The 72089-nt window shown below is 36.9% G+C and overlaps 5 protein-coding genes and 1 long non-coding RNA gene across 6 annotated transcripts; 3 read left to right on the top strand and 3 right to left on the bottom strand.

Annotated features, from left to right (window-relative positions):
- Window positions 1-410: 410 nt before the first annotated feature.
- On the top strand, window positions 411-1518 carry LOC130933466 (serine/threonine-protein phosphatase 7 long form homolog). The gene is made up of 3 exons (XM_057863097.1): window positions 411-1117; window positions 1211-1301; window positions 1399-1518. The coding sequence occupies exons 1-3, from the start codon at window positions 411-413 to the stop codon at window positions 1516-1518; spliced, it is 918 nt and encodes a 305-aa protein (XP_057719080.1).
- Window positions 1519-7925: 6407 nt separating this feature from the next.
- LOC130933462 (uncharacterized) lies at window positions 7926-9851 on the top strand. Its single transcript, XM_057863093.1, has 2 exons — window positions 7926-8672; window positions 8826-9851. Exons 1-2 carry the CDS (start codon window positions 7926-7928, stop codon window positions 9849-9851), a joined length of 1773 nt encoding a protein of 590 aa, XP_057719076.1.
- A 7233-nt stretch (window positions 9852-17084) lies between these two features.
- LOC130933456 (protein DETOXIFICATION 55-like) lies at window positions 17085-18691 on the bottom strand. Its single transcript, XM_057863080.1, has 2 exons — window positions 18632-18691; window positions 17085-18554 (listed from the first exon to the last, which is right to left on the bottom strand). Exons 1-2 carry the CDS (start codon window positions 18689-18691, stop codon window positions 17085-17087), a joined length of 1530 nt encoding a protein of 509 aa, XP_057719063.1.
- Window positions 18692-36619: 17928 nt separating this feature from the next.
- LOC130970007 (uncharacterized) lies at window positions 36620-37817 on the top strand. Its single transcript, XR_009081982.1, has 3 exons — window positions 36620-36866; window positions 37290-37433; window positions 37532-37817. It is a non-coding gene; the product is annotated as an uncharacterized LOC130970007 (long non-coding RNA).
- Window positions 37818-39278: 1461 nt separating this feature from the next.
- Window positions 39279-41186, bottom strand: LOC130933448 (inositol transporter 4-like). Its single transcript, XM_057863068.1, has 3 exons — window positions 40647-41186; window positions 39850-40563; window positions 39279-39761 (listed from the first exon to the last, which is right to left on the bottom strand). The coding sequence occupies exons 1-3, from the start codon at window positions 41184-41186 to the stop codon at window positions 39279-39281; spliced, it is 1737 nt and encodes a 578-aa protein (XP_057719051.1).
- A 14314-nt stretch (window positions 41187-55500) lies between these two features.
- On the bottom strand, window positions 55501-57432 carry LOC130933440 (inositol transporter 4-like). The gene is made up of 3 exons (XM_057863059.1): window positions 56893-57432; window positions 56096-56809; window positions 55501-55983 (listed from the first exon to the last, which is right to left on the bottom strand). The coding sequence occupies exons 1-3, from the start codon at window positions 57430-57432 to the stop codon at window positions 55501-55503; spliced, it is 1737 nt and encodes a 578-aa protein (XP_057719042.1).
- Between the last annotated feature and the right edge of the window lie 14657 nt (window positions 57433-72089).

Genomic DNA, 72089 nt, shown 5'->3' with positions numbered 1-72089 from the left:
ATTAATTTTCGAAATCCATAAATCAATTTAATCTGCCTAACTGAGATTTACAAGGTGACCATAGCTTGCTTCATACCAACAATCTCTGTGGGATCGACCCTTACTCACGTAAGGTTTATTACTTGGATGACCCAGTACACTTGCTGGTTAGTTGAACGGAGTTGTGAATTCAACCGGTGCCATAATAATGATTTCATACAAGTACAAAAGAATATGGATCACAATTTCGTCCACCAGTAATGCATATGATTGAAGAATTTTTGTATAACAGATTTAATGTGTATGTTTGAATTGCAATTATGCTGGGAATTAGTTTTAATGGACATGTTAAGCATAATTGTGTTTTTGAATAATATAGTTATATTATACTTGTTCTTATACTGGAAAATGTGGTATTGTAGGCTTCAAGGATGTTGATGTGCGATCATTTACACCCGCCGGATCCATATAACCAAATTGTTGAGGCACAGTTACGCGAGACTGGATTTTATTATGTATCCCAAATTGGAGTTATTAAAGGCCAGTCAGCAATGATTAATGCTCTGATTGAGAGATGGCGGCCCGAGACTCATACTTTTCATTTTCCGGTTGGTGAGTGTGCCGTGACCTTGGAGGATGTGGCGGTAATTCTCGGTCTGCCAACAAATGGTCTTCCGGTTACAGGTCCGACCATGAGTAGCTTTGAGGCATTGAAAGCCGAGTGCTTGCACCAATTTGGAATTGCACCCAGCAAAAATGGCTGTAGAGGAAGCTTTATAAAATTAACGTGGTTTAGGGGTGTGAGAGATCGTATAGTGTTGAATGATGATGTGCACATGCAGATGTATGTAAAGTGTCACATAATGTTGTTATTTGGGAAAATTCTGTTTGCAGATAAGTCGGGTGCAGGGGTGCACTGGAAATTTTTACCTTTGCTCCGCAACTTCGGTGGGATCATACAGTTTAGTTGGGGTTCGGCATGCCTGGCACACTTGTATAGATCATTGTGTAGGGCAACTCGTGTCGACTGCAAGGAGATGGACGGTCCACTGACACTGTTGGTCAGTTGGGCTTGGATCCGGCTACCATTTTTAGCGCCGATTCCTGGCAATCCCCGAGTGTTTCCAATTGCAAACAGGTAATTTTGATTAAAGTATGCATTGAAAGAATTGATAGAAATTGTATTCTGTTTATGGTAAGATAAGTTAACAAATGGATTGTCCGTCTGCAGGTGGCATAACTGGGACCGTCAAAACTATGCCTACCGATATAAAACGCTTGCCCACTACAGGAGGTTGTTGGATGATCTAGAAGAAGGACAGGTATTGTGTAAAATACAAGTACCTTATGTAACTTCTTAAGTGAAGTAATTGTTGTGTAATCATCTGACTGGTTCGATGTGTCAAGTTTGTTTGGCAGGCTTATGGCATTGGATACATCGACCCAGACGTAATTCCTTTAGCCATCCGTCATAATTCGGTGGTGTGGAGTGCCACAGTGCCACTTATATCTTTGAATGCATCGAGTGGCATGCAATGATAGAGTCAGGAGGCAATTTGGATTGACACAGGGTGTTCCTAGTGAAGAGCGGGATCTAGGTGCATCACATGGCGAAGTTCTAACTGGGCCTAAGAATCAAGATTGGGCCAATACCCACTCGCGTTGGGTGATGCAGTGGACCAATCGATATAGTCACACTCTATCTGAAGACTTGGAGCATTTACATTATCCGTTAGAAATTTACATGCAGTGGTACCGAGAAGCATATGGTGACCACTTGCAATTGTCGAACGTTGTTTTTGAAGAGAATCCAGAATGTCCTCCACCACCACCACCACCGGCACCAGAACCGGAACCGGAACCGGTGGCCGTACCTCCACCACCACCGCCACCGGAACCGCCACATCAGGGGGTTGAGTATTTTGCACCATATGTTCCTGACACGCATCCGTCTGATTATTACTCAGCGTCAGTCCCGTCACACCAACAGTTTTGGGGTGGTCCACATTTTGAGTATGGAGAGCAACCTTCATTCAGTCAGCTGCTTGGTTTCATGGCATCGGGGTCGCACCAGTCACATTCAGGTAATTATATTGACATTCCCACCGACCATCAAGCACATTTGGGTGGTATTACTCCAGCTAGGAGGTCATTGGATTTGAGATCTCGGGGTCGCACTTCATCTGATAATTCTGGTGGCAGAATGTCTGTTGACTCGAGCAGAAGTAATGAAGTGGCGGGAGGGATCATACAAAGTGGAAACCCTAGACGTATTCCGATGACTCTGATTCATGAGAGTAATAGAGCAGTTCATGAGGATGAGGATGAGGATGAGTCTGAGGATGAGGGTGATGATGCGGATGAGTCTGAGGATGAGGGTGATGACGAGGATGACGATCCTGCTGACGAGGATACAGCGCCTAGTGCAGGTAAAACATAATGTTAGTAATGATTTAGGGCTAGAATTTCTATTAATAGCTTCATGGTGAACTTGTATTTATATTTGTATTTGTATTCCACAATGAACTTGTATTTGTATTTGTTGTGTTTTCATAGGTACGGCCACAAGTGAAAAAGGTAAAAGTTACAACCTTAGAGCTGATCCTCCACGTCGGAGTGCAAATCGGTATACACCATCCGCCTTTAACAGGATTGCAAAGAAGTGCAGAAAGTTATACAAAGATATGAAGTGGGCACCGAGGAAGTGAAGTTGTAACTAGTTAATTATTGAGAATGTTAATTAGGTTCTTACTACTATTTAAGAAATAATGTGTACTATTTACTTATTGAGTATGTTAACTAGGTTGTTATTGTTGACTACGTTAATTTGGTTATTAGTATTTACTTATTGAGTATGTTAACTAGGTTGTTATTGTTGACTATGTTAATTTGGTTATTAGTATTTACTTATTGAGTATGTTACGTAGATTGTTATTACTTTTTGCCTATCGAATATGTTACTTACGTTGTTATGCCCACTCTCTATCGTGTATGTTAATCAGGTTTGAAATGAATATAAGCACTGGTTGGTCAATTCAAATGTCAATGTCGTACATAAATGTAAATACAAACGAAATGTAAAAAAAGGTAACTATTACTCTTCGGCTGGACCTGCACTCGGTCCACCACTTTGACGACATCTACTACGACTATGGCCCTCGGCATCGCATTGCTTGTATCGCCTCGGGCGACGCAACATACGAGTGTCCATTTCATTCAAGAAGCAGGTCATCTTCGGCCGGCCCTTGGGTACCCGTCTGAGGAACGGGTTTCCAACGAATCTAGGTCCATGATATAGCAGGCCACGTTGCCGGATTTCCCAGTGGTCGAAACCTAGCCCTGTATACTCTTCGAATTTGGTCCATCTTGTAAACGTCATTAACGTACACTTTCCAATCCAACCTCTGATTTGCACAACACGCAAAAATGTGCCTACACGGAATTCGGTCAACCTGGAATTCACCACAATCACACCGATAGTGGCGTAGGTCAACTGCATACTCAACCCCACTAGGCATCTCGCGTACTTCGAAGACTTCATTTTCTCTATCAAAATAGCTAACCTGTATGTTACCTGATGCTCGTTGATTTGCATTCAGCTTGGTTGTCACCATCTCAGAAAATACAAGTCCAGCACTGATTCGGGCTTCAGCCTCAGCTCTTTTCCTAGTGAACAACTCATTCAGTCTGTAAAATGTCGCCTTAACAAGTGCAGTGACTGGGAGATTGCGTGCACCCTTTAAGACGGAGTTGATACATTCCACAATATTGGTGGTCATATGACCCCATCGGTAACCACCATCAAATGCCAAAGCATATTGCTCACGAGGGATCCGATCAAGCCAATTGGTGTAAGCCTCACGCCGTTCCTTTAATCGTTCATAGCGCATCTGGTACTCCCTGGTCGTCCTCGAGTATCCTATGAAAAACATTCAGTCAACTATGAACACCATTCTATTTGATCGTACTTACAATAAATTCAAAGTTCATTCTATACAAACTTACCAATGTTGACGATAAGCTTCTGCAGGTAAGGTGCTTTGAACTTCCTCAAGAAGTTGGACTCAATATGCCGGATACAAAACATATGGAAAGCTCTTGGAGGAGACCACGCCCCATTACTTCGTTCAATAGCTGACCTAATCGAATCGTGTCGATCAGAGATTAGTCCAACACCATCACGGGTCACCACATGTTGACGCAGGTTGCTCAGAAAAAAGTGTCATGCATCAGAAGTCTCTCCCTCCACTATGGCAAATGCAATAGGCACGATGTTGTTATTACCATCTTGTGAGACTGCAACCAATAAACAACCCTTGTATTTTCCATACAAATGAGTCCCGTCCACCTGCACCACTGGCTTGCAGTGTCTGAAGGCCCTTATACAGGGGTAATAACTCCAGAAGACTCTATGTAGAACACGTATATCAGGAACCAAATCATCCCCCTGGTAAGCTGGCATTGTTTCAAAGTGAACCACTGCTGATGGCTCTTTGTGGCACATGGCCTCAAACCATATCGGCAAAGTTTCATACGATGCTTTCCAACTTCCGAAAATTGATTCGACCGCCTGCTGCTTTGCTAACCAAGCCTTGCGATAACTGATGGTGTAGTTAAACTTTGACTGGATATCAGCAATTACTGATTTCACCTTTATAGACGGGTCAACCTCTACCAACGGCTTTATTGCTTCTGCAACTGTCTTGGAATCCAGCTTCGAATGGTCTTGAGAAATAGTAGACCTGGTACTAGTATGACTTCCATTGTACCTCCTTATCTCCCAACAGTACTTCTTCTGTATTTTGGTTACCCTGATCAACCAGTCACAACCATTCCCATATTCTGTACATTTGACATAGAATGTCGTCGGTTCCGACTCATATACCCGATAGTCCACACCTCTCCGGATGGTATAATCTTTCATTGCCTTGATTACTGCCTCCCTTGAACTGAATTCCATCCCCACTGTGAACTCACAATCCGCCACAACAGGAGGGGCTGCATACATCAAAAGTAATAAATGCTTCATTATGTACTCAGTAAGAAGTCTTTCATTACAACTCAATTAATAAACATACTTTACTAGGTAAGATCATTATAGTCTTATTTTTCGCTATTCTATCTACGTAAACAACAACTAAATATCATTCACAACAAAGAACTATTAATTAATAAAAAAATCAAATGCTATGGTCACAAATGCCTGGTCACATATCACATACATTACTCATCTGACTTATCGATCTGCTACTTCAGAGATTCACATAGCTACCTAGGTTTACGCACCTGGATTCATATATTGCGGAAACTCCGGTGCGTGCATAGCCTCCAAATCCAACGCTCGCATGAAAGAAGGCTCTTGAAACGGATGCGGGTTTGCTAGTGCATTTGCAACTTCCGCCACATCTGCGTTCATGGCGCCGCCAGCTGCTTCTTCGTCCTCACCTGGACCGACGATCTCATAGTTACTTTCAAATTCATCTTCGCTTTCACTATTATAATCTTCCAATTCAATGTTACGGTCCGCTTCAGATTGCTCAAACTCAATATATAACTCGATGCACGACATTCGGTGGCGATTTTCCATGTACATTGAAAACATTTCCTGCATACTCGCTTCGTCCATCACATACTTTGTCTGAAATTGAACAAACCCACCAAACACAGGTAAAGGATACCTGTACAAAATACACGATATCCTCCTACATCTTTCAGTGCCTATCTTCTCACAAATCACACCTTTCAACTCCTCAAATGACAATGTGAACGGAATAACAACATCTAATGGATTTTCATACACAAATTGAACTCCCTCATATGTTTGTAATAAGATCTGTCCGTAATAATAAATCTTCAATACAACTCTATCATCCATAACACTAACTATTCTCAACCTCACAGGAATTTCTTTTACAAAAATGAAAGAGAAGAATCAGAGAAGAGAAGAGAGGAGAAGAGGATGAACATTAGCTGACGAGGAAGAAATGGGTCTTCTGTGATACCACCATCCGCTTTTTGTGTTGACTAAGGGCAAATCGGAGGGACCGACTGCTGCACACCCAAATCGGTAGGTCCGATTGGTGCACCCCGGATTAAAATAAATTTCTCTGCCTCCAGTAATCGGTGGGACCGATTACTGCACTCTTAGCAAACGTCTTCCAGCACCCACAAATCGGTGGCACCGATTTAATACCCATTAGCCTCTCCCTACCTCAAATCGGTGGCACCGATTTCACCTCTCACTCACACAAATCGGTGGTACCGATTTCCCCCTGCTTCAAATCGGTGCCTCCGATTTCTTCCCCCAAAATTCCAAAAAAGCAACGCCGTCATAACAGTGTAAATCACCCATAATCATCATATTCCAGCATAACTCACACCCCCATATCATATCTAAAAAAATCAGCCACATGTCAAGCCTACAAATCTAGCTAATAAAAATTATATAAAAATAAACATAACCAAACAATATTATTGTATTAGATAAATTCTAATAATATATTAGAATTAAAATTAAATAAATTTAATTTAATTTTAAAAATTAATTCATAAGATAAAAGATATTTTATACTTGTAAAACATTTAAAAATTTAATAAAAACATTCATTTGTTTTCAAAATACGCAAGAAATTCTCATTAATCACGATACTAAAGATTAAAATATTTTACACAAAGCATTAAGAAATTTAGTAATAATGATATCGTTAAATATAGTATGAAAACACACCGGCTCCTTCCCTCTTTCTCTATATGAAAACATAATTTTGAAAAAGATTCTTGAAAACTTTTAATGTAAAAAAAATTAATCATTTAAAGAATAAAAAAAATCTAAAAATGCAATTTCAAAACTTAATTCACACACTTCTCATTCAGGGTTAGTTATTTGAGAAAAACCGTTACATGTCGCTTTCTTATCGATACTTTTTGTGCCAAACTTGTTCGCATATGACTAAATATCTAATCTGATCTATTCAAATGGAAGTGAAAGGGAAGTGGGAAGGGACGTGCCACTAGATTATTGGAACATATATGAGTCACCTTCAGTAGTGCCTGAAAGAGATTACTTGTTCAAAGTATATATAAAAAGAAAATCTCAAAGATATATATATATTGAGGTGATCATTATTGATTATAACTTGCATATAATTGTCATGAAAGACACTTCTTATGTTTAGATTTTTCATATCATAAATGAAAGTACCATAATGACATTCCTTTTAGCATGTGTTTCGGCACATGCATGCTTTCCAAACACATGCTTCCACATGTTTCTGTGAATGTCAATTCTATCATACTTATAAGTTCATATTTAATTTTTGTTTAATTTACTTTTATAATAAATTTTAAATAATTAAAAATGATTTATTTTTATTATTTTAAAATTAAATTAATTTTTTATTTTTTTAACAAGTTAGATACTAACTTTTAAATATTATAACGATCATCTAATACGAATAAGATCGATAATAATAATAAAAAGAAACTCAAAAAGTATTGTTACGGTCCGGCCCAAAATGAACACGGGCCGACCCGACCCAAGCAATACCCGACCCGGACACGCCCCCCCAACCGACCCGGACACGCGTCCTGTACAGCTCACACACGGCGGCAGGACAGCGTCCTTGGGAATATGGGCCTGTCCCATGAGGGGCCCACTACTGGCATGTATATAAGGGGAAGATTGGCTCTTCCCCCGAGGTACGTCACATTCTCTCACCCCATTATTCTGCCCGCCTGCACATTACTGACTTGAGCGTCGGAGTGTCTTTGCAGGAGGCACCCCCCTTCGTCCGTTCACCAGCCCAAGTGCTCGTTAGCTCGGCAGACCCACAATCAGTGCGACCAGGACTAAGACATCCTCACCTATCCACCCTTGCATCTTCTGTTCTCCCGACCTGCTCGGAAGCCGACGAACGAACATTGGCGCCGTCTGTGGGGACGTCTAAATGGAGGTTGTACTGGGTCCCGGCGACCAAGGCCGGGCTGCCGGAGCGGAGGGGGCAGCCTCCGTCGCCTCGCAAGGAGGGCGGCGAAGGTCCCCCCGTCAACACACGAGGACACGACCCTTCGGAGGAACGGGCGGCGATAGCGCCGTAATAATGCAAGAGCTACGCCACAGAGTCCAGAACCTGGAGCGACAGCTTGCCAACCGGGAGCGGGACGGACGATCTACCGATCCGAGCTACACCCCGTCTCCCGGGAGCGAGGAGGAAGACTCTCGCCGAAGCCGCCCGCGGACGGAAGCGGAGAGCTCGCGGGAGGAATCACCCATAGTGAGGAGACGAAATGACACGATTATCTACTCCCGCGGCAGACCAACCCATCGAGCGACAAGAGGTCGCGAAGACGGAAGGACACGACAACCTGTGATAATGGGCGCCACCCCGTTCCACCGATCTATCCTCGAGGTCCGGCTGCCGAAACACTTCGACAAGCCAACGGACATGAGGTACGACGGAACTCAAGACCCTCTAGAACACCTCACGGCCTTTGAGGCCAGGATGAATCTAGAGGGAGTAGGCGACGAAGTAAGATGCCGCGCCTTCCCGGTGACCCTAGCAGGACCAGCGAGCAGATGGTTTAACGGCCTCCCTCAAGGTTCCATCTACAATTTCTCAGACATCAGCCGCGCATTCCTGGCTCAATTTACAACGCGAATAGCAAAGGCCAAGCATCCTATCAACCTTCTCGGGGTAACCCAGAGACAGGGAGAGCCGACCAGGAGGTACTTAGATCGGTTCAACGACGAATGCTTGGAAATCGACGGCTTAACCGACTCGGTGGCCAGTCTCTGCCTGACGAACGGCCTCCTCAACGAGAACTTCCGAAAACACCTTACCACGAAGCCGGTTTGGACAATGCATGAAATCCAAACGGTGGCCAAAGAGTACATAAACGACGAGGAGGTCAGCCGAGTAGTGGCTGCCAATAAGCGGCAGTCCGGTTACGGCCAGGCTCGTCAGTCCGGTGGCGACAAGGAGAGAGCAAAAGAGAAGGCTAGGGAGGAGGCATCAAACAAAGCACCTAGGCCGTTTCCTCGAGTCGGGAAGTTTACTAACTACACTCCGCTCACCCTCCCCATCGTGGAAGTCTATCAGCAAATAGCTGAAAAGGGAATTCTTCCGAAGCCCCGACCACTCAAGGACCGCACGGGTGGAAACAAGAACCTTTATTGCGATTACCATAAGGGATATGGCCACCAAACACAGGACTGCTTCGACCTGAAGGATGCATTAGAACAAGCGATAAGGGAAGGAAAGCTAGCAGCGTTTTCCCATCTCATCAGGGAGCCGAGAAGGCGTTATCGTGAGCAAGACGAGGAAGGCAAGACACGCTCGGCCAAACGGCGACCGGAGCCCGAAGACAGAGACCACGGCCTCACGGTGATAAACGTGGTAACGGCAAAAAACGCTGCACCAAAATCCCGGTCGGCACACAAGAAAGACGCCAAGGTTCTGGCGATCTCATCTCCACCTGTGCAGAGTACCAAAAAACCTCCGTCCATTTCTTTCGGCCCAGAAGATCAATGGTTCAGCGACGCCCCGGAAAACCCTCCCATGGTCATAACGGCCAGAGTGGGAACCGGCCTCGTCAAACGGATCCTTGTCGACACTGGGGCTGATTCAAACATCATGTTCCGCAATGTGTTCGACGCACTGGGGCTGAAGGATGCCGACCTGACGACCCACCAGCACGGGGTTATCGGGTTAGGCGACCACTTCATCAAACCAGACGGAGTCATTTCCCTACCGATCTCGGTAGGACAGATGCAAGGCCGGAGATCGGCGATGGCCGAATTCGTGATCCTCCGAACTCCACAGCCTACAACATCATCTTGGGAAGAAAAACAATCAATGATTTTGAAGCCATAATCAACACCAAGCTACTAGTATGAAGTTTGTCACCGATGATGGATCCATAGGGACCATAAGAGGAGACCTCGAGACGGCGGTCGCTTGTGACAACGCCAGCCTTTCCCTCAGAAAGAAGTCCAAGGAAGCATCTGGCGTATTCCTAGCCGACCTCGACGCCAGAGTAGAGGACAACCCGAGGCCGGAACCAGAAGGGGACCTGGAGAAATTTAACATCGGTGACGAAGGGGAAAAGTTCACATTCGTTAACAAGAACCTCCCACATGAGTTGAAGGAGCCTTTGATTGAAATGATAAGGGCCAACAAAGACCTGTTCGCATGGACGGCAGCCGACATGCCGGGCATTGATCCACAAATCATCTCACCACCTAGCCGTCAAGCCGGAAGCACGCCCAGTGGCTCAACGAAGGGAAAGATGTCGGCGGAAAGAGCAGGGAGGTAGCCAAGCAAACGGCCGGCCTCCTAGAAGCAGGCTTCATACGAGAAGTGGACTACTCGACGTGGCTCTCAAATGTGGTATTGGTGAAAAAACACAATGGCAGATGGAGAATGTGCGTGGACTACTCTGACCTTAACAAAGCATGCCCCAAAGACTGCTTCCCCCTCCCCAACATAGATGCACTCGTCGACGCCGCGGCGGGGTACCGATATCTGAGTTTCATGGACGCCTACTCCGGTTACAATCAGATACCGATGCACCGACCAGACGAAGACAAAACGGCGTTCATAACGCCAGGAGGAACTTTCTGCTACAAGGTAATGCCGTTTGGCTTGAAAAATGCAGGGGCGACATATCAAAGGCTGATGAACAGGATGTTCCACGACCTCATAGGGAAAACGGTCGAAGTTTACGTGGACGACATCCTGGCAAAAACAACACGACCTGACGACCTCCTAGACGACCTGGCAAGTGTGTTTGCGTCCCTCCGTCAACATGGTATGAGGCTGAACCCCCTCAAGTGCGCCTTCGCCATGGAAGCCGGTAAGTTCCTGGGATTTATGATAACTCAGAGAGGGGTAGAAGCCAACCCGGAGAAATGCCAGGCAATACTTCAGATGAAGAGCCCGGGCTGTGTCAAGGACGTCCAGAGGTTGGCAGGGCGATTGACATCACTTTCCCGGTTTCTCGGGGCCTCGGCGACAAAGGCCCTGCCATTCTTCAACCTCATGAAGAAAGGGATGGCGTTTGAGTGGACACCCGCGTGCGAAGAAGCCTTTCAACACTTCAAGGAAATCCTAGCGGCACCTCCCGTTCTCGGGAAGCCAAGGGACGGGGAACCACTGTACCTGTACCTCGCTATAACAAGCGAAGCCCTGGCCGCAGTACTAGTGCGGGAGGACGGGAGGACCCAACAACCAGTCTACTTCATAAGCAGGGCCCTACAAGGAGCAGAGTTAAGATATAGCAAGTTGGAAAAGCTAGCCTTAGCACTCCTAACTTCCTCGAGAAGGTTAAAACAGTATTTCCAGAGTCACCAAGTGGTCGTCAGAACGGACCAAGGGATCCGGCAAGTTCTCCAAAAACCCGACCTGGCGGGAAGAATGATGACTTGGTCCATCGAACTCTCTCAATATGACATACGGTACGAGCCCGGCAAGCCATCAAGGCGCAGGCCATGGCTGATTTTTTGGTTGAAGTAACAGGAGACCCAGGCGAAGACATGGGTACACGGTGGAAGCTCCACGTGGACGGAGCCTCCAACCAGACCTTCGGAGGAGCCGGAATCATCCTAGAAAATCCAAACGGGGTCGTATACGAACAGTCGGTCAGACTCGAGTTTCCCATCTCGAACAACCAAGCAGAATACGAAGCCCTCATAGGAGGCTTGACCCTAGCAACAGAGGTCGGCGCAAAAAGGCTGGAAGTATGCAGCGATTCCCAAGTCGTCACTTCCCAAGTAAACGGCAGCTATCAAGCCAAGGACCCCTTGTTGCAGAAGTACTTGGAAAAGGTCAAAAGCTTGAGCCAAAAGTTCGACGAGGTCACGGTCCAGCATGTACCCAGAGAAAGGAACACACGAGCAGACCTCCTATCAAAATTAGCCAGCACGAAGCCAGGGGAGGGAAACCGATCTCTCATCCAAGGCATGACAAGGGAACCTGCAATTGCACTACACATAACAACCCTAAGTTCTTCATGGCTAGACCCCATCACCAACTACCTAGAACACGGCCAAGTCCCTGGTGACGAAAAGGAGGCGATGAAATTAAGGAGGGAAGCGGCCAAATACGCCGTCATCCAAGGGCAGCTGTTCAGAAAAGGGCTCAGCCAACCCCTACTGAAGTGCCTACACCCCGACCAAACGGGCTACGTCCTCAGGGAAGTCCACGAGGGCTGCTGTGGGCACCACATCGGAGGAAAAGCCCTAGCAAGGAAGTTGATCCGAGCTGGGTACTACTGGCCATCGATGGTTGCAGATTCCAAAGAGTTTGTCAAAAAGTGCATAAAGTGCCAACAGAACGCCAACTTTGCCAAGGCACCGGCAAACGAGTTGAGCTTGCTGACGACTTCCCGGCCGTTCGCTCAGTGGGGAATCGACCTCTTGGGGCCCTTCCCTGTCGGCCCTGGGCAGGTCAAATATCTCATAGTGGCAATTGATTACTATACCAAATGGATAGAAGCCGAACCATTGGCTAGCATATCCTCAGCCAATTGCAGAAAATTCATGTGGAGGCAAGTGATAACACGGTTCGGGATACCAGAAGTCGTCATCTCGGACAACGGCACACAATTTGCTGACAAAAAGTTCACAGAATTCCTCAGCAGCCTAGGTATAAGGCAAAGGTTCTCTTCGGTAGAACACCCTCGGACGAACGGACAAGTGGAGTCCGCCAACAAGGTTATCCTTTCAGGGCTAAAGAAGAGGTTGGACAACAAAAAGGGTGCTTGGGCCGACGAGCTGGCATCGGTCCTCTGGTCTTATCGAACAACCGAGCAATCCTCCACCAAGGAAACCCCTTTCCGACTAACGTACGGGGTGGATGCAGTAATACCCGTGGAGATCGGTGAACCGAGCCCGCGATTGCTTTTGAAAGGAGTAGAGGAAACTGTAGAAAAGGACCTGATAGATGAAGCCCGGGAAATGGCCCATTTGACGGAAACAGCGCTAAAACAAAGAATAGCTCTGCGCTACAACACCAAAGTGCTCAAGAGGGACTTTGAGCCTGACGACCTCGTCCTGAGAAGGAATGATATCGGCCTGCCGACCCCCGGAGAGGGCAAGCTAGCGGCAAACTGGGAAGGCCCATATAGAATCAAAAAAGTGATGGGAAAAGGAGCCTTTAAGTTAGAAAAGCTTGATGGCAAGGAAGTCCCGAGGACATGGAACGCGGACAACCTTAGAAGATTCTACTCCTAGAGGACGGAGCGACATGCCGGCTAACCTAGCTAAGTAGTCAACTTGTCGTTTATAGTAACTTTCAAGTCCTTTATGTGGTTACCGAATAAGATATACTTGTGCAAATTCTCCACTCCATTTTATGTCCGTTTTTCAGATAAATCATCTTGTCATGACTAGCGACGACACCTAACCCGGGACTGATCACCCCGGGAGGTCATCAACCACCGTTGTAACGAACAACTACACGAGAGCCCACGGGCCGACGGTTATAAACAACTATAAACCAAAACGGTTTACTAAAAACGATAACAATCGGACAAGTAAGAAAAACTTCATCGCGACAACACGAGCAAGCGACCAAAGAGTCTTGTTCACAAGCCAAAATTAAACGGCTAAGATTAAACTGTTCGTAAGCCAAAACGGCTAAAAAACAACTGTCTACAAGCCAAAACGAAACGGCTAAACAAAACGACGAAACAAAGAATTCATTTCTTCGGAACATCGACAACCTGGCCATCCTTAATAATCTTAAAAACGCCAATTGCCGACGTGTCGAACTCAGGGGCAACAATTTTAATTTGAGCCTTCAGGGCTTCCTCGGTGCCCAAAATCGCGCCTTTACCCTGTTTAACGACGTCTTTGTACTTGGCCTTCCATGTTGCCAGTTCGGCCTCCACGGCCCGCTTCTCCTTCTCGACTTCGGCCGTACGCTTCTGCGCCTCGCCGACCTGTTTCTCTAGAGCCATCTCACGCTCGACCAGACGTTCAATCGTCGCGTCCGACTCTTTCTGTTTCTTCTCGGCAGCTGTTAACTTTTTTTCGGCGGAGGTAGCTTTCTGCTCAGCGGTGGTGGTCTTCTTCTCGGCGGCATCCAACTTCTCCGAAGTTTGAGTCAACTGCTCCCGGAGAGTTTCCACTTCACTTTTCAATTCATTGTTGGCCTTCCCTGCGGAGTCCAACTTCCGACGGAGAGACTCCATCCCGGACAATTCGAACTCGGCCTTCCGAGCTATGACCGCACCGCGCAGAAGAGTGCGGTACATCCACCTCGCCTGCCCAGCAAGGGATGACTCATGGAAATGCTCCTCGGTACCAGGGATCAGCTGGGTGTCTATAAATTTTGAGGCGTCAAAATTCCTTTCCATAACGGTAAGGACACCCTCAGGACTAGACGACGCCGTGGATGCCTTCTTTCTCTTTCTCTTCAGGCCGGAGACTTCTACCACCTCCTCCTCATCATCCGGAGTGGGCACCGAACCCCCAATCCCGGTCACCTCACGGATAGGGGAAACGTGGACCGCGTTGCCACCTTCCACCGTGGCGCCCTGAGCCGAGGTTCCGATCCCGTCGGTTGCGGCCCTCTGCTCGGGAGCATCCTGGCCCTCCGGAGGAGCATCAGGTCCCCCGGGGGTAGGCTGCTCGTCACCCTCCTCGTCATCATCACCGGCAAGAAAGGTTTGAAACAAGTCGGCAAGGCCCGTCACCGACGCAGACATATCCACTGCAGGAAAACAAAGAAGGTCGGTTAGTCGCCACACAATATCAATAAAAGGAAAAAAGACAAAGGGCAAAGAGAAAAGCTCCTCACAAATATAATTACGGCCGGACTCCCTGTCACCCATGAGGAGATGGGGATTTACCGGGTTCTTCCCAAAAACTGCGTTTAGCACCTCGGCAATCTGCTTATCTACTGCCGACATGCTTTTATAATTTACCTTAATAAAACTATTGGACCCTGCCCCGAAGCTCCAATAAGTCGGGATGAGCCGTACCCCCTCCAAAGACAACCAAAAGGGGTGACGACCTTTGGCAGGGCGGACCTTAAAATACTTGTCCTTAAACCCATGATAGGAATCTTCAAACAAACCGAAGATCTTCCGACCCTGGGCAGCACGGAAGGACATGAACCATTTTCTATGTTTTCCCTCCTTGGTAGGGTTTGTAAGGGTGAAGAAAAAGAGAAAAACGTCCACGGACACCGGCAGTTCGAGATATTCACAGACCATCTCGAAACAGCGGATAGAAGCCCAACTGTTCGGATGCAACTGCGACGGTGACACGGAGATTCGGTTTAACAGTGCCATCTGAAAGGCGGAGAACGGAATGCGGACCCCGACCTGAGTGAACATGGCTTTATAGAACCAAATCCAGTCGGCAACCTGGCGGGGTTGGAAATTGATTTCGTACAAACGCTCGTGAGGAGCCGGGACGAAGACGTCGTAGTTGGCCTCCTCGTCAGTCCCGCCACACAAATACCCGGCTTGACGGAACTCCGTGAGCTCCTCTTCGCCCATTTGGTTGGGTGAATCCCTTATATCAGAGACGACCCAAGCATATTGGTCGTACGCCGCGGGGTTAACGGATGCCCGGGAGACCGTGCGAGCCATACCTACATGGGGGTACCATCCAGTTAGTCTAAGAGATCGGTTGCTCAAGCCGAACACACACACCACCCTCACGACTTCCCGACTAAGGCCAAACAAGACTAAAATGGCTAAAAGAGCGAGAAAAAACCTACCCTGGAATGAGGTTAAAAACAAAATAATATAACGGAATTATCCGCTGTTGGGATATCATTATTTTTAATATTATTCCATCTAAAATATTAGAAATATATATATATAGAGTCCCAAAAGGATCAAACTCTTGATATTTCAAATTTAAAACTCTAATACCATGTCATAATACCACTCATCCCACAGGTTTACGCTAATAAGAAAAAGTAACATTAATGGTTATATCTCTAATACTCCCTAAACCTCCATTGTACGCATTATACAAATATTCCATTAGCTTTCCATATTTTCTCATATATATATATATATATATATATATATATATATATATATATATATATATATATATATATATATATATATATTGGGTAGTAATTTTATATTTTAACACGAAATATTTTCATCAAATTAAAAGTATTATTCATCACCAACGCAACAGTGATCATTAACTTAATCTTCTTCTTTTGATGATGAGATTACCCATAATGTGGCCTACTCATTATTTTACACTAAAGCTTTATCATAAAAGACTGATATTTGAACTCAAACCTCGACATTATTTACGGTATAGATATCACAATCTTATTCATTGATTTTATATAAGGATTAAATTTATTTATATACCCATAATACAAATTAAAATTGAATTTGACTGAGATTGCAGTGTCTGTATGTACTTTAAGCTCTCCATTTTGGATTCTAAGTTTAGTTGTTGTGTATTGTTTACTCACAAATAATTGTGTTTAATTAATTCGTAACCCGCACGTATTTAATTCAACAGGTTTTCATTGTCATTGCATTTATAAAGCCCCAGCTGAGAGAGCTTCATTGGATGTATATAATTAAACCAAATGATGTGCAAAAAAAAAAAAAAAAAATCGATCATCAATTTCTTAGGGTTAACCAATACGATTGAGGAGATAAAAAACCCTACTATTACAAGTATATGTAAAATCATGTGGTGAACGAACCATCTAAATATCTAGCTAACTAGAGAGTTACCAAACCTTGCATGGATCCGGAAAAGCATCAAGGTGAAAAAGAAAGCGACTTATCATAAAAAAAATTAAAAAATCATCAAGATTTATTATTTTTAATTATCAACATAATTTTTTAATTTAATAATCCAACCATGTATTTTAATTTATATTTTTAAATATTAATGATTAATTAATAATAAAAAATAATAAATGTTCGTACTCTTCTAACCTTCTTGTCATGAAAAAAATATATGCACAAACTATCATAACGAACAAAAAAACAATAATATGAAGTCATCACTTACCCTCTGAAGCTTTTAATAATTATAAGAAAGCACAGCATGCATGCTTTTCGATGGGTACACGTATGAATGTATATATTGTTGCAATTGCAGGCTATTGGGGGTTGAGAAAGACAACACCTTCTTCACATTTGAGTGTTTGATCCTCTTCTTCTTCTTCTGCATGTGATGATAACATGCTGTGACTCTTTCCGACCAAGATTTTGGCTTTCAAAGACTCACTCTCCCAATCTGTTTTGTAAACCACAACAAGAATCGAAACCACACACGCCATTTGCGCTGCTAGAAGCCCATAACACAAACCCACCATTCCCATTCCCAATACGAAAGCCAATACTATCGCCACCGGTGCTCCCACCATGTAAAACGAGCAGAAGTTTATGGCTGCTCCCACACCCGGTCTTGCGCTCCCTCTCAATATTCCGCAACTCGTCGTTTGCGGACAGTTTGCCAGCTCACACACTCCGATTATCGGCAACACAACCATTGTTAGCTCCACAACCTCCCTATCATCTGTGAACGCTCTGCTCCATCTCTCTCTCCCTATTGTGGTCCAGAGCAACCCTAAGATCGAGCTTGCCAGTGATAGCCCTATGGCTACCACCGTCGACAAGCTCGCCCTTTCGGGTTGCCCTGCTCCGAGTTTGTTGCCAACCCTCGTGGACGCAGACGCGCTGAGCGCCGTGGGTAGAGTGTACAAAAGAGATGTCGTTTGTATCACTATGCCGGCGGTGGCGAGCGATGCGCGAGGGTTGTAAAGGTAGCCTGCCATGATTGTCATGAATTCGTACCACCACCATTCCAAGCACACAGCGAGACAACTCTGTATGGAGAACTTGAGTAGCATGGCCCATTCCTTGATGAAGTTAAGCGTGGCGTCTCCAACATGGTGTGCTCCCTTAATCAATGGCAGGGCCAGGGATAATTCTTGGGAGACAGAGGTGTAGTACATGTAGAGAAGGAGGAAGAAGAGAGTGTTGAAGTTGGCAAGGAAGGATGATATGGCGATTCCGGCGACGCCAAGGTGAAGCTTGAAGGTCAAAAGAATGATGATGGGAAGGTGGAGGAGAATAGCAAGTAAGGTGCACCACATTAATGGCCATGTTGTCCCTTTGCTACGGAGGTAAATGCGAAGAGGGTGGAGGAGGCTGTTGGCAAGGAGGTCAGGGATGGCGAAGCGGCAATATATGCTTGCGACACGTGTTATGTTGGGGTTCTGGTGAAGGCAGAGCATGAAGGGTTCGAGGTTGAGCCACAAGAGAGAGATGGGGAGAGAGAAGAGCAAGAGCATAAGGATTGTTCTTTGTAAAGTGATAGACAGTAATGAGAAGTTTCTAGAACCAAAGGCTTGGGTGCAGAGCGGTTCCATGCCCATGGCTAGACCGGAGAGAACCGAGTAACCGGTTATGTTGGTGAACCCAATTGCCAAAGCTCCAGCGGCTAACTCCAGGCTTCCCAATTTTCCCATGCAAACCACTAAGCTCATGTTCTTCAGGTAACCAACCAGGCTCATGGCTAATATTGGCAACCCTATGTCGGTTATTCTCTTTATTTCCTCCAATACCTAATAATAAATAAATAAATTTGTTAATAAAAATATTATTATTATGTGTACGCTGAAATTGTTGGATAATAATGTACCTCGGAAATTGTCGGGTATGATGATGTGTTCTGAAGAGGGTTCTGCTCTCGATTAACCATGTTAATGAAGGGAAGGGTAAAATGGGGATTTGAATTGGTTTCTGGACGAATTGCACACGAAGTGTGGAGCGGGGACCAGGATGGAATAATGATGAGAGAAGAGAGTGGGGGTGTGTGTGTGAGAAGTGAGCGAAGGGACCTTTTTATAAGATTTTGAGGTGCTTCGTTACGTATGTATGTACCATTCTTAGCATCATATATTAAATAAAGTCTATTGTCCATATCATCTCCGTTATTTTCTTATCTTTTACCTTCATTTGTTACATCTTAATATTTTCTAGATCCTCACTTTTATGTACATGTGTAACAAACAAAAATAATAGATAACATATAATGTCATCTCAAAAGACTGAATATACATATAAGAAATTATTGGAGTCTACACACATACATCTATATATATATATAGGACTGTTGTGGTCACTTTTAGAGGACATGCTTGGACTTATGAATGATGTATACCGAAAGTTTATTCAGAATCATTATAACAAAAAGAAAAGTCACATTTATTATAATAACAAGGCACAAGAATAATTTGTAGCTAGATATTTATTGCCACTACTACACACACATATATATGAAGGACTAATGTGAATTGAGACTAAAATTCATCAAGACATTTTTCTATATATCAGTGATTATTGTATTAGTAAGATGATCGATGCTATATTAATTTAAATCTTTTTTTCCCATAAAAAGAAAAAAAAAAAGAAAAAAGGATCTAGATACTACATAGTGAATAATTAAGATAGTACAGAGTGTGATATGGGAGATACTAGTACGTAGTACTGTAATAATAATAAGCACAAAGATTTTATTTAAACTGTGTGAGATATATATACACATTGATCAAATTGATGCCCCACATCTCACTTCTTTTTTATCGGACTTTGTCATTTTTCCAATTATGTAGAAGCATAGGCACTATCTCTACCCGATTGATAAAAATAAAAAAGCTGCATATATATATGTTGCATGCATTATACCATAAATTTAATTTTATCATCAAAGAGATCGAAAGCTACTAATTCTATACTTAGTGAACATGTGTGTAAAATGAGACTTAACTTTGGCTATTGTATAGCGTTACTCAAATCATGTTTGGTGTATTTTGAGTTCTCATGCATTACAATCACAAATAACAACACGTATTCTCATTACTTTGCCTAAATGATTCTATTTTTAATACCAATAGCAACATACATATACTTCGTTACGTTTTACCACTCATCGCTCTTATAATTTAGGTTTAATTCTTATAATTTTACTAAATGTTTAATTAGACTTTTATATTTTTTTAATTAATTTTTTTATATTATTTTTAATTTTATAATTAAGTCATTTTTATATAAAAATTATTAAAATTAACGGAATATTTTTTCTAAAATATATGCGTACAAAAATTTAGTTAAATTTTTAATTATGAATACTTTCAATTTACTAAAAAATCCAGTTAACTATAACATTTTTCACATTAGAAAATATCTAATTATAAAATTAAAAATAGTATAGAGATCTAATTAAAAAAAAAATAGAAACTTAATTGAAAATTTGATAAAATTATAAGGACTAATAGAATAATTAAATTCATAATTTATCACTATATATTTTATTTCATTTTGAATTTTGAGATATAAAATCTTTTGATTTAAAGGTTCTTGGTATTTTATTTTAGAGGATGACTGTTTACAATATGAAAGAATGTAAAGAAGAACTTTGGGGTGAAATGAAGTAGTTTGGGATCGAGAATATTGCTATTAATTGCCTTTTGATAATTAGCTACTAGTATAAGGTCAATTCAACAAGTTATCATTGGTAGGGCCTTTGAAACTAACAGAATTAGGGTTTTGGGGCCTTGTGTCTACATCGCAAAACAGAGTCGAAAATTAGATTGTATTGTAAGCAAAAATTGCTTTTAATCACATGTTAGCACCAATTGTTATTTTTTTTTTCTTGATAGATCCAAAATCCAAAAACTGTTCCAACCTCACAAACCTTTCTAATTGGAGCACACGAGGCTTGTTTACAAAAGCTTCTATACCTAACTTGCAATTCCTACATGCAAATGTGTGCCCCCCCTCACTCTTGGTTTTGTCACAAAGCCACAAACCACAACCTTTAACGTGGCAGTGTACCAAATTTCTAAATTTAAGCGACAACTATGGTCGTTAAACTTGTATTTTTCTTATAATTTTTACATTTTGGCTTAACCACAATTTAATAAAAAACATGTAAATTGTAAATTAATCAATTAAAGATGTTAGGTTTTGTGTGTGTGTTTCATTCCCTAAACACACACCTACTAGCTATAGAGATATATGTTATATCGTATTATGAATACGATAATTAAAGAAACTAGTTAGTTAAAGTGGTTTACACAAGAAACTAGTGAAGTCACTTATTATTATTATTATTATTATTATTATTATTATTATTATTATTATTATTATTATTATTATTATTATTATTGTGAAAACGTAGTGCGTGGTTATAAGTGGTGAAATAGAAATAGATTAAAGCATGCATGTCAATGCATGACTACACACTAATTTATACATCTTTTGAATTTGTTGACTATGTTCATTATCATCATCATTCAACTTGCTTTAAATTAGGCTTGCATACATATGTACTTTCAAATTTTACAATAATCACAAAAAATCCATATAGTATTAATTATTGATTATCCTTTATATTAATCAACACTACTTTAGTAATTGATTCAAAATATAGCACCTTAAATCATTGTTATAGTCTAATAATGTTTTCAACTGAATTTTTCTCATAATTGAGCTATAAAATATATCATGGTTTTTTAAAAGATTTATTATTAATACTTATTAGATAGAGTACTCATCTTCAGATATATTATATTTTTTCTAATATTATTTATATTTTTTAGACTTTAAATAATTAACAAATCTTATAAATACTACTTTCAACTCTCAACCAACTCATAGAGATTGTGATTGATTGACTAAAAATATCTATTTTCAATCATCACCATAGTAAAACAGATTCAACTATAAATATATGATATATCTATGATCAAATAAACATTACACCAATTGACGAAGTACGCAACGCTTTATTAGCTTTTACCGACAATAAACATAAAATTCTTTTATCCCCATAGTACATAATCTTCATAGGTAGGGAAACAAGATAATATTACCTTTTTTTTACCAAAATTATTAGAAAGAAAAGGTAGTAATCCAAGACAACGTATTATGCAATATATATAAGAAGTTATTAGAGCTAAAAGTTATTAATTATTCTATAATTGTGTTAAGGAAAGGAGAACACAAACCTAACAGGTATGACATGTTAATTTTACATATTAACCGTTATGTGTAAGTTGTTGTCGCGGTTATGCGGAACCGTGCATGTGCAGTGTGGTTACACTACACCAAATGGCTGGGAAGATATCCTCATCATCAACACACTGCAACTGAAATTTTCATTGAATAGACAAATATATTATCTCTTAATATATTGTATCTAAATTCGAATTTTGATAATAATCAAGTAATAAATAAAAATTTTTAAATATGTATGTGTATAAGTGTGTAGTGTATGTGAATATGTAATATAATGTCTAAAATTAAGAACTATTTAATTTATCTGAAATAAAAAAATTGTGATCCTCCACTCTAAATAAATAAATAATAGTGTTATATATTTAATGTGAATCCTATTTTTGAGAGAATGAAATCCAAGATCTATATATATATTTGGCACCAGAGCTCGGTCCAAATAATAATGATGTGAATTAGCATTATTATATCATGCTCAATGCCAAGGAATAAATGGATAGATCTAGTGTTATATGGCATGTCCAGGTGCCACCCCCTTCCCCAAATGGAATTTGAATAATAAATATAATAATAATAATAGAGTTCCCAATCCTTGAATCTAATCATATCTCTTAACTATTGGAAACAAATTCAATACAATTGATGAAAGAAGAAAATGTTATAATTTAGAACAACCGACAAGAGCAATGAATATCACTTAACACTTGAATCCAATCGCTCATCACTTATTAAAGATAGATATATATATCTCAACTGTAATCAGTTGCAATATTACAGATGCACCTATCAGATTATTTTTTTTCATCTAAAGAGAAATTAATTGACTAACGACTCTCTAGGTGTTAGAGATCCATATATTATTAAACGGGATTTAAAGATTGTGATAGCTTTCCTCCTTTTCATATATATGGGTGGCGTCTTGCTTAGCTTCGTGATGAGTGCCTTTTTTTTTTTATTTGAGAAATTTTTTTTTATGATGAGAATTTAGATACAGTCGACTTCACGTGAAGTTGATAATTGAGAGTTGTTAGATGATTTGATTGATTTGACTAAAATTTTATCTAACGATCTCAATTATCAACTTCACGTAAAATCAACTACACTTGAGTTTTTACTTTTTTTTTATTCATTCTTTTTATGCGTATGTATCTGTTATTTGATTAGCATAATATGAACTGTGATAAGTATATATATTTATTAATTATGTTAGTTGTATATAAAAATTTATTATTAAAATTAATTATTAATATAAAATATATCTTAAAATATAAAATAGTTAAACATACAACACATATAAATATATGTATAAATATAGGAGAACTGATTTTAGTGGTTAATTTATTGTAAAAATAATATTCGTATATTTATATATATTGTTGTTGTTACGCTAATTAGATTTACGAGCTATAACTTGTCTTTCAATTAAACAAAATTTATTCTTCTTCCACGAATGAAGTATATAGAAGAGTACATGATTGTGGTAATTACAAAAAGACATTTCGACGTATAAATTAGTTAAATAGAATATATATTAATAAAGTATAATATCAAGAAAAATGTTTCATTATCTTTTATTATTCAAAATCTGAGAGTTTTTATAGGTTTTTTACTGGCTAAATTACCAATTTGTTTAGTTATTGAGTTAGAGATAAACAATCATAATGATGAGATATCTTTACTGAATTATATAACATATAAATGTTTATTTAAAAATATTCATTAATTATACGTGAATTATAATGACCTGATCAATTATTATAAAAATGTTGCACGATTTTCCCTTATTTATTTTGACAAAGATTAGTTGGTACTAAGAATAACATGAACTTGGCGTCCAACCAGATTGGAGCAAGAGATGATAAGTAAATCCCTCTAACCAACCGAAAAAGGTGCCACGTTTGTACAAGTGTGTTTGAGTGATTTTAATGGAGTGTGTGAAATAAATGAGCTATATATATATATGGAGCTAGGGACACCCTTTCTTAAAGAGGAATGGCATAAAACTAGTGTTTTAGATGATGATGATTGTTATTATTAATGTTTTTTTTTTTAAAAAAAGCAATAATGATCTAAATACTGTCATATTTATGACATTAATTATAAATATAACTTCTTATTTTCTTGGTTGAAACATACCTGATGGCTTCACTATAGACAATATAGTCATCCCAAACGTAGATAATTCAGAAGGCATTCAAAATAAACTATAAAGATTTTTGTGGAACTTGTGTGTGGCAATAAAATCATTAGTGTGCGTGTCTTTTTTATCCATTTAATTTTTCTTAAAAAGTAATTTTATAATATATTATTATATAAAAAAATGTTTTTAACAAGAAAATTTATCCATACATAAATAATTATTATTAAAATAAATTAGCACATTAAAAATTACTATATCTAGCATAGATTATTTCTTAAAATAAGATTGATATGTTTTTATGTCAAAATATTTTTTAATGTATAACTCATTTACAAGGATGTGGTTTGTCCATCGTTTGAAATTTTGTTCATAGAACATATACGTAAAATGAAGTGATGTCTTTGAGCTATATATAATATAATTAGAGAATTTTTTGTCAGAGATTCTTTAATTATTGTGGTCGGAGTTAAATTGAGAACAGGTAAAAATATACTTATAAAATTAAAGACATTCTACCGTTTAAGTTAGTAATTATTGATTAAGAAAAATACATGTAATAATTTTATAAATATAGAGTACTAGAAATAAGAATATCAAAATATAAAATGTGAAATGTAATTGGTAGAATTGATAGATCTTTTTTGTTGAAAAATAAAAAATATTATATATATATAAATATTAAATTGATGAATAACATTGATGATATAAGTGTTTGGTTATTAAGTTACAATAATAAACATACAATTAAATTATAACTCATGATGAACAATCAAATCGAGTTAATTATTAAAACTCATTATGGATCAAGATGCATGTTTCATGTGATAATCACACGCACATTATCTCTGATATATGCCCAATAATCTTAAAGTCTAAACGATATTGTTTGTGCCTTTATTTATTATTCCCTTCAAGGCAGCAACTAAACCAATTGTTCTAGCTACGACTTTTTCTTCATGTAGTGATGACCCCATCCACACCTCTTTTAAGAATTCATTGTAAGAGAATGAGAAGAACTCATAAATACATATATAATAGTGGACTATTTTTCAACATGGCAAATGAGTATAACGGTTGCAGTGTAATTACCTTATGAAGAAACTAAGAGAAAGCATAATAATTTGGATTGAAAAGACAAGGGTGCACGCACGTATGTTACATTCTCCTCCTTCCTTTTTGGCTTTTCATGATACGAAACAATCTTGCAACTTTTACTTTAGTGGTTGAACTTGCAATTTCGTTAATACTAAATATGATGAACAAAAAGGTCAAGAGCTGAGGGATAATTAAAGCCTATTATAACAATGTATTTAGTATTTACAAAAGCAAACACAGTCACAAAAAATTTCATGTCTAAAAATGGAAGTTGGAATCAAATAGAAAAAGGAGATGATATCATTTATAGAAAGTAGGCAGCTAATGAAACGACGGATTGCCTCCTAATCCTACTGAGGAGGGTGCAATAGCATGTGAACGACTTGACATAAACCTGAAGTTTCCACCATGCATATCATCATTAAATTATGAACTATACAATATTTGAAAATCGACAACAAATTATGACATAGCAATTAAAGAAGATGAGGATTTTGTATCAGCGCTGAGTTGTGAGCATTTTGCATATCCAAATCTATTTGTTAATTTAAAGGTAGAGAGTAAAGAATAATACCTGCAATTATTTTTATGTGAAGTTGATATAAAATAATTAAAGACGAAATTTAAATCTATAATATTTAATTAATCAATCTAATAAACTAACTATTAAATTAATTCAAGATGATTTAAACTACAGTATATATAACTATTTGTTTTAGTCTTTAGGGTGTGTATATATATATATATTATAATTGTTGTTAAATTATATTAAATGTATACTAAAATTAATTATTAGTATAAAATATATATTAAAATTTAAAATATAAATTAAAAATAAATTAAATAATATATATATTTATACATAAATATTGAATAAATAATTTTAATAATTAATTTTGATAATATACCTAGCATTTTTATTTTTTGGTTTTATTACTTTTGGTCTTGGTATCTATGGCACTTTTGTTCCTAGGATTCAACAAGCCCAATATGTGGAATCTGGGTTGCTATTTCAAGCCTCAGGGTCCAAGGATTCAACAGCGATGTCGATGAATGAAATAGAGAATGATATGGGCCACGTCATTTTCTCAGATAATGGGTTTATGGAGCCCAAAAGTACACTCCAAGCATGACCTATAATATCTCATTGAATTGCCTTAATGGCGGTTAGTGGTGAAGGAGACTTCTACATGCCTTACGGTGTGTATGTTTGAAAGGAGTGTCATATGGGTCATATGCGATCCTCGAGAAAAGGGATGAGGAAGATGATTATAGAAGTGGATTCAAAAGGGGCAATTGGTTTGATTGGATCAGAACCATGATGACGAGGGATCAAAAGTGAATTCATTTTTGTGGAAATGACTCTATATAAATTAAAAAGAAATAAGAAAAAGAGTAAAGAGTTAAATTGGTTTTTGAAAAATTATGTGATCTCTAATTTAATTTTTGAAAGATTTTTTAATTAAATTTGTCTTCTAAAAATTTTAGTTTAGTCACGTTAATTCTTCTGTTAAATTTATTGTGGATGACGTTAACAAAAGTTGTACTGGTATGTTAAATTCTAAGTCAACGTTAAAACGACGACGTTTTTGCAGAGTGAGTCTATGAGAGGCAGTGAATAAAACGATACTGTTGTAGTCCTTGCTTCTCTCATAACACTCTCCTTCTCACTTCCGTTTCAACGTCGCAGAGGAGAAGAAGAAAAAACCTTCATCATCGTTGCAAAGCCAATAATCAACTTTGAGGTACCAAAAATGTGTAGTCGACAAGAACGAAACCCTAATTCTAAAAATAGTTTTCAGTTCCAGCAAAAATTGTTAAAGAGAAACCGATTTTATCAATAATAGCACAATCTTAACAAGAATTTTAGTAACAGGAAAACAAATCTTGACTTCAAAAGAACCGAATTCCATGAAGAAAATACAAAAACTATAACCAAACATCAGAACAAAAATTAAACATAAACAATGAACAAAAATATTGATAGAAAGTAGACTCCTTTAATAATAATAATAAAAAATAGAGTCCTTAATGAACTTTTATGTACTGAGTTATAATAAATCAACAAAAAACAAAATTTTGAGCCAAAAAAAATTTCTTTGCTACTGTTGGTGAAAGCTCTCATGGGACTTGCAAATGCTCAACTACTCCAACTTCTAACCCTTCCATAATTGGAGGAAACCCAATAAGAAGAAGTGTTTGCAGAAAAGAAGAATGAACCGCCATCATGCACTTTTTCCTAGTGGCAGTAGGCTTGGTGATTATCAACCACGAACTGGACGAAGTGTTTGCAGAGGCTTTTGGAGTGTCACCGTTGTTGTTGACATCAAGCTTTTTGGAAGAAGATGAAGAAGAAGAGAGGTAGAGGAAGGACCGGAAGCCGTTTCTCTTTCTGGGAGTGAAGTCTTGAATGAGTATGTCATCGTTATTGAAGAAATTGGAGAAGGAATTAGGGATTAGGTTTGTGGGTTTTGGGGACTAATTTAACATAGTTATCTTATATATGTTAAGATAATGTGACAGCTCAGCAAACATTAACGCTGTTAATGGTAGAATAGACGGAAGGACTAACGTGATTAATTTTAAATATTTTAAGGACAATTTTGATTAAAAAAAAAATTTGGGGGTCAAATTAGAGATCGAGTAATATTTCAGGGACCAATTTGACCATTTACTCATAACAAAAATGACAAAGAAAATACAGAAATTTGATTCTTTCAATATCAGAGTTGAGATATCACCATGAAAGATGGACTTTTTAGTTGGTTGAAGAATGGTCAATTGTGAAAGGAACGGTGAATGCTATGACAAACGAACACCTCATTCAAACATAGACTCCATATTGGATGATAGCATTTAGTTGATGGCTTCATGCAACTACCTTTTTTCTTTTTCACCAAAATACCCCGTTCTTCTTCTCTATTATAGTAACATCTCTTCTTCTTTTTCTTTTTCTTTATCATCAGTAGCGCAATAAGAAGAAATCAGAAGCGCAATAACAATGAATTCAAAAAATAGAATGAGAATCAAAAGCACAACAACAATGAAAATAAAATCAAAATCACAAGTAGGAGAAACAGAAGCCATCAACCCAACCTCCAGTAGTTGTCACCCTTATTGCGTTGGCTCTACCCTCCTTCTTCCACCCTTCTTTTATTCTTCCTCTTCCTCCCAACCGCCACCTACCGTCGCCGTCTATCGAAAGTCAGCAGCCACCACAAGCGCCGCTCTCTCTTCCAAAACTTGTCAAAGTGCTGTCACATCTCTCTCTACATCACCCGTTGCCAAGGTCACCTCCATCTCCGTGAACCCAAAACCTCCGAACCCTAGCACCGCCGTCGAAACCCAAGCTGTCATGACGTCTCTCTCCTTGGTCCCTCCTCAACCTAACCGTTCACCCGTACTTGCCATCATTTTTCTCACTGAATAAAGACCACGAAAACCGGCCTCTTTTCTCCACAAGTTTGCTGCCATCGCTGATCCGCCACCGCCGGCCCCATTGTCCCAACCACAAGCGAGCTATCCATTCTTCTTCTCCTTCCCCTCTCTCCTCTCCTCCACCGTGACAAATGTCGCGACCACCACAACCACTGCCTTGTCCCTACCGTTGCTTCCCTCATCAGCATTTTTTCTTTTCCGTGGTTCTGCTTCTCTCTCTCAACTCACTCTCTCACTTTCTCTCTCTCTCTCTCTCTCTCTCTCTCTTTATTTTATAATTTTTTTGTTAAGGGTAATTTGGTAATAAATTTAAAATTTAAGTAAAAAAGACGATTTTAAAACTAATTTAAACTTTAGGATGATTCTGTATGTAAAAAAAGGTTGAAGATGATAAAATTTTTTCGACTATACCTTAGAGACCAAAATCGTACTTCACCAGTTTACCCTATATTTTAAGAAATAAAAAAATATTTCTTTCTTCCAATAACAATTTTGTAAAAAAAAAAAGTTAAAGAGTTTAATTATGGATTTTAAGTCAATATTAATAACATTTTGAAATTGCTAGTTTACATTAATTATTAAACTATAAAATTTAAATTATAAACCATAAACTTTAACCATAAATTTTCTAAAAAAAATAAGAGTTAAACAAACCAATTAAACATGATTAATTGAAATTTGATTATTTATACTTATTCACTTAAAACTAGGGCAAATGCAACATAATACTTAGGATAGCTAATGCGAAAATAATTAATTTATATCTTCTTAAATAAATGTAAAAAATTTAAATTTCATCTTATACATATAATAATTTATTAATTAATAATATATTCTTAAATAAAATTTAAATTTATAATAAATTTGTTAATCTGTTCCATCGAAAAACAATGTGTAACAAAAAATTACTTTATTATAAAATAAATATTAAAATAATATTAGAATTTATTATTTTTATTTATTAATTACTTATTAATATTTAAAAATATAAACTAAAATATATTATTCAATTATTATACTAAAAAATAAATTAATGACTAAAAATAATAAATTTTAATAATGCAGTTTTTTTATGGAAACTACATTGGTGTATTGGCTCAATATTGGAAAGGAAGGTGTTTTGTCGCTTTGTGGGTGTCAGTTTCAACACGCCGGGAGAATGGTGACAGGGCATCAGAGGCGTGGCAGGCGCTAAAAATACGCATGGGGGCGTAGTGAGGTGGCTTGTAGTGATGGGTGGCACAGCCCTGGCAACACGCAGGAAGCGTGTTGCCTCTGAATCCTGACAGTGTAACAGGGTCTTCGCTCGTTTTTGAAGAGACTGAAGCAACACGGAGGGAGGGGTGTTGCAGGTGGTCTGCATGCAGGGGACAGCCCCCCTCCCACCCCGGTAAACAGTGACTCTCAAAGAAGCTCTATAAATTAAACTTCTGGGGACCATTTTCATGCATAAGTGTTGTTGATGAATGTTTCACAATTTTACCGTGAAAGAATTAGTTGAGATGATGAAGAAGAGAGTTAGGAGTTAGGGTTGTTTGAAGAAAAAAATTATATAAAAATACACCCTAATGCATGGATTGAAACGCGGTGAAGTATTATGACACCGTCCGCCTCCTCAATCCCGTTGTACAGGAGTCGTATTTTTATTTGGACAATTGAGCCAGACATCTTTTAAGTCATGACCGAGAGGCACCATGGCAAAGTTTGGTAAGAATCCTCCCAACCATTGAAAACTTTGGCTATGGACTTCTGCTTTGCCAACCAAGCTTTCGATAACTGATGGTGTAATTGAACCTTGACTGGACTTCTGCAATTATAGATTTGATCTTAATGGACGGGTCACTCTCAACCAATAGCCTTATAGGCTCAACAACTGTGTCCGGGCCTAACTTGGAATGATCCTGTGAAATCATTCCCATGGTTCACGTGTGCGTACCATTGTATCTCCATATCTCCCAACAACCTTTTTTCTGTATCAAGCTGACTCGGATAAGCCAGTCGCACCCACGCCCATACGTCTTGCATTTTACGTAAAACGTCAGTGGTTCGGACTCATAAACATTGTAGTCGACTCTTCTAGAGATAGTGTAACTTCTGATTGCTGCGACGACAGACTTTCTAGAATTATACTCCATTCCGATCCTGAACTCTCCGTCCTTAGGATCAGCAACACCTACAGAAAGAAAAAAATCATCATTCATTGATCCATCCGAAATATAATTTTACAAAAACATATTATTCACTCATCACATACTAAGTATAAATCATGATCATCTTTTATAAATAATATCTATTTTAATAGTTTGCTTACTTTGTAAACTATAATATTACTCTTAAAGCTAAATTGAAGAGAGAGAATGTTAATTATTTAAAAGGTTTAGTTGATACACTTGAAGATTTAAAATTTTATATTGATGATAGTTATATTATCGTATTGTCTCTAAAATCTATACAAAACTAAGGTTTATATATTCAATAATTACTATATTAAAAAATTTTATAGATGCTACAAATTTTAAAAAGTTATTTTTCAAAAGGCTCTCTAACTTTTAAAAGTCGCAAGTATAAACATATGAGCTTTTGATTTATTAAACGCAAAATAGGGTGCTTATGCTTTTGAAAAACAGAAATATTTCTTCGAAAAGTTTTACCAAACTAAGCCTAAGTCTGTTCATAATTATATCTTCAAAAAATTCACAAATACAAAATCAAATTTTTAAAATAAGTATTATGTTACATTATCATTTGTTTAAATTCTTCCTGTGATAACAAATGGATGTAGACAAGATATGTTAATTCATCAATTGATTTTTTTTATTTATGGCACGAATATAAGTTATTAACTCAGAATATGAGATTAAGGTCTTCAATAGAAAATGAAAGTACGAAAAAAAATTATATAATGGATTCTTGATTTGGAAGAAAGAAAACTTGCACATTCAAAAGATGAATACAAAATGTAGTTTCTATACCACCTAAACTCTTAATCACAAATTTTGATGACTCAGTTCATACAATTATTGAATTAAGCATGTTTAATTAATATATAATTTAGAATTATTAGGTATATTATTGTAATCATATTTCTAAACTCAATAAATATATATAACAAACATATCATTATCTAACTTTTATGTGTTTTTTTCATATTTTTGTTATTAATTCTACAAACTCAATCATTCACCCGCGCGTATGCGGGGGCCTCTTGCTAGTATAATTCTAAAAATAGGATAGATAATGAGTGATGAAACAATGATAATTTATAAAATAAAAAATAAATTTTAAAATTAAATCATATATGAAAAATTAATTAATAATAAAAATTAAATAAAATTATTTAATAATTATTAAAAAAATTACAAATATATTTTAGAGTAAATCATTTAATAGTGTAGATATTTTGCTATTCCTAAAATCGGAGTCGATGCCTGGTAGAAGGGGTATTAGATAGTGTGACTGTGTAAGTAAGTGGGAGGTTCACTTATAGGGGAAGGAGAATTGAGGTGGCTAATCCCTAATCTGAAAAAAATGAAAAAATTATTGGGTCTTCCCACTGCTGTAATTTATTTCGTAATTCTGGCTTAATTACTGTGGTCCGTTAATTCCGCACCTAAGTCACACGGGGACAGGCCCTGCAATTACAACGAAGCTGCCTACAGAGAGCGACTAAGCCGCTATGGTAGGGTACTTATACTAAGGGCATGGTTCTACAATTTCTAAAATTCATTCTTCGGTTAAGGGGACATCCCGTTATTTCTTCACCCTATTCTTAACAATGCTAATGGCACGCTGAAATTATTCTGCAACATCTGAACCTTCCACATATTTTATACAATATTTCAACAGTCCAAAATCGATAGATACCAATATACCAGTCAACTATACTGGTATATGTGAAAACCTTCCTATACTTATTAATTTACATCTTATGTACATGGCCAGTTATAGCGTACAGATGTCTTCATACAGATATTCCCATTCAATGATGGCTATGCGAACATCTGGCAGCGTACTGTTTGGTAGACAGCAGCTTGGCAAAGCCTGTTGCAACATGTATTATCCAGCCGAGCTGCATCCGAACTTATGTGAGCAGCTACAACCCTGCAAGGATTCACTGTTGGCTTCGTTTCATATAGTCCAATGGCTATATTTTAAAGACACTAAAAAGGAGCTTCTTTTTTTATTTTATGGGACACGCAAAAATAAAAAAGACTAATGTAATCCTAAACTAATTACTTTAAAAAAATTATATTTGTGCAAACAACCACATTGTTTTTTACATATTAAAAAAATTATTTAGACATCAATTCTTATTCTCTCTTATTTTGATCAAATTAAATTATGGATCTCATTAATTTTTTTCATATCACATTTGTCACCTCTAAAATTCTATTTAAAAGGTATAAAAAAATTATTTTATGCAGATTCTTTTTGTAGTTTTAATTTAGATCACATTATATGATATTTGCCTCCCAAAATATTTCAAGATTTTCACTAGAAATTAATAGCTACATGGAATATAGCTAGGTTTAAAATTAGCAAATAAGAACAAGTCTTAAAGCAGAATATATTTAACATAAATTTTAGAAACATTGATAAATAATGATTGTCAATTTTTAGTATATTTTTTATAATTAAATTTTATCAACGATAATATATAGTTATAGATAAATTTAGATTAATCTTGTGGTTAATTTATTACTAATATATCTACTTTCACTTATTAATGGTAGAAGATTGTTTCTAATAAAATTAGAGTTCTTTAGGTTAAAACATTTAATGTTAATTGAATGTGCAAGAGTATTAGAATTTGTTTAAAATATTAGGAATTATAATTTACTTAAGAGTTAAATTTTTTTTTTTTTTTGCTTTAGACGAACTAAAACTAATAATTTGAATTCTTTTGAGAATTCTAATTTTCATTTTTTCTTCTTTTATAAATTAGACTAAAAAGAATTTGATTTCTAAATACACTCTTTCACTCTTCAAACTTAGTTCTATTCTATTAATATATCATAGTAATTTTAAATTATTGAATTGAGTTTTAAATAAAAATATTTTTTTTAAAGAAAATAAATTTTTTTTTCTCATGTTAAATAGTTTTTAAATAAACTCTTAGAATTTGACTAATAGTTAAAATACTAATCAACTATCTATAAATAATGTAATATGTCTTTGAGTGGAGGAATTGTTGGCTTTCGTAGAGAACTACACAAAGATTTGGGAATCTATGAAGGTTCCGACATCCAAATTTCTCTCCATCACAGTGAGAGCTCCTTCAAGACTGGAGGACAGCTTCCTCTTCTTGGAGTTGGGAACCTCTTCCACGTCTTCGTCGATTGGTGGATTGGAGACAGAACCCCCAGTACCAACCACCTCGCGAGAAGGTGAGTCATGCGCCCCTTCGGGATCATGGACCAGCGTCCCGTCTTCCTGGGTCCCGGCCCCCTGCGCAGACGAAGCCTTGCCCTTATCCCCAGATGGAACCGCCGACCTCTCGTCAATCGTTTCCTCATCACTCTCGGCCAAAAAGATCCAGAACAAATCCTGAAGACCCGTCACTTCGGCAGACATTCCCACTGCTGTGGAAAAAGAAACCGTTTAGTCATGGAGATGTAAAACAAAGCAAAGCAACAAGTAAAGGAGAAACGCAAGTTAAAACTACTCACAAATATAATTCCTAGCGACCTCCCGATCATCCATAAGAAGGTGAGGGTTCACGTGCAAGTTGTGATTCTAGCAATTATCTATCTATTTATTTATTTAATATATCAATTTTTTATGAGTTCTTTTTTCTTTTTAAATAAAAATATTCTTTTTCATATAATAATAACATTTATTATTATTTATCAAATTTTTATTTTTTACATTTTTTAAATTTTTTTTTAATATTTTAGATATTAATTATTGTTATTTAATTAATTTATTTTAGTTATTTAATTATTAAAATTTTAGGTATTAATTATACCCCGATTACAATATTAAGATTTTAAACATGATCTCAATTTCAATTTTGAACAATATCCAGAACAAATATATATGATATTTTAGGTATGAATTATTGTTGTTACTTGTGATTGTTGGTTCGACCATGAGAAATAGTCCAACGGAAGTGTTTTGATGATTTTGAGGTTGTTGTAAATGAGAATTACTTATAGGAATTGATGAGGTTTGATGGCCAAGAGATTAATTGAAAAAAAAAACTGTGAACATTGATAACCATAAAATTCGAAAACAAATTAAAAATTATATATATTTTTGGACAAATTACAAAAAAAGATTTTTGAATTTTAAGAGCTGTGTTTGTTACCAACATAACATTATTATTTTGGTAATAAATTTGTATTCTGGATCATTTTTGTAAATATTAATATATATGTGAGTTAACTAATAATTTTTTAAAAATATTGGGTCAAAAATAAAATACTTAAAAGCTTGTGGTTTCATCCGCGTGAGGTAGGTTTTTAGATTCCTATTGGATTCAACTTGGAGAGCAAACTAAATGTTTCTTTCACTACTTAGATTATCACCATCAAGATAATAACCAACTCAAACAATAAATTAAAATGATTTTTGTGTGATCAATTTTCTTTACCTTTTATATCTCTTAATATAAGAACGAAACAATCTAATTATTTGTTAAAAGTATTATAAAATTAAATTAAATTATTTTGTATTTACCATTTATATGTGTAACTAAAAATTATATCTTATGAATTTTTAATATTATAAAAATTTACTATATTATAATTGATCTCAATAAAAAAAATTATATTTTTATGTAATAATATGATTTATTTTTATTTATTTTAAAAAAAGTTACACTTGTTTTTGTAAAATATTATATATTAAAAAATATTTATTTACTTGTATACTAATATGTTTTATATTTATTGAGGTCGATTAATATTTTTTTTATAGCATTTTTTTTACTTAACGAATTCAATGGTTTATTAAAAATGGTGCATCTACTCTCACAAGTTATTCGAATTTATTTTAGAGAATAAATTGTATCACACTCTAGTAAGTTATTTTTGTTTAGGATTTTTGGATTTAGCGTCTATGGTACATGATTTAGGATTTAATATTTCGTATTTAGTATTTAAGGTTTAGAATTTTGAGTTTATTAAATTAAAGGTTTAAAGTTTATAGTTTAAAGTTTAGAATCTAGAATTTAGATTTATTTAAGGTCAATTTTAATGTTGTGTTCGTAATTTAGAATTTGTTTGAGTTTAGAGTTTCGTTTATTTAAAATTTGATTATGATATTGTTTTTGTAATTCGAAATTTGTTTGGGTTGTTACTCTAAATGTTGAATTTAGTTTTAGACAAACAAAATTTTTAAAATTTTTAAATATAAATATTGAAAAGATAATGCATGAAACATTAAATTATGTATGTTTTGTTGTAATTATTTTTTAATTTACTTAAAAATAAGTTGAAAAAAGATTACATTTGAAAAATATCTAGTTGAAATGAAAAAAATAATTTATTAATGTGTATAATTACTTTTATTATGAGAGCTAAAGGATACCTAGTTAAAATGAAAAAAAAAACTTTTTTATTATGTACATGTTACCATTATTAACACATATGAATAATGTTCTTTTTTTTTTCCTTCGAAATGGAAATATGAAGCATGACCAATGTTCTAATAGCAGCTATTTTAGACAAGTTTTTCCTTCAGTCTCAACACAATTGACCCTTGCCATAGAATCTTATAAGCAAGTTCAAAGAGCCCAACAAGTAGCTGGATAGAGACGACCCAAAGAAATTTCGTTACATGGAAAGAAAAGCCGCCTAAGCTGAGCCTCTACCAAGCCTTGCACAACACCACACATCCACATTCCACAACACGTGTCGGTGAACCATACATATCTGTATATCTACAATCTTTACACTAAAATGACCCTATGTACATACATTTGCATCGATTTTATGTACTTTAATTGCACTCATCACTTTTCAACAACCAAAGTACAAGTCGTTTACACGCAAGACTCTCTTTTGACGATGCTCACCCGCATATCTCAGATCTCACAGGAAGCTTTGGACCTCTGCTCGTCGGGTTCTCCTTCCAGTTCTTTGCCGGGCCTCCTCTGCTCCGCTGCCCTCACCTCTCTCACTCTCACACCTTCTCTTCTTCTGCCTTTGCTCTTCGTTCTACAGCTTATGTTTATTTCGATGTGAGTTTCTCCATTCTACTTCACTTGGTCTCGGGGTTATTTAAATCGTTATGCCAGCTTGTTTATTCCCTTCTTTCGCAGATGCTCAGTTGCTTCACCTTTTATTTGATCAAGAATCGCATTGATTTTTGTTATGCTTATGCTATTTGTTAATTCTTACTGCCATTACTAGTTAGCTAGGTTGATCAATTATTTCCCCTTCTATTTTCGCACTAAATAGTCACACCAATTTTGCTCTTAGACTTTGATACAGTTAATTTATGAGGTGTTGTTGTGATGTTGCCCATTACTTATAGTTATAATTGGTGGCTGCATAATAATTAAAAGTAATGAAAATTGATATATTTTTGGAAGCCTTTCTATGTGAATTGGAGTGAGTTTGAGTGTTTATTTCACCATATTCGTTGAATTTCCATGTTGTAGTTCAATTTTCTGCATTGGAAGAGGCATTGCTTTTCTACTCAACCTGCACTAGAACTTCCCGCCGGTAAGATCGTGGATGTGCCGTTGGCACAAACTGGTGAAGGTATTGCAGAATGTGAACTTCTCAAATGGCATGTCCAAGAGGTGATTGTATTCCTACATTGCTCTATTTGTCAGCGACTGTTGGTGATTCAGAAACTACAAAGTCACTTGATTCTGATCAAATATTTCAAATAATGCAGAGCTACTAGATTCTGATCTTGAAAAAGGGAAACGTGCTGCAGTGTTATGAACACCTGCTGTAAGGAGTCTTGCAAAGCACCATGGTATAGACATAAATGAAGTATGTGGAACTGGAAAAGATGGAAGGGTATTGAAAGAAGATGTGCTCAATTTTGCTGCTAAGAAGGGAATAATTAGAAATGTATCTGCTGCTTTGCATGCTGATAATGTAGAGAAGCCTCAAGGAGCAGAAGGATAGAGTGTGACACCTGGTATAAATCACATTGAGAGGATAGGATACTTCCCCTAAGGTAAAAGCATCCATATGAATCTGAACCCATTTTCTTCGTGTCTTTCTTACGAGACAATGATACATGTCAACCTGGAAAGAAAACCGTGACGACCTTGAATGTTGCAATAGCTTGGAAGTTATTTATTTTCTTCTCTATTCTCTTTTAGGGGATACCAAAGAGCAATGTAAAATCAATGTCTCTGGCTGCCAAGGTCCCACATTTCCATTATGTAGATGAGATAAACTGCAATGCTCTAGTGGAGCTTAAAACAGCGTTTCAGAGAATCAATCCTTATCCAGATGTCAAGCACACTTTTCTGCCAATATTAGTCAAATCATTGTCAATGACCCTCACCAAGTACCCCTCTTTGAATAGTTGCTTCAAAGAGGATTCAATGGAGGTCATATTCAAAGGTCTGTCTCTTAAACATTACAGGCTGAACTCTCGATATGTCTTGCTAGCCTTCTTTGAAGGTTGAATGTGTTTGAATTTTAGTAGATTCAATGTTTTTCTAGTTATAGTTGGTTCATATGTGGTGTCTGTTAATTCAATAGTTTATTTGAGGCATTAGCCGTCAATTTGGATCTGACAAGATGGGTTTACTTGCTATAGGTTCAGACAACATTGAAGTTGCCATGGCCACTCCAAATGGTCTAGTTGTACCAAACATAAAGAATGTCCAGTCTCTTTCAATCTTGCAGGTTAGTTTTCAATCTTATGATTGCTTTATGCACACATTGTTATTTCCATGAAACTGCATGTCATCAGTTAGAGAGGTCTGGAAGATAAATATGATTCATAATTTGAACTGCTTGAACAACATATATTTTAGTTCTTGACTTACCATTTTTCTCTTTTGCTGGACTGGTGGTATTGGACTCTACTCTGGAATGGAGACTTGCGAGAAAGAAAATAATTTATGAAAAATATTAACCTAATTCTCTAAAATATATTAATTATGTGCTTAATTTGAAACTTTTTATTAAAAATAAATTTTTTGAACTTTCTAATGTATATATGAGAAAATTTTATTTTTTCTAAAAAAATTGTATTCTCTTCTTGTATGATCACTTTTTAATCTAAATAGTAAAAATAAATAGAATAAATAAGAGGTGAAATTCTTTATGTATTCGTAATTTTTGTGTGAAATACAAAAATATTTGACTATTTTAATATTTTGTACTGTTATGGTGGCAGTATAATTCGTCACTGACGTATAAAAAAAAAGTAAATTATGTAAAGGCAATGTTTTGTGATTTTTTTTAATTATGAAAAAGCAGAACATACAATGATGTTAATACACAATTTAGATTATTTTTGGGGAATCCATTCCTAAAAGGAGCTAAAATGTGTAGAGAAAATAAAAAAAAAATTCATACAACGTGCCCCTTCTTATTTAATGTGTTGGATACAAATTGACATACATGGAGAAAGAGAACTAATAGCTTCATGATATCATATCATTTCTTTTTCTTTAATTACTAGTACTTGCTTTTTCTTCGTCTGTCTTTGGATTAGTGCAACCGCAAGGGTTGAAACCTTTCTGAAGCAACTTCTCAACCTCTTCAAACTGAAGCCCTTTGGTCTCTGGTACCAATAGATAGATGGCAACGAGCCCAATTGTGGAAAATCCAGCAAAGAGGAGGAATGTTCCTGCAGCCCCAAGTGCATGGATGAGTGACAAGAATGTCAAACTCACTATGAGATTAGCACACCAATTTGAAACTGCTGCTATGCCTCCACCAATTCCCCTGAATCTCAATGGGTAAATCTCTGAGTTCAAAACCCAAGGCACTGATCCCATTCCAGGAGAGTACGCTAGGATATATAGTCCCAACACTATAACTGCAAGCACTCCAATTTTGCTTGGGCATCCATCAGAAAACCACACGCGCTTTTGCTCACCGCACACTGCTCTAACTTCCTTTGTTTCCGCCAGGCATGCTCCCGGAAGATGCTGCATCATGTTCATTGATTATGTTAGATTAGATTGGACTAATACATAGATATATATAAGTTGAAAGAGATGGAAGTGATGAACTTACATTGCCCCCAGTGCTGGCACAGAAGGCACATTCAGCTTTCAAACATTTCATGCAATTCCATGAAGAGACATTAGGGGCATCAAGATAAGCCTGACATGTAGCGTTAGCACCGAAGCTGAGGGTGTCAACGTTGTCAATTGGAGGAGCGGTGGTAGCTGCCTGATAGAAAACTCCAGTGAGAGTGAGGAGGCAAATGATTATTGCAATAAGGGATAGGAGCATGAGCTTTCTCCTTCCATATTTATCGATGCAAAGCATGCTGAGGATAGATCCAACGGCGTTGAGACCAGATGTGACGAGGGAGAGTGCAAGTGCGGTAGATTTTGATGCAATGCCGGCAAACTGAACAATGGTTGGGCTGTAATACATGACGGTGTTGATGCCAACGAATTGTTGAGCGACTTGAGCAGCCACGCCTGCATACAATCCTCTTCGAACAGCAACGTTGCTGAAAGCAGCCTTCATTTTCTCTCCAAGAGTTTGACCGATCAACCCTTCCTCTTGCTTCTCTTGTTCTACGGCTTCTCTCATTGCTTTTATCTCCCCTTCAATCTCGTCTGCTCTGTAAATCTTTTCCAGGATTTTCCTTGACTCATTTTCTTTCCCCTGGTTGTACAACCACCTCGGTGATTCAGGAAGGGTCAGCATTAAAACGAATTGAACCACCGCCGGAAGTCCGGCCACCCCAAGCATCCAACGCCACGTTCCAGGAGTCTGTATATTATGTTAAATAGTTTAGTCAAATATGTTAAATTATCTAATTTTTTTAGTTATTATCCGAGTAGATATATATATACCTTGGTGAATGCGAGGTTGATAAGGTAGGAGAGGAACTGGTCAAAGGTGATGAGGAGACCATTGATACAAACGAGAGCTCCTCTAATGGCAGCTGGAGAGGCTTCTGAGATATAGAGAGGGGAAGTCATGGAAGCTATGCCAACTCCAAAACCAACCAAAATTCTTCCAACGACGAGGACCCAAGGAGCAGGGGCAATAGCCATGACTATTGCGCCAAGAAAGAAAACAATATCAGCCCCCAAGATAGAGGTCTTACGGCCGAGCATGTCGTTCATCCATCCACCAAGTGCAGCACCAATGATGGCTCCCGCTACAGCCATACTTACAATGACTTCCTGCAACCATAATTTCTTATCAACTTCTACAAAGTCCTCGCGAATGTAAAGCAAGGCTCCTGAGATAACACCGGTATCGTAGCCAAAGAGGAGACCTCCAATTCCGGCCGATAGAGCAAGGCGCATGATGTAAGGCGAACTGGTTGCTCTTTTCCAGAATTCCGTAAACTCTTGCTTACTAGCTGCCTCCGGCCCTCCTTCCATTCTTACTGATCACCTTATTAACTTGATGTCAACCCTATTGATGATTTCTAGCTTACCTCTACCACTTGCACTCCACGCTGAAAATATTATTATTCCATCAATCATTGTTTATTTATGCATGCAATTAATCTCATGCATTTCATAACATCATGCAGACTTTCAATTATAAAATAAAATTTGATCTTAAGGATAATTAATCAATAATATCTATTCTTTTCTATTCCGATCTTAACACCTTATCAGAAAGGTAATTATTATTGTTCCTAATTAACCATGTAGATTTGTGATCAGCAACACCAAAACAATTAGAAATATATCCTATCATATCAATATTATTTATTTATATATAAAGGAAAGTACAATCAAAAAAAGAATTGAGAAAAATTAAAGAGATAAAATATGTTACGTACTTGTACTATAGAAAAAGCTGAGAAAATAAACTTTTATGTGGAAATCACAGCACACTAATGTTAAACTTTTACAAAAAGTTTCTCAGATCAATTGTGTGGTATTATGCTTCCTTTTGTCTCGGAAGTCCAAAGTTATTGTCTTGTATTATTGGTTCAAACTCTATATTTTTTCTCCTTTATATATAAATCTTTCACATTAATGACAGCTAATATATTCATATATTTAACAAACAACAAGACCAAAATTTTCCTTGATTATATTCAATCCTGTCTTAAACCGTATATTAGTTTTCTTAATCCTATCCAATTTTTGTTTTGTTTTGTTTTGTTTTGTTTTTTGTTAAAATTGATCTGTTTTTTCATGTATCTTATCTATTTATAATCTAAGTAAAGCTAAGTTCTCTAACAAAATAATAAAATAAAATAAAAAATAAGAATAAAATAGTTGCTTTTTTTTATTTTTTTTATTTTTACCAATATATAAAAGTCAAACCCTTCAAGTTATGTAATTTTATTATTAATGATATATAGGATATATTTTTAAGTATTTCTGAGTATGTGATCGCAACTTTACATGGTTAATTAGGAACAATAATAATTACCTTTCTGGTAAGGTATTAAGATCTGAATAAGAAAGAGTAGATATTATTGATTTAATTATCGTTGAGATCAAATTTCACTTTATAATTGGAAGTTTCATGATGTTATGAAATGCATGAGATTAATTGCATGCATAAATAAACAATAACAATTGATTTATGATTGATGGAACAATAATATTTTTAGCTTGGAGTGCAAGTGATATAGGTAAGCTAGAAATCATCAATAGAGTTGACATTAAATTAAGGTGATCAATAAGAATGTGTTAATTATTTACTTTTGGACTGCATTAAGTTTTTTTTTATTATTGTTTCAGTTTGTTGTTTTAGTCAATTAGTGGTTCCTGCACTTTAGGAGAAAAGTAGTTTTTGTTATTCCACTTCTTATCTAGCGGGTATGTGGCAGTTTCTGTTCATCCCACTTCCTAGTTTAGTGGTGATGTGGTAGTGTCATGGATTAAAATCCTATAAATGTACTGCTTCAGTAAAGTAAAAATTAGTGATTCCCATTCCTTTCACCTACGTATTTTTCTTATATCTCTGTCCTAAATATTTTTGTTTATACCATAAACCAACAAACTGGTATCACAACATTCTTCTTACGGGGCCTGTGAAAATGGAAGGTGAAGCAAGTCTCTCACAAATTGCTCCGCCCACCTTTGATGGAGAAAACTATGGCCTTTGGGCAGTTAAAATGGAGTCTTATTTGGAGGCATTGGACCTTTGGAAAGCCGTGGAAGAGGATTACGAAATTCCTCCGCTGCCAAACAATCCTACCATGGCTCAAATAAAATTGCACAAGGAGAAAAAAACAAGGAAGGCAAAGGCAAGATCATGTCTCTTTACTGGTGTTTCATCAATAATCTTCACCAGAATCATGACTCTCAAAACACCAAAAGCAATTTGGGACTATTTAAAGGAAGAATACGCAGGGGATGAGAGGATTCGAGGCATGCAAGTGCTCAACTTGATGAGGGAATTCGAGATGCAGAGAATGAAAGATTCTGAGACAATCAAAGAATACTCTGACAGGTTGCTTTCTATTGCAAACAAAGTTAGATTACTCGGCACCGAATTCACTGATTCTAGAATTGTGGAAAAAATTCTAGTTACAGTGCCAGAGAGATATGAAGCATCAATAACTACTTTGGAGAATACGAAGGATCTGTCCAAAATCACCTTAGCAGGAGTGTTACATGCCTTGCAGGCCCAAGAGCAGCGAAGGCTTATGAGACAAGATCACGTGGTTGAAGGTGCTTTACCAGCCAAGCATCATGAAGTTGGAAGTAGTCAAAGCAGCCAAAGCAAAGACAAAGGTAAAAAGAAAAATTACCCACCTTGTGAGCATTGTGGCAAAATGGGTCACCCACCCTTCAGATGTTGGAGAAGACCAGACGCAAAGTGCAACAAGTGCAATAAGCTTGGACATGAAGCTGTAATTTGCAAAGGCAAATTTCAACAACATGAAGCTAATGCCAATGTTGTAGAGCAAAATGAAGAAGATCAAATCTTTGTGGCAACATGCTTCTCAGCAAGGAGTAGTTCTGAATGCTGGCTGATTGATAGTGGTTGTACAAACCACATGACATATGATAAAACTCTTTTCAAGGATTTGAAGCCTGCTAAATTCTCAAAAGTCAGAATTGGGAATGGTGACTATATTTCTGCAAAAGGAAAAGGAACAATTGTAATTTCAACTAGCTCAGGTATGAAAACCATTTCAGATGTTCTGTATGTGCCTGACATTGACCAAAATTTGCTTAGTGTGGGTCAATTGTTAGAAAAGGGATTTAAAGTTTTTTTCGAAAATCTACATTGTCTTATCTTTGACACTACCGGTCGGGAGATTTTAAGGGTTAAAATGAGAGGAAAAAGCTTCTCATTTGATCCAATTGTGGAGGAGCAGACAGCTTACATCACCCAAGTCAGTCCCACTGAACTCTGGCATAAGCGACTTGGTCACTGTCATATTCAAAGGATGCTGAACATGAAGAGGAAAGATATGATTGAAGGTCTACCAATACTCTCTGATCATTTGCCAAATTATAATGCCTGTCAATTTGGTAAACAAAACAGAGTGTCATTTCCCAAAACAGTTTGGAGAGCCTCTCAAAAGCTGCAACTCATCCACATTGATGTGGCAGGACCTCAAAGAACTCCATCGTTACAAGGTAGTCTATACTTTATTCTTTTCATAGATGATTTTACAAGAATGTGCTGGATTTTTTTCTTGAAATTCAAGCATGAAGTGGCTGGAGTCTTTGTAAAGTTCAAGAATATGGTGGAAACTCAAAGTGGGTGCAAGATACAATTTCTAAGATCAGATAATGGGAAGGAGTACACCTCAACACAATTTGATCAATTTTGTGAAGAAGCTGGTATTGTACATCAACTCACAACCCCATACACTCCAGAGCAAAATGGAGTTAGTGAAAGGAGAAATAGATCAGTAATGGAGATGGCCAGATGCATGCTGCATGAGAAGGAACTGCCTAAAGAATTTTGGGCTGAAGCGGCCAACACAGCCGTTTTTCTTCAAAATCGACTTCCATCCAAGGCTTTGAAAGACAAAACTCCTTTTGAGGCTTGGTATGGATATAAGCCTTCACTAACCTTTCTTAAAGTGTTTGGTTGTGTTTGTTTTGCACATGTTCCACAGGTTAAGCGCGACAAGCTTGACAAGAAAGCAATTCCGGGTATTTTTGTGGGTTATAGTTCTGTTTCAAAAGCCTACAAAGTGTATCATCCTCAATCTGGAAAGTTGACTGTGTCTAGGGATGTGCATTTCAATGAAGATCAACAATGGGATTGGAAGAACCCACGAAAAACAATTGGACCTTGTAACAATATTGAAGATGATTATGGCGGAAACCAAACAACAGAGTTGTGTCAAAATGAATTAGAAGATGATCATCCCATCAGAGGCACAAGACTGCTGTCAGACATTTATCAAAGATGCAATGTAGCAGTATGCGAACCTAGTTGCTGTGAAGAAGCACTCAAGGATCCAAAATGGAAAAAGGCAATGGAGGATGAGATTTCAATGATTCAAAAAAACAACACATGGGAAAAGGTTGACAAGCCTCAAGACAGAAAAGTTATTGGAGTTAAATGGGTGTTCAGAACAAAGCTTAATGCGGATTGCTCTATCAATAAATACAAGGCCAGACTTGTAGTAAAAGGGTATGCACAAATTTTTGGTGTTGATTATTCTGACACGTTTGCACCAGTGTCCAGATTAGATACAATTAGATTGGTGTTAGCAGTTGCTGCTCAACAAGGCTGGAAAGTATTCCATTTAGATGTCAAATCAGCTTTTTTAAATGGAGTTTTACAAGAAGAGATATATGTGGAGCAGCCAGAGGGATTTGTTATGCATGGAGAAGAAGATAAAGTCTATCTACTAAAAAAAGCCCTTTATGGATTAAAACAAGCACCAAGAGCTTGGTACAGTAGGATAAATGAACACCTATTGAGCATAGGCTTTGTAAAAAGCTTGTCTGAGGCCACTCTTTATGTAAAACATAAGGGAAAAAATTTTCTCATAGTTTCCCTCTATGTTGATGATCTTTTAGTAACTGGAGATGATACAAGTTTGGTTGAAGAATTCAAGCAAGAAATGATGCAAGTTTTTGAAATGACTGATCTTGGTCTTATGTCTTATTTTCTTGGAATTGAGATCAAACAAAATGAGGATGATGTGTTCATATGTCAAAAAAAATATGCTAAGGAAATCTTAAAAAAATTCCAGATGGAGGAGTGCAAAGCGGTTAGCACACCAATGAACCAAAAGGAGAAGCTGAGCAAAGAAGATGGTGCTGATAAAGTTGATGAAGGCTATTACAGGAGCTTGATTGGATGTTTAATGTATCTCACTGCAACAAGGCCGGACATTTTGTTTGCTGTAAGTCTTCTCTCTCGATTTATGCATTGTGCTAGTGAAATGCATTTAAAGGCAGCAAGAAGGGTATTGAGATATATTAAAGGTACTGTTGATTATGGTGTGAAGTTTGAGAGCTGTCAAAATTTCAAGTTGTGTGGATTCTCTGATAGTGACTGGGCTGGATCCATTGATGACATGAAGAGCACTTCCGGATATTGTTTCAGTTTAGGCTCAGGAGTTTTTTCATGGTGCACAAAGAAGCAGGAGACAGTAGCACAATCCACTGCAGAATCTGAATTCATAGCAGCAACAGCAGCTGTAAATCAAGTTTTGTGGCTGAAAAAGATCTTATGTGATTTACATCTCCAACAGAATCACAAGACAGAAGTGTTTATCGACAACCAGGCAGCAATTGCGATTTCAAAGGATCCAGTGTGTCATGGCAAGACTAAACATTTTAACATCAAGCTCTACTTCTTAAGAGAGATGCAGCAAAATGGAGAAATAACTTTGGTTTATTGCAGGTCAGAAGATCAATTGGCAGATTTGTTTACAAAGCCACTTCCTGTCAGCAAGTTTGAGCTATTGAGGCAGAAAATTGGAGTTTGCAGATCCTAAAGCAAGGAGGAGTGTTAATTATTTGCTTTTGGACTGCATTAAGTTTTTTTTATTATTGTTTCAGTTTGTTGTTTTAGTCAATTAGTGGTTCCTGCACTTTAGGAGAAAAGTAGTTTTTGTTATTCCACTTCTTATCTAGTGGGTATGTGGCAGTTTCTGTTCATCCCACTTCCTAGTTTAGTGGTGATGTGGTAGTGTCATGGATTAAAATCCTATAAATGTACTGCTTCAGTAAAGTAAAAATTAGTGATTCCCATTCCTTTCACCTACGTATTTTTCTTATATCTCTGTCCTAAATATTTTTGTTTATACCATAAACCAACAGAATGGAAGGAGGGTCGGAGGCAGCAAGTAAGTAAGAGTTCACAGAATTCTGGAAAAGAGAAACCATTTCGCCCTACATTATGCGCCTTACTCTATCTGTCGAAATTGGAGGTCTCCTCTTCGGCTATGACACCAGTGTTATCTCAAGAGCCTTGCTTTATATTCGTGAGAATTTTGTAGAAGTTGATAAGAAATTATGGTTACAGAAAGTCATTGTAAGTATGGCTGTAACGGGAGCCATCATTAGTGGTGCAGTTGGTGAATGGATGAATGACAGGCTTGGCCGTAAGGCCGCTATCTTGGGGGCTGATATTGTTTTCTTTCTTGGCACAATAATCATGGCTATTGCCCAAGTTCCTTGAGTCCTCATTGTTGGAAGAATTTTGATTGGTTTTGGAGTTGGCATAGCTTCCATAACTTTCCCTCTCTACATCTCCGAAGCCTTTCCAACTGCCGTTAGAAGAGCTCTCGTTTGTATTAATGATCTCCTAATCACCTTCGGCCAATTCCTTTCCTACCTTATTAACCTCGCATTCACCAAGGTATATCTGCTTAGATAATAACTAATAAGAACTGTTAGATAATTTAATGTATTTGACTAAACTATTTGAAGATGCTTGGGGTGGCTGGACTTCTGGCAGTGGTTCAGTTCGTTTTAATGTTGACCTTACATGAGTCACCGAGGTGATTGTACAACTAGGAGAATGAAAAGGAGTCGAGAAAAATTTTGGAAAAGATTTACAATGCGGACAAGATTGAAGGGGAGATTATTCAAAATTATATGTATACCAAAAGTTTATTTCAGAATCATTATGACAAAAAAAAATTCACATTTATTATAATAACAAGGCGCAAGAATAATTTAATTTGTTGCTAGATATTTATTTCAATTGAATAATTGCTGAATTCAAATCTTTTTTAAAATATGAGGTGGTAATAACTAATAAGTTGTAAATCAAGACTTATAAACTATACGTGTATATTGGGATAGGAAACATAGAACGCCCTTAATCATTGCTAGTTCTAATATGAATTGAGACTAAAATCAAAGACATTTTTCTATATAAGTGATTTTATTAGTAAGATGATCGATGTTATATTTATTTTAATTTTTTTTCTCATAAAAAGAGAAAAGGGGTCAAGATACTTCTTGATAAATAATTGTACTTTTTATTTTTAATACTAGAGAAGAATGTATATTTTATTGAATCATGGAAATGAGTCGTGTATCACAAACTTGTGGAAGAGAAGAAGAAAAAATCTGAGGGTCAGATTTGAAAATATGAGGATCAGGTTTGTGTTGATGGTTTCTTATTTTTTTAAACTCAAATCCTTTAAATTTGTGTTTATAATTTTTTTATTTTAAAATTACAAATTTTGGGTCATATTTGTGTACTGATCAAATTTTATTATGAAATCCGACTCAAATTTTTTATCTCCATATTAAAAAAAACACTCAATCTATCCATGCCAACGAATAGCACATTCTCTTTCTCCATTTCAAAAAAGAAATTAGTCGAATAATTAAGGTAGTCCAGAGTGTGATATGGGGGATATTAGTACTGTAATAATAATAAGCACAAAGACTTTGTTTAAAGCGTGTGAGATATATACACACATTGATCAAAATAATGGCCCACACCTCACTTCTTTTGGATCTGACTTCGTTATTTTTCCAAATATGTAGAAGCATATAGGCACTATCTCTACCCAATTGATAAAAATAAGAAAGATGCATATATGCTGCATTATACCAGAAATTTGGTTTTATCATCAAAGGGATGGAAAACTACTAGCTCTATACAGAGATGGAAAGCTACTAGCTCTATACTTAGTGAGCATGTGTGTGAAATGAGACTTTTGCTATTGTACAGCGTTAGCCAAATCATATTTGGTGTATTTTGGGTTCTCATGCATTGCAATCACAAATAACAACACGTATTCTCGCTACTTTACCTAAATGCTTCTACTTAAGCAACATACATATGTTTCTAGCTAAGGTGGTTTACATAAAAAGCTAGTGAAGCCACTCCTTATTATTATTATCATTATAGTGAGAACTTTGTGGTGGGTGGTGAGGTAGAGATATAATTCACAAATAACAAAATTAAAGCATGCATGCCAATGAATGGCTACCCACCAATCTATGCATCTTTTGAATTTGTTGACCATGTTTATCATCATTTAACTTGCTTCAAATTAGGCTTGCATGCATATGTATTTTCAATTTCATAATAACCACAGAAAATCTATATAGTATTAATTAGTGATTCCTTTATGTTAATTAACACTTCGTTAGTAATTGATTCAAAATGTAGCACCTTGAATCACTGTTGAAACGTTTTTAGTACAATAATCTTTGCTAGGTAATCAACCGGAATCTACTCAAAATTAGCTGGTTAGGAGTTGTTTACTTATACTTTTTTCTTAATAAAAATGTTATTTAGTTGTAAAAATTTGTGGGTGCTTGTCCATTGATACTAATAGTTATTATTTTTAATTTGAAAAAGTCCTCGTATATAAAAACTCATTGTAAGATTAGAGTTAGAATATTCTCAATTTGAGAATAAAGTTAGGATTAGCTCTAAATCATATTCTACCCTACTCATTATCATCCCTATCCCATGTATCTAATGCTTAAATAACAATTAACAATTGGACTAAATATTTTGCGGTTCGATAAAGAAACCAAGAAAGTCTAAAATAGTGTCAATGTGTCTAAGAAAATGGAATGGCGTGTGGAAGGAATGTGGATGGCATGTGGGAGTGGAACCCTCACTCATTCAACGCACTTGATATTTTGTTTCTTTATAGGACCCACCGTGCCACTTGTTCGCGCTGCTGTGCTGTTTGTCCTGTTCTCTCTTAGCTGCTTCTACATCAAAAACCAAATGAAAAATCCATAAGCAACAATATATCACGTTATTTTTGGAATTGTGATTTGTGAACAAGTCACTCATGCTACAAATTAAATCGAGCAATAAAGTTATAAATTTCAAAATCTGCACAACAAACCATGTCATCAAACGACATAGGTCTCCTCTATATATATTATATAATATATACTACGGAATTCTAGTTATCCAAGTATCATTCCAAATAACCAAAAGAGTAGAATGAGAATTAAGCATAAAGATTTTGACATCAGATTAATTAGTCTCTGAAAAAAAAAAGTATTAATTTAGTCTTCTATGATAGAAAATAGTGGATAAATTTTGTTTTTCTATCAATTCATTACATAAAACTTAATAATTATACTTATATATATTATTAACTAATATGACGTATCTATTTATAAAAGATTATTACGTAGATAATAACTTTTCGAATAAAACTTCATCTATTTTTATAAGAATTATGATAAATAAAGAGCAGTTGTTAAAGGCTATAGACAAACTCAAAAGGTAATGAATCCTTTCCTGTCTAAAACTATATTTTTTTCATGTTCATGTGGCAACAACAAAATACACACCAGTGTAGATAACAAAATACATGAGCAACTTCTTTCGATTCGTATTATTTACTGACAGAAGGATATGCATGTCTATCATTTACTATCATGAATGATTTAGTTAATTTGTAATTTTTTTTCTTCACAGATTAATTAATCCAAAATCAAAATCATGAAAAACCTAATTGCCACTTTACTCTAAGTAAAATGATTCGATACTGTTGATTTTCCAATCTAGGGGCAAAAATTAGTACAACTTCCAAGCGTAATATAAGTTTAGATGAAATCTTTTTTCCTTGTTTAGAACCCAAAAGAATAATGGCCTAGGCTTTTATTTATTTATAGTGGCTGCAAATAATGATGTTTAGTTTAATATAATGTTAAGTTAATATGAGTTAATTAAACTGATGAACAATATAGTGAGGTGTTAAATTTTTTGAGAGAGAAAAAAAATTTAGGTGACTAACATACACTTTTTGTGTTTCCTTTAAGTGTTTTCACTTAGTACCACAAATTTACTAAATAATGTATATATTACTTAAAAATTCAATCATTTACTTTTTACACCTAAGTTACTGTTTGATTTCTTAATCCCTGAATTATTATTTAATACTTTTGAACTCAAAACACCTATTTTACTTGTCTGACTAAGTGAATCACTCAATTATTATCGTTTGGTCCATCAATTCTCATAGGATCGTTCTTCGCTCACCTGAGATATTACTTGGTACGACCCGATACACTTGTTGATTAGTTTGTAGTTTTAAAAATTCGCACCAGTCGTCACCATTCTCTAGTGCCTGTTGTATATATAGTTCCCTTGTGCTTTTGTAGTCACTGGTGAGTTTAATTTCTTTTCTCTTTACTTAATTTAGGTAATAGTTGATTTAGGAATTTAGGTGATTCAAAACTAGATTTAAATTCTGAGGTGTGATCAGATTGCTTTTTAAAAAAGAATGGATATGATATGATTTTAGTATTTTGGCATTTTAACTATTTAAGCAAAGTGTGGTGGCATCTCTATCAGAAGGACACCTGATGCGGAATTTTCATTCTTAATTGCATATCCAATCGATTGATATTCACAAAAATTGATTTATTTATCTATTAAATCAATTAATATAAATTTTCAATTAAGTTATTTGATATTAATTGTTACCTAATAATTGATTGGTGTCAAAGGAAATTGATTGAATTAACAGCAAATATGATTTATTTTATCGCATCTAACGGATCAAAATAATAAATCACATAAAACCTCGTTGATTCATACTATCAAAAAATTATTTATGGAGGTTACCATTAATAAAAAATTTATTTTATTGTTATTTTTAATTGGTAATGATACAATTATAAAAACAAAAATAATAAATATTAAAAATAATGATTTATAAAATAAAAAATAAATTTTAAATTAAATAATATATAAAAAATTTATTAATAAATAAAATTAAATAAGAATGATTTAATAATTATTAAATTTTTTTTTTAAAATAAATTTTGTTATGAAAATCATTTAATAGTTCAAAGTTCAAACGTTATTAGACCATCTAATTTTTTCCCCAACTAAAAGTTTTTATTTTTCAGGAACCCAAAATTTAATTTAACGTAGAGTGTATATATCATTCTTCGTTTCATTAACAAATAAATATTTGTATTGATACTTACCGGCTATCAGGACGTTTGGCAAGTTAAGCCGTGGCCTAATTCATTTGGTGTTATGGTTTAGTTTTAACTTTTAAAATTTATATAGCTGGCTAAGTGACGTGCCTGTCTAGGTTCTCATTTTGGATTTTTTGTGCATATAATTAGGGACGGATTCAAAAATTTTAATATGAAGAGGCTGAATTTTAGATAAATTTTTTTATAAAGATAATTAATATATAATTATTAAAATTAATTTTTTAAAAAATTTATCAAAAAATATATATATATATAATTATAATTTTTTTTACAATTTTTTAATATGATAATTACATAAAAGAAATATAACAATATCAATAATACATTATAAAATTATAAAATACTAATAATTTATAGCGTATTTAGTTAAAATTATCACATATCTTATTAATTAAAATTAATTTTTTAAAAAATTTTAAAAAACTTGAAAATAAATTATTAATTATTAATTATTTAAAAGATACAGTACTCTTATAGAATACAAGATATAAGATATTTTTATAAAAAATTTTCTTTTAACAACTTAAATTTAGAAGAAAAATGAGTATTTTTTATAAGAAAATAATATCTAAAGTACATAATGTGATTACCAAAATATAACTACGCAAGTCATTATTAATATAATAATATAAATGTTAAATATATTAATATAAAAAAAATAAATGATTTTTTTAAAATATAGAGATTACTATATAAAAACTAATTTGAAAGGTACAAAGACTTGAGCGTATGATATTCAATTAGTTAAGTAAAAAATATTAGTGAAATAAACAATTAAGACATAAATTTATCACATAGTGAAAAATAATACATATAAAATTATTAACTTACATAATATTTTTTTATTTTTTAAACACATATCTCATATATAAATATAATTTCTTAAAATTTGGGGGGAGGAGGGTAAGGACGGATCTAGAAATATTATCATGGGGGCCAATAACGTATATAATATTAAAAAATTATACAAAAAATTATATAATATAAAATGTATTACAAAAATATACTGATAGAGAATATATTTTAAAATACAAAAAATATGTATGTATTTTTTATTAACGAAGAGGTCGATTTTTCGTACCATAAGATTTATGATAATAGAATTCTGTGTCAAATTTTTTAACAATTTTCTTTTTAATATAATTAAAAGACAATTAACAAGAAATTCATCTTCCATTTTGTTTCTGAGTTATTCTTCACAACATTCATAACTGAAAAAGATCTATCAGTTGTAGTAGTTAAAACATAAAAAATTAATACCAAATGAATCAAGAAGGATGCTCACAAGAAAAAAAATCCACTTTATAAGATTTAAAAAATTTTATTTAATTTAAAAATATTAGTAATAATATATTTTCAGATTTTTTTAATGTTGTTACTTACTTTTTAGATATTAAAAATCATTAATATTTAAGTTAGATTAGACTTTTATTTATATTAAATTAAATAGTAAATAATTTTTTTAAAAAATTAAATCATACTTAATAACTTATTATTATTAATCTTTTTTTAGAAAAGCTAGGAACCGAGACCTCCACTCTCCCCCTGTATGTCCATCCCTGGAGAAGAATGGGGACGGAACCACTACTCATCCCCTCTAAATTTGTCCTTACATCTAATTGCAATGCCTTGATTCGCACTCCCTATGTCTAATGCATAAATAACAAATTAACAATTGGACTAAAAATTTTGCAGTTCAATAAAGAAATCGAGAAGTCTATAATAGTCAATATGGCATGTGGAAGTGGAATCCACACTCATTGAATGCACTTGATATTTTGTTTCTTTACAGGACCTACTATGCCCTTTGTTGGCGCTGGTGTGCTGTTTGCCCTGTTCTCTCTTAACTTTTTCAACATCAAAAACCAAATGAAAATCTATAAGCAACGATCTTGACATCACATTAATGTCTCTAAAAAAATATTAATTTATTTTTTTATAATAAAATATAATAGACAAATTTTATTTTTCTATAAATTCATTACATAAAACTTAATAATTGTACTTATATATATTATTAACTATTATAACGTATTTATTTATAAAAGATTATTACATAAATAACAACTTTTTAAATGAAACTTTATCTATTTTTATAAAATTTATGGTAAAAAAAAGAGCAGTTATTGAAAACTATAAACAAAATTAAAAGATAACGAATCCTTTCTTATCTAAAATTACATTCTTTACATGCTCATGTAGCAACAACGAAATACACACTATTCTAAATAATAAAATATATGAGCAACTTGTTTCGTTTCACACTATTTACTGATATAGAATGATATATATATCTATTATTTATTATCACGTAGAATCTAGCTAATTGATATTTTTTTTTTCAAAAATTAATTAGTACCACAAATTTACTAAATAACGTATATATTGCTTACAAATTTAATAATTTATTGAGTTTGTGTAAAATTACAGCCTAAAGGTCATGCAAGCATGTACTGAAATAACAACTTAGTTTATGTTTGTTTAAGTGAGTTCTTGTTGAAGTTGTAAATCGCAATGTGGTATTGGATTTGCTTTGGAATGAAGACTTGGGAGAAAGAAAATAATTTATGAAAATTTTAACTTAAATCTCTAAAATATATTAATTATGTGCTTAATTTGAAACTTTTTATTAAAAATAAATTATTTGAACTTTCTAATGTATATATTGAGAACTTTTTTTTAAAAGAAATTATATTCTCTTCTTATATGATCACGTTTTAATCTAATAGTAAAAATAAATAGAATAAAATTTAAGAGATTAATTGTTTATATATTTTTGTGTGAAATACAAAAATATTTGACAATTTTAATATTTTATATTGTTATGGTGGCAGTATGATTCCTTAGTGACCTATTGTAAAAAAATTTAATTATATAAAGATGATGTTTTGTGATTTTTTTGTAATTATGAAAAAGCCAAATGTGTAAAGAAAAAAAAAAAAAAATAGAGGAGTGTTAGGGGATCAACAAGTTTTGTGATTTGTAGTAATTAATTAGCTATTATTAATCGTTTTTAATGGTGTAAAATTACATCTAATAGTATAAAATTACTCACTTTTTTGTTGTTGGTCAGATTTTAATAAAATTGCTGTCTCCTTCGACTTTTTCATAAAAGTATTCATACAACATGCCTCTTTTCTATTTTAATGTGTTGGATACAAATCTGACATACATAGAGAAATTCTCTATCATTCTGTTAGCATGGATTTTGAAAAAGAGAATGCATGCACTGAAACAACAATAATATTTATCTCCTCCTTTAATTTCTATTCCTCGAAGAGAGAATCATCCAATTCTTGATCTATATAAAAAGATAACTAACTGCAGCTTTATCATATCATATTATTTATTTACTAGTACTTGCTTTCTCTTCGTCTATCTTTGGATTGGTGCAATCGCAAGGATTGAAACCTTTTTGAAGCAACTTCTCAACCTCTTCAAACTGAAGCCCTTTGGTCTCTGGCACCAATAGATAGATGGCAATGAGCCCAATTGTGGAAAATCCAGCAAAGAGGAGGAATGTTCCTGCAGCCCCAAGTGCATGAATGAGTGACAAGAATGTCAAACTCACTATGAGATTAGCACACCAGTTTGAAACTGCTGCTATGCCTCCACAAATTCCCCTGAATCTCAATGGGTAAATCTCTGAGTTCAAAACCCAAGGCACTGATCCCATTCCAGGAGAGTAGGCTAGGATATATAGTCCCAACACTATAACTGCAAGCACTCCAATTTTGCTTGGGCATCCATCAGAAAACCACACGCGCTTTTGCTCACCGCACACCGCTCTGACTTCCTTTGTTTCCGCCAGGCATGCTCCCGAAAGATGCTGCATCATGTTCATTGATTATGTTAGATTAGATTAGACTAATACATATATATATATATATATATATATATATATATATATAAGTTGAAAGAGATGGAAGTGATGAACTTACATTGCCCCCGGTGCTGGCACAGAAGGCACATTCAGCTTTCAAACATTTCATGCAATTCCATGAAGAGACATTAGGGGCATCAAGATAAGCCTGGCATGTAGCGTTTGCACCGAAGCTGAGAGTGTCAACGTTGTCAATTGGAGGAGCGGTGGTAGCTGCCTGATAGAAAACTCCGGTGAGAGTGAGGAGGCAAATGATTATTGCAATAAGGGATAGGAGCATGAGCTTTCTCCTTCCATATTTATCGATGCAAAGCATGCTGAGGATAGATCCAACGGCGTTGAGACCAGATGTGACAAGGGAGAGTGCAAGTGCGGTAGATTTTGATGCAATGCCGGCAAACTGAACAATGGTTGGGCTGTAATACATGACGGTGTTGATGCCAACGAATTGTTGAGCGACTTGAGCAGTCACGCCTGCATACAATCCTCTTCGAACAGCAACGTTGCTGAAAGCAGCCTTCATTTTCTCTCCAAGAGTTTGACCGATTAACCCTTCCTCTTGCTTCTCTTGTTCTACGGCTTCTCTCATTGCTTTTATCTCCCCTTCAATCTCGTCTGCTCTGTAAATCTTTTCCAGGATTTTCCTTGACTCATTTTCTTTCCCCTGGTTGTACAACCACCTCGGTGATTCAGGAAGGGTCAGCATTAAAACGAATTGAACCACCGCCGGAAGTCCGGCCACCCCAAGCATCCAACGCCACGTTCCAGGAGTCTGTATATTATGTTAAATAGTTTAGTCAAATATGTTAAATTATCTAATTTTTTTAGTTATTATCCGAGTAGATATATATATACCTTGGTGAATGCGAGGTTGATAAGGTAGGAGAGAAACTGGCCAAAGGTGATGAGGAGACCATTGATACAAACGAGAGCTCCTCTAATGGCAGCTGGAGAGGCTTCTGAGATATAGAGAGGGGAAGTCATGGAAGCTATGCCAACTCCAAAACCAACCAAAATTCTTCCAACGACGAGGACCCAAGGAGCAGGGGCAATAGCCATGACTATTGCGCCAAGAAAGAAAACAATATCAGCCCCCAAGATAGAGGTCTTACGGCCGAGCATGTCGTTCATCCATCCACCAAGTGCAGCACCAATGATGGCTCCCGCTACAGCCATACTTACAATGACTTCCTGCAACCATAATTTCTTATCAACTTCTACAAAGTCCTCGCGAATGTAAAGCAAGGCTCCTGAGATAACACCGGTATCGTAGCCGAAGAGGAGACCTCCAATTCCGGCCGATAGAGCAAGGCGCATGATGTAAGGCGAACTGGTTGCTCTTTTCCAGAATTCCGTAAACTCTTGCTTACTAGCTGCCTCCGGCCCTCCTTCCATTCTTACTGATCACCTTATTAACTTAATGTCAACCCTATTGATGATTTCTAGCTTACCTCTACCACTTGCACTCCACGCTGAAAATATTATTATTCCATCTATCATTGTTTATTTATGCATGCAATTAATCTCATGCATTTCATAACATCATGCAGACTTTCAATTATAAAATAAAATTTGATCTTAAGGATAATTAATCAATAATATCTATTCTTTTCTATTCCGATCTTAACACCTTATCAGAAAGGTAATTATTATTGTTCCTAATTAACCATGTAGATTTGTGATCAGCAACACCAAAACAATTAGAAATATATCCTATCATATCAATATTATTTATTTATATATAAAGGAAACATACAATCTAAATATTTATTTATATATAAAGGAAACATACAATCTAAAAAAGAATTAAGATAAATTAAACAGATAAAATATGTTACGTACTTGTACTATAGAAAAAGCTGAGAGAAAATGAACTTTACTTTGGAAATCACAGCACTCTAATATTAAACTTTTACAAAAATTTCTCAGATCAGTTGTGTGGTATTATGCTTCTTTTTGTCTCAAAAATTCGAAGTTATTATCTTGTATTATTGATTCAAACTCTGCATTTTTTCTCCTTTATATATAAATCTTTCACATTAATGGCAGCTAATATATTCATATCTTTAACAAACAAAAAAACACCAAAATTTTCCTTTATTATATTCAATCTTGTCTTAACCGTATATTAGTTTTCTTAATCCTATCCAATACTTGTTTTGTTTTGTTTTGTTATTTTTTGTTAAAATTGATCTATTTTTTCTTGTATCTTATCTATTTATAATTTAAGTAAAGCTAAGTTCTCTAACAAAATAATAAAATAAAATAAAAAATAAGAATAAAATAGTTGTTTATTTTTTTATTTTGACCAATATATAAAAGTCAAACCCTTCAAGTTGTGTAATTTTATTATTACTTTATTCGAAAAGACAAATAAAATTGTGCTGGTGATACACTTTTTAAGGAGACCAAACTTTAATATTTTGAAAATTTTCAACATTTTATTATATTCAGAATGTATTCTTTTGTCTCTAACTGTAACACCCTACCATACAGAGTCTTATGCTTAAGTCATAATTCAGAGATAGCAAGGTATTACGACCTCTAAAATAAAAATTTAGTACGTATAGTAGTATGAATGATTGATTATAACTAGGAGCCTTTGTAGAAAAAGGGGTAAACAAAAATCGCAACTCGAAAGCGCAACACTCCGATCGATAACGTAACGAACAAGGATAAACCAACGCGAGATTATATATATACAAAGGAGTATCAAAAACAGGAATATCAAGACTCAAGATCCGGCTGCGAAGATAACCGGTCCGAGCATAGCAATATATACATATGATAAAATAAGGAAAACCCTAAAGGAAACCCAAAGGGACACAAATACATAAAACCTATTCTCCAAAATCCCCCATAAGAGGAGTCATCACAGTTTGTATTATTTAATGGAGATAAAAGGATCTAAGCAAAACGTATAAACTAAAACATAGTCCCGAGAACAAAGGATCTTCGCAAATCTAGAAGTCTCCAGCATGCCTCAGCGGGAAACCTCACGTCCTGCATCTGAAAACCACAAAATCCGCATGGGTGAGAACCAGAGGTCCCCAGCATGGTAACAGCTTCCACATATATAATACATAATAATAGAGGAAAGCCAAAGGCAATCCTAGAACTTCCTCCAGATAATATCAAAGCTTATAAACAAGCTAAACCATATAAGGGCATCTGACTAAAGATTCTTCAATCTAACTAATACTTCCCTTTCCAATTCCTTCAAACCTCCCAACCACCAGCAGGAGTATATATAGCAAACAGTTATATCAGACAAAGAATATACAAATAGGAGCAGTTAAGACATTTAGACAATTAGCAAGTAATATGCAGTCAAATAGGCAATCTCAAACAATTCACATAGTATGCATATGATGAATGCCTGTCCCTAGTGGCCGATGATATCATCTTGTCGGTTATAGAGCCAACCCGACAAGTCCTGGTCGCTAACCATTGGACTGTCCCTCTGTCGCGCATCCCCAACTCGAGTTATACTCGTTATAAACTTGATCATAAACATGATCCATATCCATCACCCTCACTGGTGAATGTTTCGGGGGCGAGCTCATCCGGGTCTTTCACAGTGCCCGACCACACTTACGACATAGGGTCAACAGAGTATCAAGTCTCAACCTGGAGCACGTGGTGGCTAGCCACTGCTACTACCCAGGAAAACTCGTATCTCTGATAGTGGAAGTGCAAATCTCAATTATCAATAATTCAGCATAAACATGCATGAATTCTCATCCATGGATCAACATCCATATCAGCCATCCGGCTCACGGTTCAGTCCAGAACCAGCCAATATTCATATCATACACAGCCTTTCCGGCTCACGGTTAAATCCATAACCAGCCATCCGGCTCACGGTTAAATCCATAACCAGCCGTTTCATTAACAATTATAGCCTTTCGGCCCATGGCATAACCAGCACTTCCACCACCATCCTCCGCATCTCACATAATCATCTTGATCCTCATTGATCGTTCATTTTTCCCCTTGCTTCACTCGCAAGTTACCTCATTCACTAGCCCCTTTTTAATAGCTAGGCATGTCATAATGATTTAAGACATAATGGTGAGATCGGAGGCTTAGAAGTATGAGATTTGGCTTTTAAAACTCAAAAATCAACTTTGGGATGAAAACAGGGCCACGCGTACGCGCACTCCACGCGCACGCGTGGATGGCCTCAAAAACTCATCGACGCGCAAGCGTCATGCACGCTAACGCGTGGATTACAAATTTGCCAATTGACGCGCACGCGTCAACCACGCGTACGCGCGGGTGTTCTCGTTCCCCAGGCACAACACTGGCATAGTTCTGGCATAACTCTCTGTAAAATGGCTGGGCATTGGGTGCAGCACAATCGGCGCGCCCGCGCACATCACGCGCACGCGTGGATGGCGCTTTCTGGAAGATCGGCGCGTACGCGCCAGGTGCGCCCACGCGCAAGGAGTCATTCTGCTAAAAATTTTCTAAGTTAAAAGCTGCAGAATTCACAGATTTAAACCCCAAATCTTCCGACGGACATAACTTTCTCATTTTAAATCGTTTTTCACCCGTTCTTCGAACGGCATGGACATCCCGGATCCAATTTCATTTCTAAACAGATTTGGTACAAAACAGAGATCCGTAGTCCAAGTTATGTCCCATCAAAGTATGCCCAAAAACCATATTTTCATACAAAACCACAATATGCCATTTTCAAAACAAGCCATTTTCAACTCTTTTCAAAATCAACCCAAAACATGCCATTTTCATCCATTTTCTTTGAAATCAATCAAAATGTATCAAATTCAACATCAAGCCTCTTCAACTCACACATTGACACATTACCACAATTTACCAAAATCACTATCTCATCATTTTACCCCACTTCACCCAAGTGGCTCAAACTCAAACACATTGACATATCTTATACTATTCCTCATGCCAATTCTCAACAACACCAATTCCAATAAATCATTATTGTACACAATCAACATCATACTCACCATTAACATGGTTCAACCCACAATTCAACCATAACCAATCATCAAGCATATATCACAACATGCATATTTCTCATACATCATACCACCAAGACATCAATAATCATCATCACATATATGACCACATCATATATCTCAATCATTCAACAACATCAACAATTCAATGCCTATCTTAGGGCCTCTAGCCTAAGTATTTCCTACCACATTACATATTAGATACGGGAAACCGAAACCATACCTTAGCCGATTTTCCCAAGCTCCACCGGAGCACTTCCAAACCACTTATCCACAAGCTCTCAAGGCCTCAACACCTCCAAGAACAGATTTTTCACCACCAAACCCTTCCCAAGCTTTTCAAAGTCACCAATCAAGCTCCAATATCCACACATACACAACCTAAGCCACAACCATCATACCCATACACAACATCTCAAAACCCAAACATCATAAATTCACAAATTACACTAGGGTTGAGATTCTTACCACACCCAAGGTCCAAGGAGACAAGATTAACCTTCTCCTTCAAGAGAGTTGGGTCCTATAACATCAAAGAACCCAAAATCTCAACATTTTACCCATGAAACTCGAAAATAAGGGCTGGAATTTCGAACAGAAACACGTGGCTTACCTCAAGATTAATTGTATGGGTTTTGTAGAGCTCTCCGCAGTGAACGCGTGGCCGCAAACGGAGCGGCAATCGGAGCTCTAGATCAAAAGTTATGGTGGTTTGAAGATCAAGTGAGAGGAAGAAGTTTGAGAGAGTGTTCTTCTCCCCCCTTCCCTCTAATTCAGCGTGTTTGTGTGTGTAATGAGGAGAGAGAGTGCTGAAAACTAGGGTTTTGGTTAAGTTATGTTGGGCCAAGGGCCCACTTTGGGTCCGGTTGGCCCGGTTTGGCCCGTTCGGTCTAATCTTGGTCCGAATTCTATAAAATTGGTACCAAAATTCTCGTCTCAATCTCCTCTATCACATATAGCAATAAAAATCACATTTTAGGCTTTCTAGAATAAATTCTCATTTATGGGTTAATTAGCCGTTAATTAACCGGGTTTTACATTCTATCCACCTAATTGGGAATTTTGCCCACAAAATTCAAATGCAATTACCTGAGAATAAATGCGGATAATCCGTTCGCATCTCCGACTCAAGTTCCCAAGTGTGTTCCTCAACACCGCCTCTACTCCATGCCACTTTGACTAGTGAAACATCTTTTCCACGCAACCGTTTAATACTAGTATCATCAATTCTGACCGGAGCCACTGGAAGCGTCAAATCTTCCCTTAAATGAACCGACTCAGGTTCTAACACATGGCTAGCATCAGGAGTGTACTTCCGAAGCTGCGACACGTGAAACACGTCGTGCAGGTTCGAAAGATGAGGTGGTAGAGCCATCCGATACGCCACCGGTCCAATCCTCTCTAGGATCTGAAATGGACCAATGTATCGAGGATTTAACTTCTTTGCCTTAATCGCCCTACCTACTCCTGTAGTCGGAGTAACCTTAAGGAAAACATGGTCTCCTTCCTCAAATTCTAAGGGCTTTCGCCTTTGATCGGTGTAACTCTTTTGACAACTCTGCGCCGTAAGCATCCTATCTCGGATTTTCTTGACTTGTTTAGTAGTCTCAGCTATCATTTCCGGTCCCAACAAGCTTTTCTCTCCAGCTTCATACCAACATAGCGGAGATTGACATTTTCTCTCATACAAGGCCTCATACGGAGCCATTCCGATGCTCGCATGATAACTATTATTGTATGCAAACTCCACTAATGGCATATACCGATCCCAACTCGCCGGTTGGTCCAAAACACAAGCTCTCAACATATCCTCTAGTGTTTGGATCGTCCTCTCAGATTGACCATCTGTTTGAGGATGGTAAGCCGTGCTCAAGCTTAATCGGGTTCTAAAAGCCTTCTGAAATGCACCCCAAAACCTTGAAGTGAAACGAGGATCTCTATCAGAGATTATAGTAGCAGGTACACTATGAAGTCTCACAATCTCCTTTATGTATAATCGTGCTAGCTCCTCAAGGGTGTAAGTCATACGAATGGGCAAAAAGTGAGCTGACTTCGTCAGTCGGTCCACAATCACCCAGATAGCATCAAAACCAGCCCTAGTCCTTGGCAATCCTGACACAAAGTCCATTGCAATACTTTCCCACTTCCATTGTGGAATCTCTAAAGGTTGCAACATACCGGCAGGCTTTTGATGTTCAATCTTTACCTTTTGACAAGTTAAGCACTTTGAAACATATTCCGCCACATCATTCTTCATACCCGGCCACCAAAACATCGCCTTTAAATCATGGTACATCTTAGTACTTCCCGGGTGAATGGAGAATCCGCTTTTGTGTGCCTCCTTTAAGATATCTTGCCTCAAAGTGCCAACATCCGGCACAATAATTCTACCCTTGAATCTCCATAACCCATCTTTTTCTTCCGACACTCTCCACTGTTTTCCTTGCTCAATGGCCGGTAACACCTTCCATAACGCTTCATCATTTTGATGAGCCTTTAGGAGTTCGGACTTAAAGTCACTTGAGATTTCTAATCGGCTCAAACACAAGGTTCCGGATACTTCTTGAGCACCGATTTTCAGACTCTCGAATCCCTTGAGCAACTTCTCCTCTTGGAGCATCATCCAAGCCGTATATAACGACTTCCGACTTAACGCATCCGCCACTACGTTCGCCTTTCCCGGATGGTAATGCAACTCAAAGTCGTAGTCTTTCAACAATTCCATCCACCTTCTCTGCCTCATGTTAAGCTCTTTCTGATCAAAGAGGTACTTCAAGCTCTTATGATCAGAGAAAACTTGGAACTTAACCCCATAGAGATAATGCCTCCACACCATCAAGGCAAACACAACCGCATCGAGTTCCAAATCGTGTGTAGGATAATTAACTTCATGAGGTCTCAACTGTCGTGAGGCATACGCCACCACATTATGATGCTGCATCAGCACGCACCCTAGACCCTTCAATGAGGCATCACAATACACCTCAAAAGGCTCGTTCGGCTCAGGTAACACTAACACAGGTGCAGTGGTCAACTTTTTCTTCAATGTCTGAAAGCTCTCCTCGCACTCAGGAGTCCAAACAAATGGAGTGTCTTTGCGGGTTAACTTTGTCATTGGTAACGCTATCTGTGAAAAGCCCTTGATAAACCTTCTGTAATAGCCAGCTAAACCCAGAAAACTCCTTATCTCTGTTATGGTGGTTGGTTGTTTCCAATCCATCACCGCCTCCACCTTAGATGGATCTACTGCTATTCCCTTCTTACTCACCACATGGCCCAAAAACTTCACCTCACTCTTCCAAAACTCACACTTAGACAGTTTTGCATAAAGTTTCTTCTCCTTTAGAATCTGCAACACGGTCCTCAAGTGTTCCGCATGCTCTTCTTCAGTCTTGGAATAAATTAGTATGTGATCAATGAAGACAACAACGAATTTATCCAGAAACGGATGAAAAACTCTATTCATGTAATCCATGAATACCGCAGGAGCGTTCGTCAACCCAAAAGACATTACAGTGTACTCGTAATGACCATAACGAGTCCTGAAAGCGGTCTTAGGGATATCCTCACCCCTCACCCTTATCTGGTGATAACCGGATCGCAAATCAATCTTGGAGAAAACTCCAGCTCCTTGTAACTGATCCATGAGATCATCAATTCTCGGCAATGGGTACTTGTTCTTTATTGTAACCTTGTTTAGCTGCCTATAATCCACACAGAGCCGCATACTCCCATCTTTCTTCTTCACCAGTAATACTGGAGCACCCCACGGAGAGACACTTGGCCGTATAAAATTCTTTCCCAACAAATCCTTTAACTGAGACTTTAGCTCGTTCATCTCTAACGGTGACATCCTGTAAGGAGCACTTGAGATTGGTCCCGCCCCGGGCACCAATTCAATAGCAAACTCAACCTCTCGGTTAGGTGGAAACTCATCAATATCATCGGGAAACACTTCCGGAAACTCACACACAACTGGAATCTGTTCCAACCTTTGATCATCACCTGAAACGCCCGCGGTTAACAACATGATACCCTGACATTCGGTTCCGGAACAGTTCACCATCATCGAATTCAAGTAATAATTATTCACCACGACCGGCCCTTCTGTATCTTCCGGCATAAAGTACACCGACTTTGTAGAACAATCAAGCAGGACATGGTTCTTAGATAACCAATCCAATCCCAAGATAAGATCAAGACCGATCATCGGCAAGCAGACTAAATTATGAACAAAATCACGCTGCTTGAACCTAAAGGAAACTTCCGGGCATCCTAGCCTAGTTACCGTGGCTTCATGGGTAGCATTGTACACTCTTAGATCATAACTTAAGGTTACAATCTTCAATCCTAACTCATGAGCTTTCTCAAATGCAATGAATGAATGTGATGCTCCCGAATCAAATAAAGCATTTAAAGTTTGACCAGCTATTTCACAGTTACCTCTAATGAGTGTCTCGGATCCCTCGGCACCTATAGCTGAAGTGGTGAACACTCGACCAGTCTGTTGTGCCTTTCCAGCACCTTGTTTCTGCCTTTCCGGACAACTTGCGGCTTTATGCCCCGCCTTTCCACAATTGTAGCACAAACCCCATCCGGCCCTGCATGGTGCTCCCGGATGGTGACTTCCACATCTAGTACAAGCTTGATCATTCTGAGGCTGCTTCCCAAACTTCTTCCCTTGGGAGTTGTTATTGTTGGGCCTCCTGAAAGAGCTTCCCCTCTTGAAAGACGGACCTCTAGGTGCAAAGCTCTTCCCTCGGTTCTGTGGGAATGATCCTTTGTGACTCTCTTTCTCAGCGGTTGCCCTTCTCACACACTCTTCAGCAACCCTACACTTGTTCACCAATTCGGAGAAAGTCCTAATCTCCATTGGCCCTACTGAACTGAAGATATCACTCCGGAGTCCTCCTTCATACTTAACACACTTCCATTCCTCATATTCCACCGGAGTCCCTTGGCACATACGAGAGAACCTGAACAGCTCCTCAAACTTGTCAGTATACTCTGATATGGACATAGTACCCTGCTTCAGCTGTAACAATTCAAGTTCCTTAGCCGTCCTAGCAGAAGTTGGAAAGTACTTCTTATAGAACTCTTCTTGGAAGACATTCCAAGTGATATAGTCATCACCCTGCTGCAGAAGACGTCGGATGCCTTGCCACCAATGCGACGCTTCACCGGTGAGCATATAAGTGGCAAACTCGACACGCTGTCCTTCTGGTACCACTTGTACTTGTAATGCTCACTCTATAGCCTGAAACCATGTATCAGCCTCAGTCGGGCTAGTAGTTCCCTTGAACTTAGGCGGATTAACCTTCAAAAAGTTTGCCAAGGTCATCGGACCCTGAACTCCACCTCCCTCATTACCATGGTTGTTCATCTGTTGACCAAGAGCTTCAGCAGTGGCTTGCATAGCAGCAGCCATGTTCTCCAACGCAGCCATAAAGTTCACCGGGTCATTAGGGTTATTCTCCAGTGCACGAGCATTCATACGACCTCTCGCACTACCTCTACCGCGTCCACGAGGCGCCATCTGGTTCCAATACACACCAAACAATCAATATTAGGTTGATCAGTCTCAATATCGGAAGTCTAGTGCTTCAAAGTCCCAAATGCATGCTCATGAACGTTTATGCCAATTATATCAAGCAGATATACTAATAGCACATAACACACACACAGAGAATGCACAGAAGCATAGTCAGTCCATCCCTCAGGCTCTACAGGAACGAACTGCTCTGATACCATAATGTAACACCCTACCATACAGAGTCTTATGCTTAAGTCATAATTCAGAGATGGCAAGGTATTACGACCTCTAAAATAAAAATTTAGTACGTATAGTAGTATGAATGATTGATTATAACTAGGAGCCTTTGTAGAAAAAGGGGTAAACAAAAATCGCAACTCGAAAGCGCAACACTCCGATCGATAACGTAACGAACAAGGATAAACCAACGCGAGATTATATATATACAAAGGAGTGTCAAAAACAGGAATATCAAGACTCAAGATCCGGCTGCGAAGATAACCGGTCCGAGCATAGCAATATATACATATGATAAAATAAGGAAAACCCCAAAGGAAACCCAAAGGGACACAAATACATAAAACCTATTCTCCAAAATCCCCCATAAGAGGAGTCATCACAGTTTGTATTATTTAATGGAGATAAAAGGATCTAAGCAAAACGTATAAACTAAAACATAGTCCTGAGAACAAAGGATCTTCGCAAATCTAGAAGTCTCCAGCATGCCTCAGCGGGAAACCTCACGTCCTGCATCTGAAAACCACAAAATCCGCATGGGTGAGAACCAGAGGTCCCCAGCATGGTAATAGCTTCCACATATATAATACATAATAATAGAGGAAAGCCAAAGGCAATCCTAGAACTTCCTCCAGATAATATCAAAGCTTATAAACAAGCTAAACCATATAAGGGCATCTGACTAAAGATTCTTCAATCTAACTAATACTTCCCTTTCCAATTCCTTCAAACCTCCCAACCACCAGCAGGAGTATATTATAGCAAACACAGTTATATCAGACAAAGAATATACAAATAGGAGCAGTTAAGACATTTAGACAATTAGCAAGTAATATGCAGTCAAATAGGCAATCTCAAACAATTCACATAGTATGCATATGATGAATGCCTGTCCCTAGTGGCCGATGATATCATCTTGTCGGTTATAGAGCCAACCCGACAAGTCCTGGTCGCTAACCATTAGACTGTCCCTCTGTCGCGCATCCCCAACTCGAGTTATACTCGTTATAAACTTGATCATAAACATGATCCATATCCATCACCCTCACTGGTGAATGTTTCGGGGGCGAGCTCATCCGGGTCTTTCACAGTGCCCGGCCACACTTACGACATAGGGTCAACAGAGTATCAAGTCTCAACCTGGAGCACGTGGTGGCTAGCCACTGCTACTACCCAGGGAAACTCGTATCTCTGATAGTGGAAGTGCAAATCTCAATTATCAATAATTCAGCATAAACATGCATGAATTCTCATCCATGGATCAACATCCATATCAGCCATCCGGCTCACGGTTCAGTCTAGAACCAGCCAATATTCATATCATACACAGCCTTTCCGGCTCACGGTTAAATCCATAACCAGCCATCCGGCTCACGGTTAAATCCATAACCAGCAGTTTCATTAACAATTATAGCCTTTCGGCCCATGGCATAACCAGCACTTCCACCACCATCCTCCGCATCTCACATAATCATCTTGATCCTCATTGATCATTCATTTTTCCCCTTGCTTCACTCGCAAGTTACCTCATTCACTAGTCCCTTTTTAATAGCTAGGCATGTCATAATGATTTAAGACATAATGGTGAGATCGGAGGCTTAGAAGTATGAGATTTGGCTTTTAAAACTCAAAATCAACTTTGGGATGAAAACAGGGCCACGCGTACGCGCACTCCACGCGCACGCGTGGATGGCCTCAAAAACTCATCGACGCGCAAGCGTCATGCACGCTAACGCGTGGATTACAAATTTGCCAATCGACGCGCACGCGTCAACCACGCGTACGCGCGGGTGTTCTCGTGCCCCAGGCACAACACTGGCACAGTTCTGGCATAACTCTCTGTAAAATGGCTGGGCATTGGGTGCAGCACAATCGGCGCGCCCGCGCACATCACGCGCACGCGTGGATGGCGCTTTCTGGAAGATCGGCGCGTACGCGCCAGGTGCGCCCACGCGCAAGGGGTCATTCTGCTAAAAACTTTCTAAGTTAAAAGCTGCAGAATTCATAGATTTAAACCCCAAATCTTCCGACGGACATAACTTTCTCATTTTAAATCGTTTTTCACCCGTTCTTCGAACGGCATGGACATCCCGGATCCAATTTCATTTCTAAACAGATTTGGTACAAAACAGAGATCCGTAGTCCAAGTTATGTCCCATCAAAGTATGCCCAAAAACCATATTTTCATACAAAACCACAATATGCCATTTTCAAAACAAGCCATTTTCAACTCTTTTCAAAATCAACCCAAAACATGCCATTTTCATCCCTTTTCTTTGAAATCAATCAAAATGTATCAAATTCAATATCAAGCCTCCTCAACTCACACATTGACACATTACCACAATTTACCAAAATCACTATCTCATCATTTTACCCCACTTCACCCAAGTGGCTCAAACTCACACATTGACATATCTTATACTATTCCTCATGCCAATTCTCAACAACACCAATTCCAATAAATCATTATTGTACACAATCAACATCATACTCACCATTAACATGGTTCAACCCACAATTCAACCATAACCAATCATCAAGCATATATCACAACATGCATATTTCTCATACATCATACCACCAAGACATCAATAATCATCATCACATATATGACCACATCATATATCTCAATCATTCAACAACATCAACAATTCAATGCCTATCTTAGGGCCTCTAGCCTAAGTATTTCCTACCACATTACATATTAGATACGGGAAACCAAAACCATACCTTAGCCGATTTTTCCAAGCTCCACCGGAGCACTTCCAAACCACTTATCCACAAGCTCTCAAGGCCTCAACACCTCCAAGAACAGATTTTTCACCACCAAACCCTTCCCAAGCTTTTCAAAGTCACCAATCAAGCTCCAATATCCATACATACACAACCTAAGCCACAACCATCATACCCATACACAACATCTCAAAACCCAAACATCATAAAATCACAAATTACACTAGGGTTGAGAATCTTACCACACCCAAGGTCCAAGGAGACAAGATTAACCTTCTCCTTCAAGAGAGTTGGGTCCTATAACATCAAAGAACCCAAAATCTCAACATTTTACCCATGAAACTCGAAAATAAGGGCTGGAATTTCGAACAGAAACACGTGGCTTACCTCAAGATTAATTGTATGGGTTTTGTAGAGCTCTCCGTGGTGAACGCGTGACCGCAAACGGAGCGGCAATCAGAGCTCTAGATCAAAAGTTATGGTGGTTTGAAGATCAAGTGAGAGGAAGAAGTTTGAGAGAGTGTTCTTCTCCCCCCTTCCCTCTAATTCAGCGTGTTTGTGTGTGTAATGAGGAGAGAGAGTGCTGAAAACTAGGGTTTTGGTTAAGTTATGTTGGGCCAAGGGCCCACTTTGGGTCCGGTTGGCCCGGTTTGGCCCGTTCGGTCCAATCTTGGTCCGAATTCTATAAAATTGGTACCAAAATTCTCGTCTCAATCTCCTCTATCACATATAGCCATAAAAATCACATTTTAGGCTTGACAAACCCCAATTTGACGGTTTGTCTTGTATTGATTTTAGGGGATTTTATAACCTTTTACCCACATTTATTCAATGAAATAGCATGGTTTTATAACTTCTCCTTTAATTGTGCTTAAGAGTGAAAACATGCTTTTTAGGTCTTAAAATGAATAAATTTAATTCACCTTGATTCCATTAGATGCCTTGATATGTTTGCTAAGTGATTTCAGATTTAGAAGGCAAAGATTGGATCAAGGGAATGAAGAAAGAAGCATGAAAAGTTGGAGAACTCATGAAGAAATGAAAGAACCGGAAAGCTGTCAAGCCGACCTCTTCGCACTTAAACGACCATAACTTGAGCTACAGAGGTCCAAATGATGCGGTTACAGTTGGATTAGAAAGCTAACATCCGGGGCTTCGAAACGATATAAGATTTGCCATAGTTGCTACACGTATGGTGGCCCGCACGCGCAAAGTACGCGCACGCGCCGTTGCTGCCACCTAGTTCACTTAAAGCAACATGTGGCCAGTGATTTTAGAAGCCTTGTGGGCCCAATCCAACTCATTTCTGATGCTATTTAAGCCAAGGATTGAAGGAGAATCAACATACTCTCATACTTTACAAGTTAGTTACCATTAGCTTAGTTTAATAGTTAGAAGTAGTTTCTAGAGAGAGAAGCTCTCACTTCTCTCTAGAATTAGGGTTAGGATTAGGTTTAGTTCTTAGATCTAGATTTTAAATCTTTGCTTTCTTCTACTTCTACATTTCAATTCTTTGTTGTTAGATTCATCTTCTTCTACTCTTTTGTTGTAATTTCCTTTATGTTGTTCTTACATTTTGTTGTAGATCTACTTTTGTTCCTTCCATTTTCTTTCAATTCAATAAGAGGTAATTCATAATAATTGTTCTTCTTTGCTTTTCTATTGTTGATCTCTTGCCTTTGTAGTTAGATCTCTCTTTAATTCTTGCATTTAATAATGATTACTTCTATCGCGCTCCATGTGTTTGATGAAATGTCTCTTATAGCTATTAGTTAGATTTTGTTCCTCTTGGCCTAGGTAGAGTAATTAGTGACACTTGAGTTGTCTAATTCCTTTGTTGATTGATAATTGGAGAGATTGCTAATTGGTTTGGAGTGCACTAAAGCTAGTCTTTCCTTGGGAGTTGGCTAGAACTTGTGGCTCAAGTCAATTCATCCACTTGACTTTCCTTTATTTAGCAAGGGTTAACTAAGTGGTAGCAATGAACAATTCTCATCACAATTGAGAAGGATAACTAGGATAGAACTTCTAGTTCTCATACCTTGCCAAGAGCCTTTTATAGTTGTTAGTTTATTTTCATTGCCATTTACTTTCATGTCTTTTATCCAAAACCCCAAAACAACTCAAACCAATAACAAGACATTTTATTGTAATTCCTAGGGAGAACGACCTGAGGTCCAATACTTCGGTTTATAAATTTAGGGGTTTGTTTTAGTGACAAACAACTTTTTGTATGAGAGGATTATTGTTGGTTTAGAGACTATACTTGCAACGAGAATTCATTTGTGAAATTCTAAACCGTCAAAAATCCAATCGTCAAGGCTTTCTAGAATAAATTCTCATTTATGGGTTAATTAGCCGTTAATTAACCGGGTTTTACACTAACCAACAGCAAGAGTTAATTAATCATTTCGAAACATGTTTTGGAGTGAATATTTATTTGTTGAGGTGTTCAAAAAAATTTGTTTGTACTAAATTTTAATTTAGTCTCTAACATTTTTTAAGATAAATTATTAGTTTTTAATAAAAAAAATTGATAGAGG

Source organism: Arachis stenosperma, chromosome 1 (assembly GCF_014773155.1).
Source record: "Arachis stenosperma cultivar V10309 chromosome 1, arast.V10309.gnm1.PFL2, whole genome shotgun sequence".
In the NCBI taxonomy this organism is placed as follows: Eukaryota; Viridiplantae; Streptophyta; class Magnoliopsida; order Fabales; family Fabaceae; genus Arachis; species Arachis stenosperma.
This window is presented reverse-complemented; position numbering and strand designations above follow the sequence as displayed.

What these genes read in the sequence shown, in the direction of transcription:
- LOC130933466 (XM_057863097.1), top strand. Translation starts at nt 411, where the DNA reads ATGTTGATGTGCGATCATTTACACCCGCCGGATCCATATAACCAAATT. An exon ending in GTGTTTCCAATTGCAAACAG is followed by an intron (nt 1,118 to 1,210) that starts GTAATTTTGATT and finishes GTCCGTCTGCAG; the next exon opens with GTGGCATAACTGGGACCGTC. An exon ending in ATGATCTAGAAGAAGGACAG is followed by an intron (nt 1,302 to 1,398) that starts GTATTGTGTAAA and finishes TTTGTTTGGCAG; the next exon opens with GCTTATGGCATTGGATACAT.
- LOC130933462 (XM_057863093.1), top strand. Translation starts at nt 7,926, where the DNA reads ATGGAGGTTGTACTGGGTCCCGGCGACCAAGGCCGGGCTGCCGGAGCG. An exon ending in ATCCTATCAACCTTCTCGGG is followed by an intron (nt 8,673 to 8,825) that starts GTAACCCAGAGA and finishes CTTACCACGAAG; the next exon opens with CCGGTTTGGACAATGCATGA.
- LOC130933456 (XM_057863080.1), bottom strand. Translation starts at nt 18,691, where the DNA reads ATGGTTAATCGAGAGCAGAACCCTCTTCAGAACACATCATCATACCCG. An exon ending in CATACCCGACAATTTCCGAG is followed by an intron (nt 18,555 to 18,631) that starts GTACATTATTAT and finishes ATTTATTATTAG; the next exon opens with GTATTGGAGGAAATAAAGAG.
- LOC130933448 (XM_057863068.1), bottom strand. Translation starts at nt 41,186, where the DNA reads ATGGAAGGAGGGCCGGAGGCAGCTAGTAAGCAAGAGTTTACGGAATTC. An exon ending in TCAACCTCGCATTCACCAAG is followed by an intron (nt 40,564 to 40,646) that starts GTATATATATAT and finishes CATAATATACAG; the next exon opens with ACTCCTGGAACGTGGCGTTG. An exon ending in GTGCCAGCACTGGGGGCAAT is followed by an intron (nt 39,762 to 39,849) that starts GTAAGTTCATCA and finishes AACATGATGCAG; the next exon opens with CATCTTCCGGGAGCATGCCT.
- LOC130933440 (XM_057863059.1), bottom strand. Translation starts at nt 57,432, where the DNA reads ATGGAAGGAGGGCCGGAGGCAGCTAGTAAGCAAGAGTTTACGGAATTC. An exon ending in TCAACCTCGCATTCACCAAG is followed by an intron (nt 56,810 to 56,892) that starts GTATATATATAT and finishes CATAATATACAG; the next exon opens with ACTCCTGGAACGTGGCGTTG. An exon ending in GTGCCAGCACCGGGGGCAAT is followed by an intron (nt 55,984 to 56,095) that starts GTAAGTTCATCA and finishes AACATGATGCAG; the next exon opens with CATCTTTCGGGAGCATGCCT.